At 52.5% G+C, this 67,698-nt stretch overlaps 14 protein-coding genes across 14 annotated transcripts; 7 read left to right on the top strand and 7 right to left on the bottom strand.

The window, feature by feature from the left end:
* Positions 1-549: 549 nt before the first annotated feature.
* On the bottom strand, positions 550-2,340 carry MIND_00531500 (Pleiotropic drug resistance ABC transporter protein; the record flags this gene model as incomplete). Its single annotated transcript, XM_037362101.1, has 10 exons — positions 550-608; positions 654-892; positions 937-1,042; positions 1,090-1,302; positions 1,347-1,387; positions 1,433-1,527; positions 1,577-1,782; positions 1,830-2,115; positions 2,161-2,191; positions 2,243-2,340. 10 exons carry the CDS (start codon positions 2,338-2,340, stop codon positions 550-552), a joined length of 1,374 nt encoding a protein of 457 aa, XP_037222393.1.
* Positions 2,341-9,185: 6,845 nt separating this feature from the next.
* Positions 9,186-10,981, bottom strand: MIND_00531400 (Pleiotropic drug resistance ABC transporter protein; the record flags this gene model as incomplete). The annotated part of the gene is made up of 11 exons (XM_037362100.1): positions 9,186-9,251; positions 9,297-9,461; positions 9,524-9,533; positions 9,578-9,683; positions 9,731-9,943; positions 9,988-10,028; positions 10,074-10,168; positions 10,218-10,423; positions 10,471-10,756; positions 10,802-10,832; positions 10,884-10,981. 11 exons carry the CDS (start codon positions 10,979-10,981, stop codon positions 9,186-9,188), a joined length of 1,317 nt encoding a protein of 438 aa, XP_037222392.1.
* A 7,188-nt stretch (positions 10,982-18,169) lies between these two features.
* Positions 18,170-22,377, bottom strand: MIND_00531300 (Pleiotropic drug resistance ABC transporter protein; the record flags this gene model as incomplete). The annotated part of the gene is made up of 21 exons (XM_037362099.1): positions 18,170-18,228; positions 18,274-18,512; positions 18,559-18,664; positions 18,710-18,922; positions 18,967-19,007; positions 19,053-19,147; positions 19,197-19,402; positions 19,450-19,735; positions 19,781-19,811; positions 19,860-20,164; positions 20,217-20,254; positions 20,715-20,791; positions 20,843-20,929; positions 20,974-21,079; positions 21,127-21,339; positions 21,384-21,424; positions 21,470-21,564; positions 21,614-21,819; positions 21,867-22,152; positions 22,198-22,228; positions 22,280-22,377. 21 exons carry the CDS (start codon positions 22,375-22,377, stop codon positions 18,170-18,172), a joined length of 2,859 nt encoding a protein of 952 aa, XP_037222391.1.
* A 7,205-nt stretch (positions 22,378-29,582) lies between these two features.
* Positions 29,583-31,371, bottom strand: MIND_00531200 (Pleiotropic drug resistance ABC transporter protein; the record flags this gene model as incomplete). The annotated part of the gene is made up of 10 exons (XM_037362098.1): positions 29,583-29,641; positions 29,687-29,925; positions 29,972-30,077; positions 30,123-30,335; positions 30,380-30,420; positions 30,466-30,560; positions 30,610-30,815; positions 30,863-31,148; positions 31,194-31,224; positions 31,274-31,371. 10 exons carry the CDS (start codon positions 31,369-31,371, stop codon positions 29,583-29,585), a joined length of 1,374 nt encoding a protein of 457 aa, XP_037222390.1.
* Positions 31,372-35,108: 3,737 nt separating this feature from the next.
* On the top strand, positions 35,109-36,028 carry MIND_00531100 (uncharacterized protein; the record flags this gene model as incomplete). The annotated part of the gene is made up of 6 exons (XM_037362097.1): positions 35,109-35,260; positions 35,308-35,443; positions 35,487-35,493; positions 35,546-35,651; positions 35,700-35,836; positions 35,884-36,028. The coding sequence occupies exons 1-6, from the start codon at positions 35,207-35,209 to the stop codon at positions 36,026-36,028; spliced, it is 585 nt and encodes a 194-aa protein (XP_037222389.1). The 5' UTR covers positions 35,109-35,206.
* A 1,793-nt stretch (positions 36,029-37,821) lies between these two features.
* Positions 37,822-43,642, bottom strand: MIND_00531000 (Pleiotropic drug resistance ABC transporter protein; the record flags this gene model as incomplete). Its single annotated transcript, XM_037362096.1, has 32 exons — positions 37,822-37,880; positions 37,926-38,164; positions 38,209-38,314; positions 38,363-38,575; positions 38,620-38,660; positions 38,706-38,800; positions 38,850-39,055; positions 39,103-39,388; positions 39,434-39,464; positions 39,513-39,603; positions 39,649-39,690; positions 39,736-39,846; positions 39,894-39,918; positions 39,977-39,987; positions 40,035-40,058; positions 40,108-40,225; positions 40,277-40,421; positions 40,470-40,624; positions 40,675-40,870; positions 40,916-41,015; positions 41,069-41,117; positions 41,169-41,224; positions 41,266-41,386; positions 41,427-42,228; positions 42,275-42,359; positions 42,409-42,635; positions 42,681-42,935; positions 42,981-43,083; positions 43,136-43,181; positions 43,243-43,278; positions 43,326-43,331; positions 43,385-43,642. 32 exons carry the CDS (start codon positions 43,640-43,642, stop codon positions 37,822-37,824), a joined length of 4,338 nt encoding a protein of 1,445 aa, XP_037222388.1.
* A 546-nt stretch (positions 43,643-44,188) lies between these two features.
* Positions 44,189-45,440, top strand: MIND_00530900 (Precursor to secretory protein; the record flags this gene model as incomplete). Its single annotated transcript, XM_037362095.1, has 7 exons — positions 44,189-44,302; positions 44,352-44,371; positions 44,421-44,468; positions 44,518-44,789; positions 44,834-45,296; positions 45,342-45,360; positions 45,408-45,440. The coding sequence occupies 7 exons, from the start codon at positions 44,189-44,191 to the stop codon at positions 45,438-45,440; spliced, it is 969 nt and encodes a 322-aa protein (XP_037222387.1).
* Positions 45,441-45,644: 204 nt separating this feature from the next.
* Positions 45,645-46,022, top strand: MIND_00530800 (ATP synthase subunit e, mitochondrial; the record flags this gene model as incomplete). Its single annotated transcript, XM_037362094.1, has 3 exons — positions 45,645-45,665; positions 45,714-45,888; positions 45,949-46,022. 3 exons carry the CDS (start codon positions 45,645-45,647, stop codon positions 46,020-46,022), a joined length of 270 nt encoding a protein of 89 aa, XP_037222386.1.
* A 157-nt stretch (positions 46,023-46,179) lies between these two features.
* MIND_00530700 (uncharacterized protein) lies at positions 46,180-46,728 on the top strand (the record flags this gene model as incomplete). The annotated part of the gene is made up of 3 exons (XM_037362093.1): positions 46,180-46,278; positions 46,338-46,347; positions 46,394-46,728. The coding sequence occupies 3 exons, from the start codon at positions 46,180-46,182 to the stop codon at positions 46,726-46,728; spliced, it is 444 nt and encodes a 147-aa protein (XP_037222385.1).
* Positions 46,729-46,878: 150 nt separating this feature from the next.
* On the top strand, positions 46,879-48,293 carry MIND_00530600 (uncharacterized protein; the record flags this gene model as incomplete). Its single annotated transcript, XM_037362092.1, has 4 exons — positions 46,879-47,528; positions 47,575-47,630; positions 47,677-47,956; positions 48,002-48,293. 4 exons carry the CDS (start codon positions 46,879-46,881, stop codon positions 48,291-48,293), a joined length of 1,278 nt encoding a protein of 425 aa, XP_037222384.1.
* A 159-nt stretch (positions 48,294-48,452) lies between these two features.
* On the top strand, positions 48,453-54,751 carry MIND_00530500 (Dopey-N domain-containing protein; the record flags this gene model as incomplete). Its single annotated transcript, XM_037362091.1, has 20 exons — positions 48,453-48,516; positions 48,568-48,701; positions 48,755-48,901; positions 48,950-49,030; positions 49,080-49,359; positions 49,403-49,893; positions 49,953-50,063; positions 50,116-50,220; positions 50,267-50,719; positions 50,773-51,082; positions 51,132-51,264; positions 51,314-51,564; positions 51,616-52,685; positions 52,735-52,886; positions 52,935-53,087; positions 53,141-53,216; positions 53,264-53,393; positions 53,440-54,146; positions 54,194-54,318; positions 54,367-54,751. The coding sequence occupies 20 exons, from the start codon at positions 48,453-48,455 to the stop codon at positions 54,749-54,751; spliced, it is 5,358 nt and encodes a 1,785-aa protein (XP_037222383.1).
* A 1,232-nt stretch (positions 54,752-55,983) lies between these two features.
* On the bottom strand, positions 55,984-56,656 carry MIND_00530400 (TPR-REGION domain-containing protein; the record flags this gene model as incomplete). Its single annotated transcript, XM_037362090.1, has 6 exons — positions 55,984-56,001; positions 56,049-56,219; positions 56,268-56,327; positions 56,377-56,407; positions 56,456-56,560; positions 56,613-56,656. 6 exons carry the CDS (start codon positions 56,654-56,656, stop codon positions 55,984-55,986), a joined length of 429 nt encoding a protein of 142 aa, XP_037222382.1.
* Positions 56,657-58,120: 1,464 nt separating this feature from the next.
* MIND_00530300 (uncharacterized protein) lies at positions 58,121-59,501 on the bottom strand (the record flags this gene model as incomplete). Its single annotated transcript, XM_037362089.1, has 8 exons — positions 58,121-58,615; positions 58,662-58,732; positions 58,783-58,834; positions 58,882-58,959; positions 59,005-59,060; positions 59,112-59,206; positions 59,254-59,405; positions 59,457-59,501. 8 exons carry the CDS (start codon positions 59,499-59,501, stop codon positions 58,121-58,123), a joined length of 1,044 nt encoding a protein of 347 aa, XP_037222381.1.
* A 5,298-nt stretch (positions 59,502-64,799) lies between these two features.
* Positions 64,800-66,712, top strand: MIND_00530100 (uncharacterized protein; the record flags this gene model as incomplete). The annotated part of the gene is made up of 5 exons (XM_037362088.1): positions 64,800-64,802; positions 64,856-65,177; positions 65,224-65,369; positions 65,424-65,679; positions 65,730-66,712. The coding sequence occupies 5 exons, from the start codon at positions 64,800-64,802 to the stop codon at positions 66,710-66,712; spliced, it is 1,710 nt and encodes a 569-aa protein (XP_037222380.1).
* Between the last annotated feature and the right edge of the window lie 986 nt (positions 66,713-67,698).

Genomic DNA, 67,698 nt, shown 5'->3' with positions numbered 1-67,698 from the left:
AGCGGCGGGAGAGCCCTCTTACACGAAAACTTCACTGCCAACCCGCCCAATTATGGCCCCCTATGACCCCATGCTTTATGCTCGCCAAAACGACTCACGGGACGTCAGCGAACCAGACGCTGCTCAACCAATCACACGGAAACCCATACATCAACCCCACAAAACAGTAAATGACACCCAACCCACCCCGGCCCTTGCTCTCCGAGCACCGCGCCTTAGTAGCACACGCATACTTGTACGCGGTATATAAATGTGATTCAAAAAAAAAAAAAAAAAAAACAAATGCCACGTGCGAAAGTGACGGAATAGAAAGGCCTCCGGCTGCATAGTTGACGCGTGAGTGAAATGGCGACTCTAAAGGCGGGATCGTGGGAACTTGGGAAGAAAGTAGTTGTTCTTCAGAAGTAACGCGTCTGATGTAACCTGGCCTCTGTACCTCGACTGCTGCAGGGTAAAAAGTACAATCTGAAATGCTTATTGCGTGTAATAGTACTGTATTGTATAATTGTATGATGATGATAGGTCTATAGTCTATGCGGCAATTATGGGTCAGCGTTTGGCGTAGCGGAGATATCTCGATGCAATGACTGTCGCAGCCATGTTGAAAGCTGTGCAACGTCAGAGCAGGAGCGAGAAGACAACCTGGGACAAACCAATATAAGCAAGGAAGATCCCAAAGTCGCGCCAGCGCTCAGAGAAGCTGATGCCCAGCGGGGTGTAGAACTCGTCCCCGACCGCGTACGAGCAGTACTTGCAGTTGGACGTCGCGTCCAGGTTGTCGATGTACCCGCCCGTGATGTTGACAAAGGCCTGGCCCCACTGGCCGCAGGTCATGTTGGTCGGGGGATTGAACGTCGCAAACTCGTCGCTCTTGCACCGCACTTTCAGGCCGCTGAAGGCAGAGTCAGTGACGCTCGAAATATATAAGCGACATACAAAAGCTCCGTGGACACCATCGCGGCGATGGTCCGCGTGTACGGCACAAGCTGGTACAGCCATGTCCACCAGAACCCGTTGTTCACATGCGGGAGCGTAACACCACCTAGAGATAGGGGGTCAGATAAGATAATCACCGATAACGCGGCATACAGAATGTTCCGAGGACCAGAGTCAGGAAAGGATTGTACAGCGCCGCGACTTGGACGCTAGGGCTGATGGCGCCGATTAGCTGGCCCAGGGTAACACCGAAAATCATCATCGTCAGCGTCATCAGCAGCTGGAAGCCGGTGCCGTTGAGCCCGGCAGCGCCTTGCCCAAAGTGCATTGGGTAGACCATGAGGACCCAGTATACGATAGCGCAAACTGTACAGTGTTAGAAGGGAAGTGATCTTAAAGAAAGATGTTACCAATGGAGCCAGGGATCTCACTCAATGTTTGAGCAATAGCACTGAGCAAAGTTAGACGGGTATATCACGGCCAAGAAACAACGCACAACACGTAAGGGGAGTAGATGCGACTTGACGCCTCTCGGATGAAAGTCCGGCGATTGGAGATGAACATAGGTTCAATTTGAGCCATGATGATAGCCTGACCCAACGGTGAGCATATGTTACAAAGCAACACCAGCGGTCCTTACGGGAAGAATAGTGACCCAGAACAGCGAGAACACGCGGAACTGGAGATCCCGGAGACTGATGCCCAGTTGCAAGAACGACAGCGACACGAAGAACGAAATGAAGCTGCAGACAAACAACCGCGAGAAGAGGTAGTCTGGCGATCGCCAGAGCGCAAGGTAATTGCGAGCAGTGACGGTACGCAGTTGGTACATGAAGGGGGTCGCATCTTTCCTCAAATTAGCAAAGGTTTATGGGAATAAAGAACGATCGCACAGGTGCTCAGCTTGGTCTTCTCTGCCACAGGCCTGGTCAACGCCTCATTGTTGATCTGTGCGATTTTGGATCGCAGGCTTTCGCATTCCGGTGAGTCGAGCCAGATGTCTTTCCAGTCGCGGTCGCCAACTCGCGGAGTTGTACCAGCACCAATGGCCTCAAGCATGTATTCGGCCGGGTTGACGTTCGCCGGGCAGAATGCGCCGTTGGCAGCAAAGTAGTTGCGGATGACGTGCGAGTCTTTGCCGATGTCGCCAAAATACACGGTCTCTCCGCCCCGCTCGAGCTGCACAAATCATTGAATTATCGACGTAAAACATCGAAGACTCACCAGAAGTAGTCGGTCGAATGATTCGAAGAGCCTGAAAAAAAAAAAGATGAGGGAAGGGTTGATGCTTGCGGGTAATTCTCACAGAGCACTGGGTTGATGGATGGTGCAAAGAATTGCCTGGCCTTGATCTGCCAGCTTGCGAAGCAGACGCACTACATTCCATGCACTTTGACCTGCCATAATTCGGTTGTAAGCAGTAGTCAATAAGCCAAGAGAAGAAAGAGCACATACCGCGATATATACGATCGAACGTCCAAGATGTGCGCACACCCGCTCCCTTTCATTCAACGCCGCGTTCAAGCCCGAGGCGTTACTTATCCCTCCGGCGGCATAATCTGCGCGCGTCAGTCGTGGGTGGAAGTTTTGAAATTTAGTCAACAAAGTGTTCTGCAATGAAGATGAGCCATGCAAATGGTGACAGCGGGAAAAAAAAAACTGACCTTGTCCCCAGTGATAGGAGGGTTCAAATGAGTACCAGCTGGACGGTCGGTTAGTTTACGGTGCTGTTCGCAAGGAAAAAAACGGACCTTGACCTTCAAGTCACGTTTGGCAGTGCTGTGACGCCCGGCGCCGCGGCCGGGACGCGGGACCGACACTCTTTCCGCGACGACCACCATGACGGCGACAACTTCAACTTCGATGGCGGAGTTCGCAAGGGGAGGCCACGGGCTCTGTTCCGGATCACATGGGCCTCCGCACTGACACTCTTTCGGCGACCCGCTGGGCGGCACCTGAAGAGAGAGCGTCTATGGGCTCTGGCCTTAACCGGCACGCCTCCCGAGAGAATCTCGCGCATGGAAACCCGCGCGATTGGCCCGCTCACACTCTCTGTCGGCAACGCGGCAACTCTCTTCTCCCGCAACCACCGCCTAATCCCAGGCCAGCGAAAACTCACGGCACAGCCGGCCCTTCAACACGCGCAACTCACGACTACATACTGGCTACTAGGACGATCCCGAATCTGCGGCGCAAGTAGTTCGGCAACGAACAAGGCCTTTTGTGGATGGAAACAAGCCTTTAAAAGTATGTTATGTGGTCATTTTTCGAGTTTTACAAGGAAACTCACCATTGATCAGCGGGGACGGCCAAACCCAGCCTTGCAAACGACCCCGCTAAAAGAGCAGCCACGGGTCACGGCTGGCCGGCCGGCTTTGCCTTCCTCCCCGCGCGCAACTCGCGACCGACTTACTCAGCTCGGATGGCACCTCCGCCGCAAGCCCCGGCCCGCGATATCCCGAAGCAACACATCGCAGACAAGATGGGACTGGTTTGGCGGCAAAGATGAGGCTAACGCGTGCTTTCCCACAAGTAAGCTGACCAATGGCGGCGCGAAGTTTGGCAGCCTGCCGGGGCTGCTTTGAGCATGGAGACGGGGCAACGAATTATTTAACTGCGAAAGTGAGCAAAATATATTGTGTATAGTATTGAAACTTACCATCAATCAACTTCAAGCGACGCGGTCGTGTCGTCCCTCGCTGCTCGGAAGGCGCGCTATCCGCATACGACGCTGCGAGCTGTAAACAAGCCCACATCTATCTCGCCGCAGAACCAAACTCACCGGGAAATCAGCAAGGCCAACTTGGCTCCAAGGCTGAATAGTTGGTCTCGTGTTTGGTCTAGCGAGAAGTTGAAAGACAAGGTCAAAGTCGTCTCGCATATGACTTACTTTTTCGCACAGACATGTCTGCGAGGTGTTCCTCGCCCGATTTGATGTTGGGCATCGCAAACGAAACTTGGCAACATTGAGTGCGAGTCTGCGCGAGTTAAGCCCAAATCGGGGTACGAGTTGAAACGACAAAGTGAGTTCATCTCAATTTGTTTTCTTAAGGCCGACCTTGACCCCACGTAGACGAGTTCTTGATTCGATGTCAAGCTGAGCACGATTTCAACTAAAGAATCTCGAGCTTACATGTCTCGAGTCTCTACGGCGCGAGGTTCGGTAGCCGCTGCCGGGACTTTGGAAATGACATACAGAAGGTCAGTCGTCGCTTTCAGTGCTTTGGGCGGCAAACTCACCCAGATATCCATCACATGGCGGCCGCCTGACCGTTTACACGCTTCAAACCAAGTCAACGACGCCGAGGAGTAGTGTCGCCAACGACTCCCGACATGAAACCCGTGCCAAAGCCCAAACTAAATCCATCAACGCTGTTGTTTCAGCTTGCCGCCGTCGCTGCATGCGGAAATTGACCTGCTGCAAATCAAGGTAAGCTGGCTTGTAGCTGCTGTATGTCAAACTCACCTGCAAACTGAGCAGTTGGCACATCAGCATCAAGTGCGCGACGCCGCCTGGACTACTGTCGCTGACACTCAAGACGATATCCGCAAACACTGCAAAAACTAGAAGGTTAGTGGTCAAATTGTCGACAGTAACAGAGCGGGCTCACATTATACAATTCAACTCAAACCAGCGCCAACAACGAAGTCGGCCTGCAACGGTGTCTGGACTCGCGCTAACGCAAACTCAGTTTCAGGACTCACCTGTTTTTTAGAGGTCGTTCATCACAGTCAGCGGCGAAGGAGGACTGGATAGCAAGCTAAATCATCGAGGTAAGTTTGTCTATGAGCACACTACTCACCTGAATCGATAGTGTTTGGCAGCAAAGTTCGCTTGTGGCCTGGTGCTAATCAGCCAGCTGTCGCTAAGAACAAGGTAAGCCGGATGAGTCCAAGTCAATGAGTTTGGGGCTGACATGCCTTCAGCTTTGTTTGCGGGCTACGAGCATGATCAAACGAGGAGGCGGGGAGGCATGTGGGAATGGAGGTGAACGAGTTGACGAGGAAAGTGGGAGATTGGAGAATGGACATTAAGTACTGTTTGGATGTACAAGAAGTGAATATATTGACGACGATGTGGAGGGAAACTTGAAGGTGAAGGGGGAAAGAAGCAGACTTTGCGCGCAAATTGATGTTGGCCAGCTTTTATACTCGGCGCACATGGCAGTTGAGCTCGGCTGAAACGCTTCCCAGGGTGATATCCATCCGCTGGGGGATGCTACGGCGGGAGCGGCGGCTGCTCAGGGTGAAATACGCGATTTCGCGTATTTCGCAGTTCGAAGCAAACGGTGCACGCGGAGATGCGCTTCCCGTCCGATCCTCGCGGGTAAATGCCAGGGGGTAATGGTGACATAAGGTTCACACACGCCCGGCACAATCGGGAACGGCGATGGGTTGGGACAGTCCTATCAGGGTGAAAAGGGATGGAGGAAAAGCAGAGGGTTTGAGATGCTGGATAGCGGGGATGAAGTGGTAGATAGCATTTAGATACATTCAACATTGTTTCCCACGCTTCGGGTTCACCGATCAAGGGGAGAACACCATAAAACAAGCAATTGTTGTGCCTATTACCTTTTGGGGATGCTACTATCTGCATGGCGTCGCGCAAGGCAGTTAAAAATTATGGAGGGCCAGGTTAGAGGCAGATTACCTGTGACAAGATGTCTGTGACAAGATGTAATGCTCGGGAAAAAACCAGGCGGGGGCGGCAAAAAATGACACACTCGAACAAAAGGTAGCCAACGGCATAGGGCCAAAAGCCAGCCGAACAAAGATTCCACGACGGTCAAGGTAGGCGGCATCATTTGTCCTATCACCCCTGTGCCGTATTTGGTTGCCGATATTCGAATCATGTCAACACAGGAACCTCGCTTACAACCTGACTCGGGGAACCGCTTGGGCTGACTCGGGAACCTTTTGCGCTCTCCGCCGACATGGCGCCATTATTTTCTCGTTATTTCTGCTGGGCCATCGGCGTTGTCACGCCGTGTCACCCTTTTATTCCCACCGTCATGGGCAACCCAGCAACGCGTCAACAACCGTGTTGCGACACGTGTGCTTTTCTTTCTGACATCAGTCACGCCTCATCTGAAGTTTGCTCAAAACTATCACCTCCATCCTCTTTTTTCCACTTTCTGCCCAGTCGTCGCCCCCCCGCTCGCGAACTACACGACCGCGTAGCCAGCGCTTGCAGGGGCAACACTTCCCTCGTCGTCTCAGTGCCCAACAGACACATGAGCCACGACTTCTCTGAGGCGCCCACCATGCCCTCTCCACCTAATCCTAATGGCTTCGTAGGTCTTCCTTTGACCAATTGTATCTGCTCACTCACAACTTTCAGACTTGTGTGTGTGCTTTGAGTGGGTGTATGTGCCCAGACAGCACGCTCAAGCTCTGCGCTTTCCGGAAAGCCAAGTTTTTTCGCTGGAGCCCGCCTGTGGCGCTATACTCGGCTTGTACAGAGCTCGTCATCTGTCGTCAGTCCTTTTGTGTCTACACCTTGTGTTTTGCCTCGGTATGTCCTGCCTCATTGGTCTTTGATATTGCACTAAAGTCTTCCCCTGCAGACCTTCCGCTTCCGGTAGTGCTGCGCGCATCATGTCGCTGGGTGGCGGCGCCACCAGCAACCGCTTCACGTTTACTCACGCTTTTTGCGCAAGTTCTCGCTCTCCCGCTGACTTGTGTTTTGCGGGATGTTTGGTGTTGGCGCTAAACTAGGTTTGTGTCCCCTTCGTTGATACATTGATTGTCTGACTCTTGTTTACAGATATAGCCAGTCAGCTCGGTACCATCTTGCCGATGGCGCTGCCTAAGTGTGGTCGCCTGGGTGTCATCCCTTTTGCGCGAGTGGTTACTCTGGCCGGCATCCCTCCCCTGAACTCACGCTCAACAAATGCAAGCCAGCGGACCAAGTGCCAACCTCTGTGGCGCGGTTAGGCCGTGTGAATCAACCACTTCGGGGCCCTAAACCCTACTCAACATGTTTTGTCCTCTTCTATGCGCTGGGATGCTTATTCGTCGCTCAGATTGAATGATTACCAGTCAAATTCCGTCAGCAACAGGTCCCCTCGCATGGCCCACACCACCTGTTCTTGCCGGAGCCTGCGGCGCCGTTGGGCCGGCCACCACCATGACCAAAACCAAATACCGAAGTTGCGCTGTCTATGTAAGCATATTTACACTCACTTTTAGTCAGACTCACTTTTGAGCCAGGTTTCCTAATGTCGGGCTCTGCTCTCTAGTTGGCATTGTCGTTCCCAGCCGCTGGATTGGGTATCAGCTCCTAGACACCGACATCCTGACTTCAGTCCCCGCCATCGCACGTCAACACCCGCATCCTGATGGTGAGTACTACCGCTCTTGTCTTTGTATGCAGTTGCTGACCTTGATACTAGTATTCTGAGGCTCATTCTGCTGCAAATTGCGCCCATCAAGCCTATCAATGATGCGATCAATCAATTATCCGATGTTTTTGAGGCGCTATCTGGACGCCAAAAAATGGGATTCAAGGCTCCATTTTTTCCAGGGTTTTGCCGCCGGAGGCGACCAAACGGGAGGACTTGCAACGTAAGCGTTGGCAGCAGTGCGCTGCCATTTCCGTAAGTTTTGAATTTGTCTTTTGTGGTTTGGCTTGAACTATTGTAGTGTTACTGTCGATCTCCTCCCCCTTTGCCGTCCTGGACCAAGGTGTTGCGTACCAACCCATACCCCGCGCAGCCGCCATGATCATGACGCGAACATCACTTCTCACAACACTCATTTTTCGCTGGAGCTCGCCTGCGGCGCCACGTGGTCAATCTCTGTCCCCAACACAGAGCCCACGCGCAGCTGGCCTACCGCGCGTGGCCCACAGCCAGCAGCGTTGACAATGTGAAAACTTGCACACGTAATGGTGATTTTTTGCTAGAGCTCACCTGCAGCACTGTTGGGGGAAAATGCTGTCAGCCCACATTCGCACCTACTCCCTTCCCCTTTGAAAATTCCCCTCTTCCGACAGGCATCTTTTGCTGGAGTTCGCCTGCGGCGCCACGGGGCCAGTGTTTGTCCCCAGCACAGACATGTGCATGACTTTCCGAAGCCCATGTACAATCTCGATTACTGCCCGCAACACCGATTTTTCCGGGGAGCTCGCCTGCGGCGCCATCACCATCACTTTTGCTGGTCTCTGAGCCAGTGCTATTACCTTCCAACAACTCGCGTCGCCATCCCCATGTGCCCTACATCCGGAGGCCATCTCCGCCCTCCATAACACCCATTTTTTGCTGGAGCTCGCCTGCGGCGCTGTTGGCGGGGCAAATCTTCGTCAACCCATGTTTGCGTAGAGCGTGTTGCTTTTTTCTTCCCTTTTAAAATCCCACCCTTCAACACGCATTTTTTGCGGGAGCTCGCCTGCGGCGCTGTGGGAGCCGTTCTCCATCACAACCACTTGCGCTGGTTTCTAAGCCAGCCCTACCGAGGCCGTCTCCGCGCTCCATAACAGCCATTTTTTTGGTGGAGTTCGCACAAAAGGAGCCTGCGAACACCATCAGAAACTACAGCTGGCGAGCCTTCAGCCGGCAGGACGCGCCCGAACTGGGTGAACTCACTCAGTTTCTCCTCCTGCACAAGTGAAATGACACGTCTGCGACCGTGTTTACCAACTCCTTGTCGGCTCAAACTTGCTCGCACACAATCAACAACCTCCACTGTTAAACCCAAGACTCGTCTTGAGCCCTTGCGGCTGCAGCTTGCTTGCGACTAGCCTTGCGAGGGCAAATCTCCAAGCCCATAACTTGTGATCGGTGAACTTGCCTTGCGCGCAATCGCGTCAAGGCACTCGACTTGTCTGTGGGAGTAACAAGCCCTGCAACGTCACCGGATGCATCCTTCGTTTTCCGGACAGCACATGTCCCTAAGACTTTGCTCTCGCACGCGGCTAAATGGGGGAGAGACGCGAGTTGAATTACCGTAATGCACACTTGGCAGGGTAGACTTAGTGCCTGTAGAGTTGTGTACGCGTCGGGTAGCTTGTAAAATTTTTTGTCTATGTGTGCATAAAATAAGAGCGCTCGCTGCGAGCCTTAGCGAGCTGCGAGCCTTTGCGATGGGTGAGTAAAGCGTTGAGGTGGCTGCGGGAGGGTATGGCGATGCGTGGACTGCGGGAGTGTATTGGCGGTATCAACGCGCCGTCGTCGTAGAAAAATACAATCTGAAATGCTTATTGCGTGTAATAGTATTGTATAGTTGTATGATGATGATAGGTCTATAGTCTATGGGTCAGCGTTTGGCGTAGCGGAGATATCTCGATGCAATGACTGTCGCAGCCATGTTGAAAGCTGTGCAACGTCAGAGCAGGAGCGAGAAGACAACCTGGGACAAACCAATATAAGCAAGGAAGATCCCAAAGTCGCGCCAGCGCCAGAGAAGCTGATGCCCAGCGGGGTGTAGAACTCGTCCCCGACCGCGTACGAGCAGTACTTGCAGTTGGACGTCGCGTCCAGGTTGTCGATGTACCCGCCCGTGATGTTGACAAAGGCCTGGCCCCACTGGCCGCAGGTCATGTTGGTCGGGGGTTGAACGTCGCAAACTCGTCGCTCTTGCACCGCACTTTCAGGCCGCTGAAGGCAGAGTCAGTGACGCTCGAAATATATAAGCGACATACAAAAGCTCCGTGGACACCATCGCGGCGATGGTCCGCGTGTACGGCACAAGCTGGTACAGCCATGTCCACCAGAACCCGTTGTTCACATGCGGGAGCGTAACACCACCTAGAGATAGGGGGTCAGATAAGATAATCACCGATAACGCGGCATACAGAATGTTCCGAGGACCAGAGTCAGGAAAGGATTGTACAGCGCCGCGACTTGGACGCTAGGGCTGATGGCGCCGATTAGCTGGCCCAGGGTAACACCGAAAATCATCATCGTCAGCGTCATCAGCAGCTGGAAGCCGGTGCCGTTGAGCCCGGCAGCGCCTTGCCCAAAGTGCATTGGGTAGACCATGAGGACCCAGTATACGATAGCGCAAACTGTACAGTGTTAGAAGGGAAGTGATCTTAAAGAAAGATGTTACCAATGGAGCCAGGGATCTCACTCAATGTTTGAGCAATAGCACTGAGCAAAGTTAGACGGGTATATCACGGCCAAGAAACAACGCACAACACGTAAGGGGAGTAGATGCGACTTGACGCCTCTCGGATGAAAGTCCGGCGATTGGAGATGAACATAGGTTCAATTTGAGCCATGATGATAGCCTGACCCAACGGTGAGCATATGTTACAAAGCAACACCAGCGGTCCTTACGGGAAGAATAGTGACCCAGAACAGCGAGAACACGCGGAACTGGAGATCCCGGAGACTGATGCCCAGTTGCAAGAACGACAGCGACACGAAGAACGAAATGAAGCTGCAGACAAACAACCGCGAGAAGAGGTAGTCTGGCGATCGCCAGAGCGCAAGGTAATTGCGAGCAGTGACGGTACGCAGTTGGTACATGAAGGGGGTCGCATCTTTCCTCAAATTAGCAAAGGTTTATGGGAATAAAGAACGATCGCACAGGTGCTCAGCTTGGTCTTCTCTGCCACAGGCCTGGTCAACGCCTCATTGTTGATCTGTGCGATTTTGGATCGCAGGCTTTCGCATTCCGGTGAGTCGAGCCAGATGTCTTTCCAGTCGCGGTCGCCAACTCGCGGAGTTGTACCAGCACCAATGGCCTCAAGCATGTATTCGGCCGGGTTGACGTTCGCCGGGCAGAATGCGCCGTTGGCAGCAAAGTAGTTGCGGATGACGTGCGAGTCTTTGCCGATGTCGCCAAAATACACGGTCTCTCCGCCCCGCTCGAGCTGCACAAATCATTGAATTATCGACGTAAAACATCGAAGACTCACCAGAAGTAGTCGGTCGAATGATTCGAAGAGCCTGAAAAAAAAAAAGATGAGGGAAGGGTTGATGCTTGCGGGTAATTCTCACAGAGCACTGGGTTGATGGATGGTGCAAAGAATTGCCTGGCCTTGATCTGCCAGCTTGCGAAGCAGACGCACTACATTCCATGCACTTTGACCTGCCATAATTCGGTTGTAAGCAGTAGTCAATAAGCCAAGAGAAGAAAGAGCACATACCGCGATATATACGATCGAACGTCCAAGATGTGCGCACACCCGCTCCCTTTCATTCAACGCCGCGTTCAAGCCCGAGGCGTTACTTATCCCTCCGGCGGCATAATCTGCGCGCGTCAGTCGTGGGTGGAAGTTTTGAAATTTAGTCAACAAAGTGTTCTGCAATGAAGATGAGCCATGCAAATGGTGACAGCGGGAAAAAAAAAACTGACCTTGTCCCCAGTGATAGGAGGGTTCAAATGAGTACCAGCTGGACGGTCGGTTAGTTTACGGTGCTGTTCGCAAGGAAAAAAACGGACCTTGACCTTCAAGTCACGTTTGGCAGTGCTGTGACGCCCGGCGCCGCGGCCGGGACGCGGGACCGACACTCTTTCCGCGACGACCACCATGACGGCGACAACTTCAACTTCGATGGCGGAGTTCGCAAGGGGAGGCCACGGGCTCTGTTCCGGATCACATGGGCCTCCGCACTGACACTCTTTCGGCGACCCGCTGGGCGGCACCTGAAGAGAGAGCGTCTATGGGCTCTGGCCTTAACCGGCACGCCTCCCGAGAGAATCTCGCGCATGGAAACCCGCGCGATTGGCCCGCTCACACTCTCTGTCGGCAACGCGGCAACTCTCTTCTCCCGCAACCACCGCCTAATCCCAGGCCAGCGAAAACTCACGGCACAGCCGGCCCTTCAACACGCGCAACTCACGACTACATACTGGCTACTAGGACGATCCCGAATCTGCGGCGCAAGTAGTTCGGCAACGAACAAGGCCTTTTGTGGATGGAAACAAGCCTTTAAAAGTATGTTATGTGGTCATTTTTCGAGTTTTACAAGGAAACTCACCATTGATCAGCGGGGACGGCCAAACCCAGCCTTGCAAACGACCCCGCTAAAAGAGCAGCCACGGGTCACGGCTGGCCGGCCGGCTTTGCCTTCCTCCCCGCGCGCAACTCGCGACCGACTTACTCAGCTCGGATGGCACCTCCGCCGCAAGCCCCGGCCCGCGATATCCCGAAGCAACACATCGCAGACAAGATGGGACTGGTTTGGCGGCAAAGATGAGGCTAACGCGTGCTTTCCCACAAGTAAGCTGACCAATGGCGGCGCGAAGTTTGGCAGCCTGCCGGGGCTGCTTTGAGCATGGAGACGGGGCAACGAATTATTTAACTGCGAAAGTGAGCAAAATATATTGTGTATAGTATTGAAACTTACCATCAATCAACTTCAAGCGACGCGGTCGTGTCGTCCCTCGCTGCTCGGAAGGCGCGCTATCCGCATACGACGCTGCGAGCTGTAAACAAGCCCACATCTATCTCGCCGCAGAACCAAACTCACCGGGAAATCAGCAAGGCCAACTTGGCTCCAAGGCTGAATAGTTGGTCTCGTGTTTGGTCTAGCGAGAAGTTGAAAGACAAGGTCAAAGTCGTCTCGCATATGACTTACTTTTTCGCACAGACATGTCTGCGAGGTGTTCCTCGCCCGATTTGATGTTGGGCATCGCAAACGAAACTTGGCAACATTGAGTGCGAGTCTGCGCGAGTTAAGCCCAAATCGGGGTACGAGTTGAAACGACAAAGTGAGTTCATCTCAATTTGTTTTCTTAAGGCCGACCTTGACCCCACGTAGACGAGTTCTTGATTCGATGTCAAGCTGAGCACGATTTCAACTAAAGAATCTCGAGCTTACATGTCTCGAGTCTCTACGGCGCGAGGTTCGGTAGCCGCTGCCGGGACTTTGGAAATGACATACAGAAGGTCAGTCGTCGCTTTCAGTGCTTTGGGCGGCAAACTCACCCAGATATCCATCACATGGCGGCCGCCTGACCGTTTACACGCTTCAAACCAAGTCAACGACGCCGAGGAGTAGTGTCGCCAACGACTCCCGACATGAAACCCGTGCCAAAGCCCAAACTAAATCCATCAACGCTGTTGTTTCAGCTTGCCGCCGTCGCTGCATGCGGAAATTGACCTGCTGCAAATCAAGGTAAGCTGGCTTGTAGCTGCTGTATGTCAAACTCACCTGCAAACTGAGCAGTTGGCACATCAGCATCAAGTGCGCGACGCCGCCTGGACTACTGTCGCTGACACTCAAGACGATATCCGCAAACACTGCAAAAACTAGAAGGTTAGTGGTCAAATTGTCGACAGTAACAGAGCGGGCTCACATTATACAATTCAACTCAAACCAGCGCCAACAACGAAGTCGGCCTGCAACGGTGTCTGGACTCGCGCTAACGCAAACTCAGTTTCAGGACTCACCTGTTTTTTAGAGGTCGTTCATCACAGTCAGCGGCGAAGGAGGACTGGATAGCAAGCTAAATCATCGAGGTAAGTTTGTCTATGAGCACACTACTCACCTGAATCGATAGTGTTTGGCAGCAAAGTTCGCTTGTGGCCTGGTGCTAATCAGCCAGCTGTCGCTAAGAACAAGGTAAGCCGGATGAGTCCAAGTCAATGAGTTTGGGGCTGACATGCCTTCAGCTTTGTTTGCGGGCTACGAGCATGATCAAACGAGGAGGCGGGGAGGCATGTGGGAATGGAGGTGAACGAGTTGACGAGGAAAGTGGGAGATTGGAGAATGGACATTAAGTACTGTTTGGATGTACAAGAAGTGAATATATTGACGACGATGTGGAGGGAAACTTGAAGGTGAAGGGGGGAAAGAAGCAGACTTTGCGCGCAAATTGATGTTGGCCAGCTTTTATACTCGGCGCACATGGCAGTTGAGCTCGGCTGAAACGCTTCCCAGGGTGATATCCATCCGCTGGGGGATGCTACGGCGGGAGCGGCGGCTGCTCAGGGTGAAATACGCGATTTCGCGTATTTCGCAGTTCGAAGCAAACGGTGCACGCGGAGATGCGCTTCCCGTCCGATCCTCGCGGGTAAATGCCAGGGGGTAATGGTGACATAAGGTTCACACACGCCCGGCACAATCGGGAACGGCGATGGGTTGGGACAGTCCTATCAGGGTGAAAAGGGATGGAGGAAAAGCAGAGGGTTTGAGATGCTGGATAGCGGGGATGAAGTGGTAGATAGCATTTAGATACATTCAACATTGTTTCCCACGCTTCGGGTTCACCGATCAAGGGGAGAACACCATAAAACAAGCAATTGTTGTGCCTATTACCTTTTGGGGATGCTACTATCTGCATGGCGTCGCGCAAGGCAGTTAAAAATTATGGAGGGCCAGGTTAGAGGCAGATTACCTGTGACAAGATGTCTGTGACAAGATGTAATGCTCGGGAAAAAACCAGGCGGGGGCGGCAAAAAATGACACACTCGAACAAAAGGTAGCCAACGGCATAGGGCCAAAAGCCAGCCGAACAAAGATTCCACGACGGTCAAGGTAGGCGGCATCATTTGTCCTATCACCCCTGTGCCGTATTTGGTTGCCGATATTCGAATCATGTCAACACAGGAACCTCGCTTACAACCTGACTCGGGGAACCGCTTGGGCTGACTCGGGAACCTTTTGCGCTCTCCGCCGACATGGCGCCATTATTTTCTCGTTATTTCTGCTGGGCCATCGGCGTTGTCACGCCGTGTCACCCTTTTATTCCCACCGTCATGGGCAACCCAGCAACGCGTCAACAACCGTGTTGCGACACGTGTGCTTTTCTTTCTGACATCAGTCACGCCTCATCTGAAGTTTGCTCAAAACTATCACCTCCATCCTCTTTTTTCCACTTTCTGCCCAGTCGTCGCCCCCCGCTCGCGAACTACACGACCGCGTAGCCAGCGCTTGCAGGGGCAACACTTCCCTCGTCGTCTCAGTGCCCAACAGACACATGAGCCACGACTTCTCTGAGGCGCCCACCATGCCCTCTCCACCTAATCCTAATGGCTTCGTAGGTCTTCCTTTGACCAATTGTATCTGCTCACTCACAACTTTCAGACTTGTGTGTGTGCTTTGAGTGGGTGTATGTGCCCAGACAGCACGCTCAAGCTCTGCGCTTTCCGGAAAGCCAAGTTTTTTCGCTGGAGCCCGCCTGTGGCGCTATACTCGGCTTGTACAGAGCTCGTCATCTGTCGTCAGTCCTTTTGTGTCTACACCTTGTGTTTTGCCTCGGTATGTCCTGCCTCATTGGTCTTTGATATTGCACTAAAGTCTTCCCCTGCAGACCTTCCGCTTCCGGTAGTGCTGCGCGCATCATGTCGCTGGGTGGCGGCGCCACCAGCAACCGCTTCACGTTTACTCACGCTTTTTGCGCAAGTTCTCGCTCTCCCGCTGACTTGTGTTTTGCGGGATGTTTGGTGTTGGCGCTAAACTAGGTTTGTGTCCCCTTCGTTGATACATTGATTGTCTGACTCTTGTTTACAGATATAGCCAGTCAGCTCGGTACCATCTTGCCGATGGCGCTGCCTAAGTGTGGTCGCCTGGGTGTCATCCCTTTTGCGCGAGTGGTTACTCTGGCCGGCATCCCTCCCCTGAACTCACGCTCAACAAATGCAAGCCAGCGGACCAAGTGCCAACCTCTGTGGCGCGGTTAGGCCGTGTGAATCAACCACTTCGGGGCCCTAAACCCTACTCAACATGTTTTGTCCTCTTCTATGCGCTGGGATGCTTATTCGTCGCTCAGATTGAATGATTACCAGTCAAATTCCGTCAGCAACAGGTCCCCTCGCATGGCCCACACCACCTGTTCTTGCCGGAGCCTGCGGCGCCGTTGGGCCGGCCACCACCATGACCAAAACCAAATACCGAAGTTGCGCTGTCTATGTAAGCATATTTACACTCACTTTTAGTCAGACTCACTTTTGAGCCAGGTTTCCTAATGTCGGGCTCTGCTCTCTAGTTGGCATTGTCGTTCCCAGCCGCTGGATTGGGTATCAGCTCCTAGACACCGACATCCTGACTTCAGTCCCCGCCATCGCACGTCAACACCCGCATCCTGATGGTGAGTACTACCGCTCTTGTCTTTGTATGCAGTTGCTGACCTTGATACTAGTATTCTGAGGCTCATTCTGCTGCAAATTGCGCCCATCAAGCCTATCAATGATGCGATCAATCAATTATCCGATGTTTTTGAGGCGCTATCTGGACGCCAAAAAATGGGATTCAAGGCTCCATTTTTTCCAGGGTTTTGCCGCCGGAGGCGACCAAACGGGAGGACTTGCAACGTAAGCGTTGGCAGCAGTGCGCTGCCATTTCCGTAAGTTTTGAATTTGTCTTTTGTGGTTTGGCTTGAACTATTGTAGTGTTACTGTCGATCTCCTCCCCCTTTGCCGTCCTGGACCAAGGTGTTGCGTACCAACCCATACCCCTGCGCAGCCGCCATGATCATGACGCGAACATCACTTCTCACAACACTCATTTTTCGCTGGAGCTCGCCTGCGGCGCCACGTGGTCAATCTCTGTCCCCAACACAGAGCCCACGCGCAGCTGGCCTACCGCGCGTGGCCCACAGCCAGCAGCGTTGACAATGTGAAAACTTGCACACGTAATGGTGATTTTTTGCTAGAGCTCACCTGCAGCACTGTTGGGGGAAAATGCTGTCAGCCCACATTCGCACCTACTCCCTTCCCCTTTGAAAATTCCCCTCTTCCGACAGGCATCTTTTGCTGGAGTTCGCCTGCGGCGCCACGGGGCCAGTGTTTGTCCCCAGCACAGACATGTGCATGACTTTCCGAAGCCCATGTACAATCTCGATTACTGCCCGCAACACCGATTTTTCGCGGGAGCTCGCCTGCGGCGCCATCACCATCACTTTTGCTGGTCTCTGAGCCAGTGCTATTACCTTCCAACAACTCGCGCGTCGCCATCCCCATGTGCCCTACATCCGGAGGCCATCTCCGCCCTCCATAACACCCATTTTTTGCTGGTGCTCGCCTGCGGCGCTGTTGGCGGGACAAATCTTCGTCAACCCACGTTTGCGTAGAGCCTGCTTCCCCTTGGAAAATCCCGCCCTGTAACAGGCATTTTTTCGCCAGAGTTTGCCTGCGGCGCCTCTCCAACACAGACATCGGCATGACTTTTCGAAACCCCGACTTGCTTTGATTGGCTTCAAATCCTGCTGCTGCAACACTAATTTCTCGCGGGAGCTTGCCTGCGGCGCCATCGCCATCATGTGCGCTATTACAACTTGCGCGTCGCCATCCCCATGTGCCCTACATCCGGAGGCCATCTCCGCCCTCCATAACACCCATTTTTTGCTGGAGCTCGCCTGCGGCGCTGTTGGCGGGGCAAATCTTCGTCAACCCATGTTTGCGTAGAGCGTGTTGCTTTTTTCTTCCCTTTTAAAATCCCACCCTTCAACACGCATTTTTTGCGGGAGCTCGCCTGCGGCGCTGTGGGAGCCGTTCTCCATCACAACCACTTGCGCTGGTTTCTAAGCCAGCCCTACCGAGGCCGTCTCCGCGCTCCATAACAGCCATTTTTTTGGTGGAGTTCGCACAAAAGGAGCCTGCGAACACCATCAGAAACTACAGCTGGCGAGCCTTCAGCCGGCAGGACGCGCCCGAACTGGGTGAACTCACTCAGTTTCTCCTCCTGCACAAGTGAAATGACACGTCTGCGACCGTGTTTACCAACTCCTTGTCGGCTCAAACTTGCTCGCACACAATCAACAACCTCCACTGTTAAACCCAAGACTCGTCTTCGAGCCCTTGCGGCTGCAGCTTGCTTGCGACTAGCCTTGCGAGGGCAAATCTCCAAGCCCATAACTTGTGATCGGTGAACTTGCCTTGCGCGCAATCGCGTCAAGGCACTCGACTTGTCTGTGGGAGTAACAAGCCCTGCAACGTCACCGGATGCATCCTTCGTTTTCCGGACAGCACATGTCCCTAAGACTTTGCTCTCGCACGCGCGGCTAAATGGGGGAGAGACGCGAGTTGAATTACCGTAATGCACACTTGGCAGGGTAGACTTAGTGCCTGTAGAGTTGTGTACGCGTCGGGTAGCTTGTAAAATTTTTTGTCTATGTGTGCATAAAATAAGAGCGCTCGCTGCGAGCCTTAGAGCTGCGAGCCTTTGCGATGGGTGAGTAAAGCGTTGAGGTGGCTGCGGGAGGGTATGGCGATGCGTGGACTGCGGAGTGTATTGGCGGTATCAACGCGCCGTCGTCGTAGAAAATACAATCTGAAATGCTTATTGCGTGTAATAGTATTGTATAGTTGTATGATGATGATAGGTCTATAGTCTATGGGTCAGCGTTTGGCGTAGCGGAGATATCTCGATGCAATGACTGTCGCAGCCATGTTGAAAGCTGTGCAACGTCAGAGCAGGAGCGAGAAGACAACCTGGGACAAACCAATATAAGCAAGGAAGATCCCAAAGTCGCGCCAGCGCTCAGAGAAGCTGATGCCCAGCGGGGTGTAGAACTCGTCCCCGACCGCGTACGAGCAGTACTTGCAGTTGGACGTCGCGTCCAGGTTGTCGATGTACCCGCCCGTTATGTTGACAAAGGCCTGGCCCCACTGGCCGCAGGTCATGTTGGTCGGGGGGTTGAACGTCGCAAACTCGTCGCTCTTGCACCGCACTTTCAGGCCGCTGGAGGCAGAGTCAGTTGGCGGCGGTGAGGTTGGAGGCGACATACAAAAGCTCCGTGGACACCATCGCCGCGATGGTCCGCGTGTACGGCACAAGCTGGTACAGCCATGTCCACCAGAACCCGTTGTTCACATGCGGGAGCGTAACACCACCTAGAGATAGGGTCAGATAAGATAATCACCGATAACGCGGCATACAGAATGTTCCGAGGACCAGAGTCAAGAAAGGATTGTACAGCGCCGCGACTTGGACGCTAGGGCTGATGGCGCCGATTAGCTGGCCCAGGGTAACACCGAAAATCATCATCGTCAGAGTCATCAGCAGCTGGAAGCCGGTGCCGTTGAGCCCGGCAGCGCCTTGCCCAAAGTGCATTGGGTAGACCATGAGGACCCAGTATACGATAGCGCAAACTGTACAGTGTTAGAAGGGAAGTGATCTTAAAGAAAGATGTTACCAATGGAGCCAGGGATCTCACTCAATGTTTGAGCGATAGCACTGAGCAAAGTTAGGCCCGCATAACACGACCAAGAAACAACACACAAGACGTAGGGGGAGTAGATGCGACTTGACGCCTCTCGGATGAAAGTCCGGCGATTGGAGATGAACATAGGTTCAATTTGAGCCATGATGATAGCCTGACCCAACGGTGAGCATATGTTACAAAGCAACACCAGCGGTCCTTACGGGAAGAATAGTGACCCAAAACAGCGAGAACACGCGGAACTGGAGATCCCGGAGACTGATGCCCAGTTGCAAAAACGACAGCGACACAAAGAACGAAATGAAGCTGCAGACAAACAACCGCGAGAAGAGGTAGTCTGGCGATCGCCAGAGTGCAAGGTAATTGCGAGCAGTGACGGTACGCAGTTGGTACATGAAGGGGGTCGCATCTTTCCTCAAATTAGCAAAGGTTTATGGGAATAAAGAACGATCGCACAGGTGCTCAGCTTGGTCTTCTCTGCCACAGGCCTGGTCAACGCCTCATTGTTGATCTGTGCGATTTTGGATCGCAGGCTTTCACATTCCGGTGAGTCGAGCCAGATGTCTTTCCAGTCGCGGTCGCCAACTCGCGGAGTTGTACCAGCACCAATGGCCTCAAGCATGTATTCGGCCGGGTTGACGTTGGCTGGGCAGAATGCGCCGTTGGCAGCAAAGTAGTTGCGGATGACGTGCGAGTCTTTGCCGATGTCGCCGAAATACACGGTCTCTCCGCCTCGCTCGAGCTGCACAAATCATTGAATTATCGACGTAAAACATCGAAGACTCACCAGAAGTAGTCGGTCGAATGATTCGAAGAGCCTGAAAAAAAAGATGAGGGAAGGGTTGATGCTTGCGGGTAATTCTCACAGAGCACTGGGTTGATGGATGGTGCAAAGAATTGCCTGGCCTTGATCTGCCAGCTTGCGAAGCAGACGCACTACATTCCATGCACTTTGACCTGCCATAATTCGGTTGTAAGCAGTAGTCAATAAGCCAAGAGAAGAAAGAGCACATACCGCGATATATACGATCGAACGTCCAAGATGTGCGCACACCCGCTCCCTTTCATTCAACGCCGCGTTCAAGCCCGAGGCGTTACTTATCCCTCCGGCGGCAAAATCTGCGCGCGTCAGTCGTGGGTGGAAGTTTTGAAATTTAGTCAACAAAGTGTTCTGCAATGAAGATGAGCCATGCAAATGGTGACAGCGGGAAAAAAAAACTGACCTTGTCCCCAGTGATAGGAGGGTTCAAATGAGTACCAGCTGGACGGTCGGTTAGTTTACGGTGCTGTTCGCAAGGAAAAAAACGGACCTTGACCTTCCAGTCACGTTTGGCAGTGCTGTGACGCCCGGCGCCGCGGCCGGGACGCGGGACCGACACTCTTTCCGCGACGACCACCATGACGGCGACAACTTCAACTTCGATGGCGGAGTTCGCAAGGGGAGGCCACGGGCTCTGTTCCGGATCACATGGGCCTCCGCACTGGCACTCTTTCGGCGACCCGCTGGGCGGCACCTGAAGAGAGAGCGTCTATGGGCTCTGGCCTTAACCGGCACGCCTCCCGAGAGAATCTCGCGCATGGAAACCCGCGCGATTGGCCCGCTCACACTCTCTGTCGGCAACGCGGCAACTCTCTTCTCCCGCAACCACCGCCTAATCCCAGGCCAGCGAAAACTCACGGCACGGCCGGCCCTTCAACACGCGCAACTCACGACTACATACTGGCTACTAGGACGATCCCGAATCTGCGGCGCAAGTAGTTCGGCAACGAAAAAGGCCTTTTGTGGATGGAAACAAGCCTTTAAAAGTATGTTATGTGGTCATTTTTCGAGTTTTACAAGGAAACTCACCATTGATCAGCGGGGGCGGCCAAACCCAGCCTTGCAAACGACCCCGCTAAAAGAGCAGCCACGCTCTTGCACCGCACTTTCAGGCCGCTGAAGGCAGAGTCAGTGACGCTCGAAATATATAAGCGACATACAAAAGCTCCGTGGACACCATCGCGGCGATGGTCCGCGTGTACGGCACAAGCTGGTACAGCCATGTCCACCAGAACCCGTTGTTCACATGCGGGAGCGTAACACCACCTAGAGATAGGGGGTCAGATAAGATAATCACCGATAACGCGGCATACAGAATGTTCCGAGGACCAGAGTCAGGAAAGGATTGTACAGCGCCGCGACTTGGACGCTAGGGCTGATGGCGCCGATTAGCTGGCCCAGGGTAACACCGAAAATCATCATCGTCAGCGTCATCAGCAGCTGGAAGCCGGTGCCGTTGAGCCCGGCAGCGCCTTGCCCAAAGTGCATTGGGTAGACCATGAGGACCCAGTATACGATAGCGCAAACTGTACAGTGTTAGAAGGGAAGTGATCTTAAAGAAAGATGTTACCAATGGAGCCAGGGATCTCACTCAATGTTTGAGCAATAGCACTGAGCAAAGTTAGACGGGTATATCACGGCCAAGAAACAACGCACAACACGTAAGGGGAGTAGATGCGACTTGACGCCTCTCGGATGAAAGTCCGGCGATTGGAGATGAACATAGGTTCAATTTGAGCCATGATGATAGCCTGACCCAACGGTGAGCATATGTTACAAAGCAACACCAGCGGTCCTTACGGGAAGAATAGTGACCCAGAACAGCGAGAACACGCGGAACTGGAGATCCCGGAGACTGATGCCCAGTTGCAAGAACGACAGCGACACGAAGAACGAAATGAAGCTGCAGACAAACAACCGCGAGAAGAGGTAGTCTGGCGATCGCCAGAGCGCAAGGTAATTGCGAGCAGTGACGGTACGCAGTTGGTACATGAAGGGGGTCGCATCTTTCCTCAAATTAGCAAAGGTTTATGGGAATAAAGAACGATCGCACAGGTGCTCAGCTTGGTCTTCTCTGCCACAGGCCTGGTCAACGCCTCATTGTTGATCTGTGCGATTTTGGATCGCAGGCTTTCGCATTCCGGTGAGTCGAGCCAGATGTCTTTCCAGTCGCGGTCGCCAACTCGCGGAGTTGTACCAGCACCAATGGCCTCAAGCATGTATTCGGCCGGGTTGACGTTCGCCGGGCAGAATGCGCCGTTGGCAGCAAAGTAGTTGCGGATGACGTGCGAGTCTTTGCCGATGTCGCCAAAATACACGGTCTCTCCGCCCCGCTCGAGCTGCACAAATCATTGAATTATCGACGTAAAACATCGAAGACTCACCAGAAGTAGTCGGTCGAATGATTCGAAGAGCCTGAAAAAAAAAAAGATGAGGGAAGGGTTGATGCTTGCGGGTAATTCTCACAGAGCACTGGGTTGATGGATGGTGCAAAGAATTGCCTGGCCTTGATCTGCCAGCTTGCGAAGCAGACGCACTACATTCCATGCACTTTGACCTGCCATAATTCGGTTGTAAGCAGTAGTCAATAAGCCAAGAGAAGAAAGAGCACATACCGCGATATATACGATCGAACGTCCAAGATGTGCGCACACCCGCTCCCTTTCATTCAACGCCGCGTTCAAGCCCGAGGCGTTACTTATCCCTCCGGCGGCATAATCTGCGCGCGTCAGTCGTGGGTGGAAGTTTTGAAATTTAGTCAACAAAGTGTTCTGCAATGAAGATGAGCCATGCAAATGGTGACAGCGGGAAAAAAAAAACTGACCTTGTCCCCAGTGATAGGAGGGTTCAAATGAGTACCAGCTGGACGGTCGGTTAGTTTACGGTGCTGTTCGCAAGGAAAAAAACGGACCTTGACCTTCAAGTCACGTTTGGCAGTGCTGTGACGCCCGGCGCCGCGGCCGGGACGCGGGACCGACACTCTTTCCGCGACGACCACCATGACGGCGACAACTTCAACTTCGATGGCGGAGTTCGCAAGGGGAGGCCACGGGCTCTGTTCCGGATCACATGGGCCTCCGCACTGACACTCTTTCGGCGACCCGCTGGGCGGCACCTGAAGAGAGCGCGTCTATGGGCTCTGGCCTTAACCGGCACGCCTCCCGAGAGAATCTCGCGCATGGAAACCCGCGCGATTGGCCCGCTCACACTCTCTGTCGGCAACGCGGCAACTCTCTTCTCCCGCAACCACCGCCTAATCCCAGGCCAGCGAAAACTCACGGCACAGCCGGCCCTTCAACACGCGCAACTCACGACTACATACTGGCTACTAGGACGATCCCGAATCTGCGGCGCAAGTAGTTCGGCAACGAACAAGGCCTTTTGTGGATGGAAACAAGCCTTTAAAAGTATGTTATGTGGTCATTTTTCGAGTTTTACAAGGAAACTCACCATTGATCAGCGGGGACGGCCAAACCCAGCCTTGCAAACGACCCCGCTAAAAGAGCAGCCACGGGTCACGGCTGGCCGGCCGGCTTTGCCTTCCTCCCCGCGCGCAACTCGCGACCGACTTACTCAGCTCGGATGGCACCTCCGCCGCAAGCCCCGGCCCGCGATATCCCGAAGCAACACATCGCAGACAAGATGGGACTGGTTTGGCGGCAAAGATGAGGCTAACGCGTGCTTTCCCACAAGTAAGCTGACCAATGGCGGCGCGAAGTTTGGCAGCCTGCCGGGGCTGCTTTGAGCATGGAGACGGGGCAACGAATTATTTAACTGCGAAAGTGAGCAAAATATATTGTGTATAGTATTGAAACTTACCATCAATCAACTTCAAGCGACGCGGTCGTGTCGTCCCTCGCTGCTCGGAAGGCGCGCTATCCGCATACGACGCTGCGAGCTGTAAACAAGCCCACATCTATCTCGCCGCAGAACCAAACTCACCGGGAAATCAGCAAGGCCAACTTGGCTCCAAGGCTGAATAGTTGGTCTCGTGTTTGGTCTAGCGAGAAGTTGAAAGACAAGGTCAAAGTCGTCTCGCATATGACTTACTTTTTCGCACAGACATGTCTGCGAGGTGTTCCTCGCCCGATTTGATGTTGGGCATCGCAAACGAAACTTGGCAACATTGAGTGCGAGTCTGCGCGAGTTAAGCCCAAATCGGGGTACGAGTTGAAACGACAAAGTGAGTTCATCTCAATTTGTTTTCTTAAGGCCGACCTTGACCCCACGTAGACGAGTTCTTGATTCGATGTCAAGCTGAGCACGATTTCAACTAAAGAATCTCGAGCTTACATGTCTCGAGTCTCTACGGCGCGAGGTTCGGTAGCCGCTGCCGGGACTTTGGAAATGACATACAGAAGGTCAGTCGTCGCTTTCAGTGCTTTGGGCGGCAAACTCACCCAGATATCCATCACATGGCGGCCGCCTGACCGTTTACACGCTTCAAACCAAGTCAACGACGCCGAGGAGTAGTGTCGCCAACGACTCCCGACATGAAACCCGTGCCAAAGCCCAAACTAAATCCATCAACGCTGTTGTTTCAGCTTGCCGCCGTCGCTGCATGCGGAAATTGACCTGCTGCAAATCAAGGTAAGCTGGCTTGTAGCTGCTGTATGTCAAACTCACCTGCAAACTGAGCAGTTGGCACATCAGCATCAAGTGCGCGACGCCGCCTGGACTACTGTCGCTGACACTCAAGACGATATCCGCAAACACTGCAAAAACTAGAAGGTTAGTGGTCAAATTGTCGACAGTAACAGAGCGGGCTCACATTATACAATTCAACTCAAACCAGCGCCAACAACGAAGTCGGCCTGCAACGGTGTCTGGACTCGCGCTAACGCAAACTCAGTTTCAGGACTCACCTGTTTTTTAGAGGTCGTTCATCACAGTCAGCGGCGAAGGAGGACTGGATAGCAAGCTAAATCATCGAGGTAAGTTTGTCTATGAGCACACTACTCACCTGAATCGATAGTGTTTGGCAGCAAAGTTCGCTTGTGGCCTGGTGCTAATCAGCCAGCTGTCGCTAAGAACAAGGTAAGCCGGATGAGTCCAAGTCAATGAGTTTGGGGCTGACATGCCTTCAGCTTTGTTTGCGGGCTACGAGCATGATCAAACGAGGAGGCGGGGAGGCATGTGGGAATGGAGGTGAACGAGTTGACGAGGAAAGTGGGAGATTGGAGAATGGACATTAAGTACTGTTTGGATGTACAAGAAGTGAATATATTGACGACGATGTGGAGGGAAACTTGAAGGTGAAGGGGGAAAGAAGCAGACTTTGCGCGCAAATTGATGTTGGCCAGCTTTTATACTCGGCGCACATGGCAGTTGAGCTCGGCTGAAACGCTTCCCAGGGTGATATCCATCCGCTGGGGGATGCTACGGCGGGAGCGGCGGCTGCTCAGGGTGAAATACGCGATTTCGCGTATTTCGCAGTTCGAAGCAAACGGTGCACGCGGAGATGCGCTTCCCGTCCGATCCTCGCGGGTAAATGCCAGGGGGTAATGGTGACATAAGGTTCACACACGCCCGGCACAATCGGGAACGGCGATGGGTTGGGACAGTCCTATCAGGGTGAAAAGGGATGGAGGAAAAGCAGAGGGTTTGAGATGCTGGATAGCGGGGATGAAGTGGTAGATAGCATTTAGATACATTCAACATTGTTTCCCACGCTTCGGGTTCACCGATCAAGGGGAGAACACCATAAAACAAGCAATTGTTGTGCCTATTACCTTTTGGGGATGCTACTATCTGCATGGCGTCGCGCAAGGCAGTTAAAAATTATGGAGGGCCAGGTTAGAGGCAGATTACCTGTGACAAGATGTCTGTGACAAGATGTAATGCTCGGGAAAAAACCAGGCGGGGGCGGCAAAAAATGACACACTCGAACAAAAGGTAGCCAACGGCATAGGGCCAAAAGCCAGCCGAACAAAGATTCCACGACGGTCAAGGTAGGCGGCATCATTTGTCCTATCACCCCTGTGCCGTATTTGGTTGCCGATATTCGAATCATGTCAACACAGGAACCTCGCTTACAACCTGACTCGGGGAACCGCTTGGGCTGACTCGGGAACCTTTTGCGCTCTCCGCCGACATGGCGCCATTATTTTCTCGTTATTTCTGCTGGGCCATCGGCGTTGTCACGCCGTGTCACCCTTTTATTCCCACCGTCATGGGCAACCCAGCAACGCGTCAACAACCGTGTTGCGACACGTGTGCTTTTCTTTCTGACATCAGTCACGCCTCATCTGAAGTTTGCTCAAAACTATCACCTCCATCCTCTTTTTTCCACTTTCTGCCCAGTCGTCGCCCCCCGCTCGCGAACTACACGACCGCGTAGCCAGCGCTTGCAGGGGCAACACTTCCCTCGTCGTCTCAGTGCCCAACAGACACATGAGCCACGACTTCTCTGAGGCGCCCACCATGCCCTCTCCACCTAATCCTAATGGCTTCGTAGGTCTTCCTTTGACCAATTGTATCTGCTCACTCACAACTTTCAGACTTGTGTGTGTGCTTTGAGTGGGTGTATGTGCCCAGACAGCACGCTCAAGCTCTGCGCTTTCCGGAAAGCCAAGTTTTTTCGCTGGAGCCCGCCTGTGGCGCTATACTCGGCTTGTACAGAGCTCGTCATCTGTCGTCAGTCCTTTTGTGTCTACACCTTGTGTTTTGCCTCGGTATGTCCTGCCTCATTGGTCTTTGATATTGCACTAAAGTCTTCCCCTGCAGACCTTCCGCTTCCGGTAGTGCTGCGCGCATCATGTCGCTGGGTGGCGGCGCCACCAGCAACCGCTTCACGTTTACTCACGCTTTTTGCGCAAGTTCTCGCTCTCCCGCTGACTTGTGTTTTGCGGGATGTTTGGTGTTGGCGCTAAACTAGGTTTGTGTCCCCTTCGTTGATACATTGATTGTCTGACTCTTGTTTACAGATATAGCCAGTCAGCTCGGTACCATCTTGCCGATGGCGCTGCCTAAGTGTGGTCGCCTGGGTGTCATCCCTTTTGCGCGAGTGGTTACTCTGGCCGGCATCCCTCCCCTGAACTCACGCTCAACAAATGCAAGCCAGCGGACCAAGTGCCAACCTCTGTGGCGCGGTTAGGCCGTGTGAATCAACCACTTCGGGGCCCTAAACCCTACTCAACATGTTTTGTCCTCTTCTATGCGCTGGGATGCTTATTCGTCGCTCAGATTGAATGATTACCAGTCAAATTCCGTCAGCAACAGGTCCCCTCGCATGGCCCACACCACCTGTTCTTGCCGGAGCCTGCGGCGCCGTTGGGCCGGCCACCACCATGACCAAAACCAAATACCGAAGTTGCGCTGTCTATGTAAGCATATTTACACTCACTTTTAGTCAGACTCACTTTTGAGCCAGGTTTCCTAATGTCGGGCTCTGCTCTCTAGTTGGCATTGTCGTTCCCAGCCGCTGGATTGGGTATCAGCTCCTAGACACCGACATCCTGACTTCAGTCCCCGCCATCGCACGTCAACACCCGCATCCTGATGGTGAGTACTACCGCTCTTGTCTTTGTATGCAGTTGCTGACCTTGATACTAGTATTCTGAGGCTCATTCTGCTGCAAATTGCGCCCATCAAGCCTATCAATGATGCGATCAATCAATTATCCGATGTTTTTGAGGCGCTATCTGGACGCCAAAAAATGGGATTCAAGGCTCCATTTTTTCCAGGGTTTTGCCGCCGGAGGCGACCAAACGGGAGGACTTGCAACGTAGCGTTGGCAGCAGTGCGCTGCCATTTCCGTAAGTTTTGAATTTGTCTTTTGTGGTTTGGCTTGAACTATTGTAGTGTTACTGTCGATCTCCTCCCCCCCTTGCCGTCCTGGACCAAGGTGTTGCGTACCAACCCATACCCCGCGCAGCCGCCATGATCATGACGCGAACATCACTTCTCACAACACTCATTTTTCGCTGGAGCTCGCCTGCGGCGCCACGTGGTCAATCTCTGTCCCCAACACAGAGCCCACGCGCAGCTGGCCTACCGCGCGTGGCCCACAGCCAGCAGCGTTGACAATGTGAAAACTTGCACACGTAATGGTGATTTTTTGCTAGAGCTCACCTGCAGCACTGTTGGGGGAAAATGCTGTCAGCCCACATTCGCACCTACTCCCTTCCCCTTTGAAAATTCCCCTCTTCCGACAGGCATCTTTTGCTGGAGTTCGCCTGCGGCGCCACGGGGCCAGTGTTTGTCCCCAGCACAGACATGTGCATGACTTTCCGAAGCCCATGTACAATCTCGATTACTGCCCGCAACACCGATTTTTCGCGGGAGCTCGCCTGCGGCGCCATCACCATCACTTTTGCTGGTCTCTGAGCCAGTGCTATTACCTTCCAACAACTCGCGTCGCCATCCCCATGTGCCCTACATCCGGAGGCCATCTCCGCCCTCCATAACACCCATTTTTTGCTGGTGCTCGCCTGCGGCGCTGTTGGCGGGACAAATCTTCGTCAACCCACGTTTGCGTAGAGCCTGCTTCCCCTTGGAAAATCCCGCCCTGTAACAGGCATTTTTTCGCCAGAGTTTGCCTGCGGCGCCTCTCCAACACAGACATCGGCATGACTTTTCGAAACCCCGACTTGCTTTGATTGGCTTCAAATCCTGCTGCTGCAACACTAATTTCTCGCGGGAGCTTGCCTGCGGCGCCATCCATCCATCATGTGCGCTATTACAACTTGCGCGTCGCCATCCCCATGTGCCCTACATCCGGAGGCCATCTCCGCCCTCCATAACACCCATTTTTTGCTGGAGCTCGCCTGCGGCGCTGTTGGCGGGGCAAATCTTCGTCAACCCATGTTTGCGTAGAGCGTGTTGCTTTTTTCTTCCCTTTTAAAATCCCACCCTTCAACACGCATTTTTTGCGGGAGCTCGCCTGCGGCGCTGTGGGAGTTGGTCTCTGAACCAGCGCTATTGCCCTCCAACGACTCTGCGCGCCAACCATCTCCGAAGGCCATCTCCGCGCTCCATTTTTTGGTGGAGCTCGCGCAAAAGGAGCATGTGAACACCGTCAGAAATTGGAGCCTCCAGCCAGCAGCAGCACGCGCCCGAACCGGGTGACCGCGTCTCCTGGCTCAACCCGCACGAGCGAAACAACCATCATTTGGCGTGTTTGCCAACTCCTTGTTGGCCCGCACCATCCTTTGCCTTGCCGAGGTTGTCGATTGTGCGCCATCGCTCAACACCGCCAGCATCAAACCCTAGACTCGTCTTGGAGCTCTCGCCCGCGTTCACGGCTGCAGTTTGCTTGTCTCCAAGGTCATGTCGCAACCATTTTTTGTTGCGGTGAACTTGCCTTGCGCGCAATCGCGTCAAGGCACTCGACTTGTCTGTGGGAGTAACAAGCCCTGCAACGTCACCGGATGCATCCTTCGTTTTCCGGACAGCACATGTCCCTAAGACTTTGCTCTCGCACGCGCGGCTAAATGGGGGAGAGACGCGAGTTGAATTACCGTAATGCACACTTGGCAGGGTAGACTTAGTGCCTGTAGAGTTGTGTACGCGTCGGGTAGCTTGTAAAATTTTTTGTCTATGTGTGCATAAAATAAGAGCGCTCGCTGCGAGCCTTAGCGAGCTGCGAGCCTTTGCGATGGGTGAGTAAAGCGTTGAGGTGGCTGCGGGAGGGTATGGCGATGCGTGGACTGCGGAGTGTATTGGCGGTATCAACGCGCCGTCGTCGTAGAAAATACAATCTGAAATGCTTATTGCGTGTAATAGTATTGTATAGTTGTATGATGATGATAGGTCTATAGTCTATGGGTCAGCGTTTGGCGTAGCGGAGATATCTCGATGCAATGACTGTCGCAGCCATGTTGAAAGCTGTGCAACGTCAGAGCAGGAGCGAGAAGACAACCTGGGACAAACCAATATAAGCAAGGAAGATCCCAAAGTCGCGCCAGCGCTCAGAGAAGCTGATGCCCAGCGGGGTGTAGAACTCGTCCCCGACCGCGTACGAGCAGTACTTGCAGTTGGACGTCGCGTCCAGGTTGTCGATGTACCCGCCCGTTATGTTGACAAAGGCCTGGCCCCACTGGCCGCAGGTCATGTTGGTCGGGGGGTTGAACGTCGCAAACTCGTCGCTCTTGCACCGCACTTTCAGGCCGCTGGAGGCAGAGTCAGTTGGCGGCGGTGAGGTTGGAGGCGACATACAAAAGCTCCGTGGACACCATCGCCGCGATGGTCCGCGTGTACGGCACAAGCTGGTACAGCCATGTCCACCAGAACCCGTTGTTCACATGCGGGAGCGTAACACCACCTAGAGATAGGGTCAGATAAGATAATCACCGATAACGCGGCATACAGAATGTTCCGAGGACCAGAGTCAAGAAAGGATTGTACAGCGCCGCGACTTGGACGCTAGGGCTGATGGCGCCGATTAGCTGGCCCAGGGTAACACCGAAAATCATCATCGTCAGAGTCATCAGCAGCTGGAAGCCGGTGCCGTTGAGCCCGGCAGCGCCTTGCCCAAAGTGCATTGGGTAGACCATGAGGACCCAGTATACGATAGCGCAAACTGTACAGTGTTAGAAGGGAAGTGATCTTAAAGAAAGATGTTACCAATGGAGCCAGGGATCTCACTCAATGTTTGAGCGATAGCACTGAGCAAAGTTAGGCCCGCATAACACGACCAAGAAACAACACACAAGACGTAGGGGGAGTAGATGCGACTTGACGCCTCTCGGATGAAAGTCCGGCGATTGGAGATGAACATAGGTTCAATTTGAGCCATGATGATAGCCTGACCCAACGGTGAGCATATGTTACAAAGCAACACCAGCGGTCCTTACGGGAAGAATAGTGACCCAAAACAGCGAGAACACGCGGAACTGGAGATCCCGGAGACTGATGCCCAGTTGCAAAAACGACAGCGACACAAAGAACGAAATGAAGCTGCAGACAAACAACCGCGAGAAGAGGTAGTCTGGCGATCGCCAGAGTGCAAGGTAATTGCGAGCAGTGACGGTACGCAGTTGGTACATGAAGGGGGTCGCATCTTTCCTCAAATTAGCAAAGGTTTATGGGAATAAAGAACGATCGCACAGGTGCTCAGCTTGGTCTTCTCTGCCACAGGCCTGGTCAACGCCTCATTGTTGATCTGTGCGATTTTGGATCGCAGGCTTTCACATTCCGGTGAGTCGAGCCAGATGTCTTTCCAGTCGCGGTCGCCAACTCGCGGAGTTGTACCAGCACCAATGGCCTCAAGCATGTATTCGGCCGGGTTGACGTTGGCTGGGCAGAATGCGCCGTTGGCAGCAAAGTAGTTGCGGATGACGTGCGAGTCTTTGCCGATGTCGCCGAAATACACGGTCTCTCCGCCTCGCTCGAGCTGCACAAATCATTGAATTATCGACGTAAAACATCGAAGACTCACCAGAAGTAGTCGGTCGAATGATTCGAAGAGCCTGAAAAAAAAAGATGAGGGAAGGGTTGATGCTTGCGGGTAATTCTCACAGAGCACTGGGTTGATGGATGGTGCAAAGAATTGCCTGGCCTTGATCTGCCAGCTTGCGAAGCAGACGCACTACATTCCATGCACTTTGACCTGCCATAATTCGGTTGTAAGCAGTAGTCAATAAGCCAAGAGAAGAAAGAGCACATACCGCGATATATACGATCGAACGTCCAAGATGTGCGCACACCCGCTCCCTTTCATTCAACGCCGCGTTCAAGCCCGAGGCGTTACTTATCCCTCCGGCGGCAAAATCTGCGCGCGTCAGTCGTGGGTGGAAGTTTTGAAATTTAGTCAACAAAGTGTTCTGCAATGAAGATGAGCCATGCAAATGGTGACAGCGGGAAAAAAAAAAGACCTTGTCCCCAGTGATAGGAGGGTTCAAATGAGTACCAGCTGGACGGTCGGTTAGTTTACGGTGCTGTTCGCAAGGAAAAAAAACGGACCTTGACCTTCCAGTCACGTTTGGCAGTGCTGTGACGCCCGGCGCCGCGGCCGGGACGCGGGACCGACACTCTTTCCGCGACGACCACCATGACGGCGACAACTTCAACTTCGATGGCGGAGTTCGCAAGGGGAGGCCACGGGCTCTGTTCCGGATCACATGGGCCTCCGCACTGGCACTCTTTCGGCGACCCGCTGGGCGGCACCTGAAGAGAGAGCGTCTATGGGCTCTGGCCTTAACCGGCACGCCTCCCGAGAGAATCTCGCGCATGGAAACCCGCGCGATTGGCCCGCTCACACTCTCTGTCGGCAACGCGGCAACTCTCTTCTCCCGCAACCACCGCCTAATCCCAGGCCAGCGAAAACTCACGGCACGGCCGGCCCTTCAACACGCGCAACTCACGACTACATACTGGCTACTAGGACGATCCCGAATCTGCGGCGCAAGTAGTTCGGCAACGAAAAAGGCCTTTTGTGGATGGAAACAAGCCTTTAAAAGTATGTTATGTGGTCATTTTTCGAGTTTTACAAGGAAACTCACCATTGATCAGCGGGGGCGGCCAAACCCAGCCTTGCAAACGACCCCGCTAAAAGAGCAGCCACGGGTCACGGCTGGCCGGCCGGCTTTGTCTTCTTCCCCGCGCGCAACTCGCGACCGACTTACTCAGCTCGGATGGCACCTCCGCCGCAAGCCCCGGCCCGCGATATCCCGAAGCAACACATCGCAGACAAGATGGGACTGGTTTGGCGGCAAAGATGAGGCTAACGCGTGCTTTCCCACAAGTAAGCTGACCAATGGCGGCGCGAAGTTTGGCAGCCTGCCGGGGCTGCTTTGAGCATGGAGACGGGTCCTGCAAACGGGGGCAACGAATTATTTAACTGCGAAAGTGAGCAAAATATATTGTGTATAGTATTGAAACTTACCATCAATCAACTTCAAGCGACGCGGTCGTCGTGTCGTCCCTCGCTGCTCGGAAGGCGCGCTATCCGCATACGACGCTGCGAGCTGTAAACAAGCCCACATCTATCTCGCCGCAGAACCAAACTCACCGGGAAATCAGCAAGGCCAACTTGGCTCCAAGGCTGAATAGTTGGTCTCGTGTTTGGTCTAGCGAGAAGTTGAAAGACAAGGTCAGAGTCGTCTCGCATATGACTTACTTTTTCGCACAGACATGTCTGCGAGGTGTTCCTCGCCCGATTTGATGTTGGGCATCGCAAACGAAACTTGGCAACATTGAGTGCGAGTCTGCGCGAGTTAAGCCCAAATCGGGGTACGAGTTGAAACGACAAAGTGAGTTCATCTCAATTTGTTTTCTTAAGGCCGACCTTGACCCCACGTAGACGAGTTCTTGATTCGATGTCAAGCTGAGCATGATTTCAACTAAAGAATCTCGAGCTTACATGTCTCGAGTCTCTACGGCGCGAGGTTCGGTAGCCGCTGCCGGGACTTTGGAAATGACATACAGAAGGTCAGTCGTCGCTTTCAGTGCTTTGGGCGGCAAACTCACCCAGATATCCATCACATGGCGGCCGCCTGACCGTTTACACGCTTCAAACCAAGTCAACGACGCCGAGGAGTAGTGTCGCCAACGACTCCCGACATGAAACCCGTGCCAAAGCCCAAACTAAATCCATCAACGCTGTTGTTTCAGCTTGCCGCCGTCGCTGCATGCGGAAATTGACCTGCTGCAAATCAAGGTAAGCTGGCTTGTAGCTGCTGTATGTCAAACTCACCTGCAAACTGAGCAGTTGGCACATCAGCATCAAGTGCGCGACGCCGCCTGGACTACTGTCGCTGACACTCAAGACGATATCCGCAAACACTGCAAAAACTAGAAGGTTAGTGGTCAAATTGTCGACAGTAACAGAGCGGGCTCACATTATACAATTCAACTCAAACCAGCGCCAACAACGAAGTCGGCCTGCAACGGTGTCTGGACTCGCGCTAACGCAAACTCAGTTTCAGGACTCACCTGTTTTTTAGAGGTCGTTCATCACAGTCAGCGGCGAAGGAGGACTGGATAGCAAGCTAAATCATCGAGGTAAGTTTGTCTATGAGCACACTACTCACCTGAATCGATAGTGTTTGGCAGCAAAGTTCGCTTGTGGCCTGGTGCTAATCAGCCAGCTGTCGCTAAGAACAAGGTAAGCCAGATGAGTCCAAGTCAATGAGTTTGGGGCTGACATGCCTTCAGCTTTGTTTGCGGGCTACGAGCATGATCAAACGAGGAGGCGGGGAGGTATGTGGGAATGGAGGTGAACGAGTCGATGAGGAAAGTGGGAGATTGGAGAATGGACATTAAGTACTGTTTGGATGTACAAGAAATGAATATATTGACGACGATGTGGAGGGAAACTTGAAGGTGAAGGGGGGAAAGAAGCAGACTTTGCGCGCAAATTGATGTTGGCCAGCTTTTATACTCGGCGCACATGGCAGTTGAGCTCGGCTGAAACGCTTCCCAGGGTGATATCCATCCGCTGGGGGATGCTACGGCGGGAGCGGCGGCTGCTCAGGGTGAAATACGCGATTTCGCGTATTTCGCAGTTCGAAGCAAACGGTGCACGCGGAGATGCGCTTCCCGTCCGATCCTCGCGGGTAAATGCCAGGGGGTAATGGTGACATAAGGTTCACACACGCCCGGCACAATCGGGAACGGCGATGGGTTGGGACAGTCCTATCAGGGTGAAAAGGGATGGAGGAAAAGCAGAGGGTTTGAGATGCTGGATAGCGGGGATGAAGTGGTAGATAGCATTTAGATACATTCAACATTGTTTCCCACGCTTCGGGTTCACCGATCAAGGGGAGAACACCATAAAACAAGCAATTGTTGTGCCTATTACCTTTTGGGGATGCTACTATCTGCATGGCGTCGCGCAAGGCAGTTAAAAATTATGGAGGGCCAGGTTAGAGGCAGATTACCTGTGACAAGATGTCTGTGACAAGATGTAATGCTCGGGAAAAAACCAGGCGGGGGCGGCAAAAAATGACACACTCGAACAAAAGGTAGCCAACGGCATAGGGCCAAAAGCCAGCCGAACAAAGATTCCACGACGGTCAAGGTAGGCGGCATCATTTGTCCTATCACCGCTGTGCCGTATTTGGTTGCCGATATTCGAATCATGTCAACACAGGAACCTCGCTTACAGCCTGACTCGGGGAACCGCTTGGGCTGACTCGGGAACCTTTTTGCGCTCTCCGCCGACATGGCGCCATTATTTTCTCGTTATTTCTGCTGGGCCATCGGCCTTGTCACGCCGTGTCACCCTTTTCTTCCCACCGTCATGGGCAACTCACCAACGCGTCAACAACCGCGTTGCGACACGTGTGGTTTTTTCTGACAGCAGTCACGCCTCATCTGAAGTTTGCTCAAAACCTTCACCTCCATCCTCTTTTTTCCACTTTCTGCCCAGTCGTCGCCCGCCGCTCGCACACTGCACGACCGCGCATCCAGCACTTGCAGGGGTAACACTTCCCTCGTCGTCTCAGTGCAATGTGCCACGACTCCTCTGAGGCGCACACCATGCCCTCTCCACCTAACGGCTTCGTAGGTCTTCCATTGACCAACTGTGTCTACTTACTCACGACTTTCAGTTTGTGCTCGGACAGCAAGCTCAAGCTCTGCGCTTTCTGCTGTCTGAAACACCAATTTTTTTCGCCAGAGCCCGCCTGCGGCGCCATGGTCGGCTTGCACTTGCCAAAACATACCGCCCACCCAGCAACCTCCCGAGTGAGTTCTGGCTCTTCTTCAACTGAACAAATGTGTCCCAAAGCTCTGAGGTATGCTTATTCTGTTCTTTCTATTGCCTCCACTTATCGTCTTTTTGCACAGCTCGCCACCTGTCCTCAGTCTACCCCTTGCACTTCGCCCCAAGATTGTGGCTGTTCTCGCTGACTTGTGTTTTTGCGAGATGTTTGGACTCGATGTTGTCCGGAAGGTATGTTTTGTCCTCTTCTATGCGTTGGAATACTTATTTGTCGCTCAGATCAATGTAGACACCACACAGCCAAATTCCGCCAGCAACAGCCACCCATTATTGCCGGAGCCTGCCTGTGGCGTCGTTAGGCTGGTCTATATCGCCACCATGAGTTGCGCGAGAGGCCAATGTGGCCACGTCGTTATGTAAGCATATTTACGCTCACTTTTAGTCAGACTTACTTTTGAGCCAGATTTCCTAATGTTGGGCTCTGCTCTCTAGCTGCCATTGTCATTCCCCGCCATCGCCGCTGGATTTGGAGCGTAGACACCTGCATCCCAGGGTGGACTGCGACTGACTTTAGTCCCCGCCATCGCACGTCAACACCCGCATCCTGATGGTGAGTACTACAACTCTTGTTTTTGTATGCAGGGTCGCTGACCCTGATACTAGTATTCTGAGCTGCAAATTGCGCCCATCAAGCCCATCAATGATGCGATCAACCCATTATCCGATGTTTTTGAGGTGCTATTTGGACGCCAAAAAACAGGATTCAAGGCTCCATTTTTTCCAGGGTTTTGCCGCCGGAGGCGACCAAACGGGAGGACTTGCAACGTAAGCGTTGGCAGCAGTGCGCTGCCAATTCCCCTGCTGTAAGTTTTGATTTTGTCTTTTGTTGTCTGATGCTTGAACTATTGTAGTGTTACTGTCGACCTTCGCCGTCTACCGATATCCTCACCCTTTGCCGTGCTAGACCACGGTGTTGCGCTACCACGCGCAGCCGCCATGGTCATATGCCTCGATCATGACGCGAACGCCACTTCCGACAACACCCATTTTTCGCTGAAGCTTGCCTGCGGCGCTGTTGGCGGGACAAATCTTCGTCAACCCACGTTTGCGTAGAGCCTGCTTCCCCTTCGAAAATCCCGCCCTGTAACAGGCATTTTTTCGCCAGAGTTTGCCTGCGGCGCCTCTCCAACACAGACATCGGCATGACTTTTCGAAACCCCGACTTGCTTTGATTGGCTTCAAATCCTGCTGCCGCAACACTAATTTCTCGCGGGAGCTTGCCTGCGGCGCCATCGCCATCATGTGCGCTATTACAACTTGCGCGTCGCCATCCCCATGTGCCCTACATCCGGAGGCCATCTCCGCCCTCCATAACACCCATTTTTTGCTGGAGCTCGCCTGCGGCGCTGTTGGCGGGGCAAATCTTCGTCAACCCATGTTTGCGTAGAGCGTGTTGCTTTTTTCTTCCCTTTTAAAATCCCACCCTTCAACACGCATTTTTTGCGGGAGCTCGCCTGCGGCGCTGTGGGAGTTGGTCTCTGAACCAGCGCTATTGCCCTCCAACGACTCGCGCGTCGCCAACCATCTCCGAAGGCCATCTCCGCGCTCCATTTTTTGGTGGAGCTCGCGCAAAAGGAGCATGTGAACACCGTCAGAAATTGGAGCCTCCAGCCAGCAGCAGCACGCGCCCGAACCGGGTGACCGCGTCTCCTGGCTCAACCCGCACGAGCGAAACAACCATCATTTGGCGTGTTTGCCAACTCCTTGTTGGCCCGCACCATCCTTTGCCTTGCCGAGGTTGTCGATTGTGCGCCATCGCTCAACACCGCCAGCATCAAACCCTAGACTCGTCTTGGAGCTCTCGCCCGCGTTCACGGCTGCAGTTTGCTTGTCTCCAAGGTCATGTCGCAACCATTTTTTGTTGCGGTGAACTTGCCTTGCGCGCAATCGCGTCAAGGCACTCGACTTGTCTGTGGGAGTAACAAGCCCTGCAACGTCACCGGATGCATCCTTCGTTTTCCAGACAGCACATGTCCCTAAGACTTTGCTCTCGCACGCGCGGCTAAATGGGGGAGAGACGCGAGTTGAATTACCGTAATGCACACTTGGCAGGGTAGACTTAGTGCCTGTAGAGTTGTGTACGCGTCGGGTAGCTTGTAAAATTTTTTGTCTATGTGTGCATAAAATAAGAGCGCTCGCTGCGAGCCTTAGCGAGCTGCGAGCCTTTGCGATGGGTGAGTAAAGCGTTGAGGTGGCTGCGGGAGGGTATGGCGATGCGTGGACTGCGGAGTGTATTGGCGGTATCAACGCGCCGTCGTCGTAGAAAATACAATCTGAAATGCTTATTGCGTGTAATAGTATTGTATAGTTGTATGATGATGATAGGTCTATAGTCTATGGGTCAGCGTTTGGCGTAGCGGAGATATCTCGATGCAATGACTGTCGCAGCCATGTTGAAAGCTGTGCAACGTCAGAGCAGGAGCGAGAAGACAACCTGGGACAAACCAATATAAGCAAGGAAGATCCCAAAGTCGCGCCAGCGCTCAGAGAAGCTGATGCCCAGCGGGGTGTAGAACTCGTCCCCGACCGCGTACGAGCAGTACTTGCAGTTGGACGTCGCGTCCAGGTTGTCGATGTACCCGCCCGTGATGTTGACAAACGCCTGGCCCCACTGGCCGCAGGTCATGTTGGTCGGGGGGTTGAACGTCGCAAACTCGTCGCTCTTGCACCGCACTTTCAGGCCGCTGAAGGCAGAGTCAGTGACGCTCGAAATATATAAGCGACATACAAAAGCTCCGTGGACACCATCGCCGCGATGGTCCGCGTGTACGGCACAAGCTGGTACAGCCATGTCCACCAGAACCCGTTGTTCACATGCGGGAGCGTAACACCGCCTAGAGATAGGGCGGTCAGATAAGATAATCACTGATAACGCGGCATACAGAATGTTCCGAGGACCAGAGTCAGGAAAGGATTGTACAGCGCCGCGACTTGGACGCTAGGGCTGATGGCGCCGATCAGCTGGCCGAGGGTGACGCCGAAAATCATCATCGTCAGCGTCATCAGCAGCTGGAAGCCGGTGCCGTTGAGCCCGGCAGCGCCTTGCCCAAAGTGCATTGGGTAGACCATGAGGACCCAGTATACGATGGCGCAGACTGTACAGTGTTAGAAGCGAAGTGATCTTAAAGAAAGATGTTACCAATGGAGCCAGGGATCTCACTCAATGTTTGAGCAATAGCACTGAGCAAAGTTAGGCCCACATAACACGACCAAGAAACAACACACAAGACGTAGGGGGAGTAGATGCGACTTGACGCCTCTCGGATGAAAGTCCGGCGATTGGAGATGAACATAGGTTCAATTTGAGCCATGATGATAGCCTGACCCAACGGTGAGCATCTGTTACAAAGCAACACCAGCGGTCCTTACGGGAAGAATAGTGACCCAAAACAGCGAGAACACGCGGAACTGGAGATCCCGGAGACTGATGCCCAGTTGCAGAAACGACAGCGACACGAAGAAGGAAATAAAGCTGCAGACAAACAACCGCGAGAAGAGGTAGTCCGGTGATCGCCAGAGCGCAAGGTAATTGCGAGCAGTGACGGTACGCAGTTGGTACATGAAGGGGGTCGCATCTTTCCTCAAATTAGCAACGGTTTATGGGAATAAAGAACGATCGCACAGGTGCTCAGCTTGGTCTTCTCTGCCACAGGCCTGGTCAACGCCTCATTGTTGATCTGTGCGATTTTGGATCGCAGGCTTTCGCATTCCGGTGAGTCGAGCCAGATGTCTTTCCAGTCGCGGTCGCCAACTCGCGGAGTTGTACCAGCACCAATGGCCTCAAGCATGTATTCGGCCGGGTTGACGTTCGCCGGGCAGAATGCGCCGTTGGCAGCAAAGTAGTTGCGGATGACGTGCGAGTCTTTGCCGATGTCGCCAAAATACACGGTCTCTCCGCCCCGCTCGAGCTGCACAAATCATTGAATTATCGACGTAAAACATCGAAGACTCACCAGAAGTAGTCGGTCGAATGATTCGAAGAGCCTGAAAAAAAAGATGAGGGAAGGGTTGATGCTTGCGGGTAATTCTCACAGAGCACTGGGTTGATGGATGGTGCAAAGAATTGCCTGGCCTTGATCTGCCAGCTTGCGAAGCAGACGCACTACATTCCATGCACTTTGACCTGCCATAATTCAGCTGTTATCGCAAGGCAGGAGGAGTAGCATACTGTCTAGACCACTAGTGGGCTCATCGAGGAAGAGCAACAGCTCTATACCAAGTTAAAAAATGTACATCAAGCAACGTTGACACGCACCAGGTTTGCTAGCAAGTTCGACGCCAATCGTTAGCCGCTTCCTTGACTCGACGCTAAGAGAGAATATTAAAGCCTCAGAGAGGTCCTGGAGCTCCAAAAGCTCGATGATTTCTGATGCACGTGAGAAACACGATCACGTGCTGATGTAAAGCGCCAACCTTCAACGTAGTTGTCCTTCTCCTCCTGGCTGACTTCAAAAGGCTGACGGAGGTACGCAGAAAAATCGAAGCGCTTCACGAACAGTGGCGGTTCCTGTCGAGTGTTCGTCAACTAGCGATATTCAATGAGGGACAACAAACCTTCATGGACATCCATTTGTTCAGCTAGGCAAAAGATGTTAAGACGGAAGATAGGGTTCGATGCTCCACCTACCATAAGCCGTGCCTCGCGCAAAGTCAGAAGCCAATGGGCGCCCATCGACCAGAACATCTCCCGACACCACACCGATGGTCTTTCGCTGAGCTAAAACATCGAGACAGGTTGTTTTGCCCTGAAATATGTTCAAAACGCCCCTTCGCACATCCGAGAAATCGTGACATACAGCACCACTGGCGCCCATGAGCGCAGTCAGACCGGGCCCAACGTAGCCTTGGACATCATGCAGGAGGCGGCGAGTGCCTCCAGGGACGGGAACATGATAGTTCAAATTTTGCCATGTTAACGTCTTGCGATGGGCCGGGACGGCACTAACCATTGTTGAGAACTCAAGCACAGGGTTCAAAAAGAGCACGGACCTCTCCTTGATTTGTTGTTCTATTTCTTTCTTCGGCGATTCTATTCCGTGATTGGCTTTGCGTTCAGCTTTCCGTTGACGGAGGATCTCGTTCCGCTTCTTGACCTCGCTGTTTTCCTTTGCGAAAATCTGGATGGAGAGCACTTGATTGTATCGCTGAAGACGGGTGAGTAGCAAATCACGATGATCGTGTGATGCAGACTCACGGGGAAGTACTCGAGCGATATAATCTGAGTAACTTGGAAAAGCAGCAAGAACCCAACGAGGACAAGGAAGTTACGTCGCCAGAGATCAGCGCTACTAATTCCATAGCCAGCCGATATATATGATTCGCCAGAAACACGACTGTCGCCCGCTGAGGATCCGAAAAGTGTGCAAGCTTGGTTTGGTCCCAGTCCATCCCTGGGTTTGAATCAGCGATGATTGATAGAAGACGCGAACACGTACGGATACTGGGTCAGTGGGCCGACGTTACGGGGGATGACGTAGGGGCCATCGCACGTTAGGTCAATACGCATGAACTCATTTTCCATGCAGGCTTGCCACGCTAGCTCCCAGTTAGATGTGCTGATGATCATGGCGAACCAGAATGCAGCGTACCGTACGCGATCGGGTTCAAGTAGTAAATCCAGAAGAGCCAACGCTTCATCTGTAGTTTTGTATTGAGAAAAGTCTCGTAGAACAGGGAGTAAAATCGAACCTTGATGACGGGAATGATATAACCAGCATACTCAACAAAGTTGGGTATGAAGAAGACTAGCAGGTGTCAAGCTAAACTGTCGTTGAGATGGTCGCACTCACCCGCCAACCTGAAGGCGACATGGAAGCTGGTGCAGATAAGTCCAAAGGTCCGGAAGAACCCTTGCATTGCGAGATAGACGATATAGGATATAAGATGGAACGTCCAGAATCTAAGCACTGGTATCAGCAGTAGTCAAATAAGCAAAGAGAAGAGGACATGCCCGCCGGCTGAGCGATTCAGATTAGTCATGAAATAGACAGGAAGATTGAACAACAAGATTCGGAGGGCAGAGAAAGGTAGATCGGCCAGAGTGTTTGCTACAGCAATCGCTGATGGCCTATACATCGAGTACGAGGTCTGCTTTCGAAGAATTGGGCGACCAAGCATCTGGGAGGGCATTTCACCAAATGCGTCGAGACAGGTCGTCAACAAGGCAGCGAAAATGAGACCTCCTCGCGTGAAAGCGCCTGCAGAGGACGTAGGAAGGTTGATGTAAGCAGCGCCGAGAACGAGGGAGAGAATGGTGGAAAGCGTGAAGCTCGTGACGAGATGGAATCGATCTTGGAGTTTCATAATGAACTGCCGACGAGTAAGAGCCATGACCTGACCCGTAAACCCGAGCGTGTAAGGGCTCTTCCTCGAGACACCTTTTTTCTTGTCCATAGCCACAGCATCTCGGAAAGCCTCTTGATCAGCACGCTCGTGTTGCATGGCGAGAGTGACTTTTTCACGGGTGTCATTGAGCTCCTTGTAGTAACGAGATGAACGGAAGGCAGCCTCTAATGCCTCAGGAGTCGACGGTGTGTTGGCGGCGGAATGGCCATCAGCAAATTGACGTTCGTTGGGATCCGTGCAACCAGTCAAGTAGTCTGCCGTACTTTGCCGGGGAAGGGGCCGGTATCCGAGTTGCTCGAAATATGCACGTGCCTCTGACGGAGGACCGAAGAACACTTGTCGGCCTTCGGAGAGGACGATGACTTTGTCGAAAAGGTCATAGATACCTTCACCGGCTTGATAGCTAGATGCTGAGTCAAAAAAAGGATCACCGCGCGGAAGGTTCTTACAGGGTCACGAAAGTGGTTTGACCAAGGACATCAGTCATGATTCGGAGACATTTGACGAAGTCGAGGGCGGTTGAAGCATCAAGGCCTACGAACGGTTAAACGGAGGCAAAAAAAACGGAACTAAAATGACACACCTCGAGTGCTGTTATCCCATGTTTGTACTCGGGCACGAGTGGCCATCATTTCGGCGATCGAAACACGTTTTCTTTCACCTCCGGAAACTCCGCGAACGAATTCATCACCCACGAGTGTTTGTTTGGTGTGCGAAATGTTGAGCATCTTCAGCAACGTGTCGAGCACTTCAGCATCAAACTCCGCTCTTGATATCCCGGGCAGTCGGCCATTGGGACCAGGAGTTTTACTAAGGGAGATTAGCTGGAAACGCGGTCATCCGAAAGAACTTTACGTAGACAGGGCAAATGACAAAGTTTGAGCGACAGTGAGCGTGGCGATATGGAGGTCGTCCTCGTCGTTGAACACAACTTCCCCCTTGTACATTTTTTGCATTGTTTCCGCATCGATTCCCTCATAGAGTACTTCGCCCAAAACTTGAGCGAAGGTATTGCGTTCATTAGCGATGGCCTTGAGAAAAGTTGTGCAACCGCTGCCAGGGCATCCAAGAACCAAGCACATTTCGCCAGATTTGACAACACCCGACGATCTAAGGAGGATGAGACAAAAGAATTAAAGGGACTTGAAAACGAACTTGTGGAGGATCGGGCGTGTAACGAATTCTTGTTTGAAGAACAGCGGCGTAATTAGTCCCCACAAGTATAGAGGCACAGCGAGGAAGAAGTCTAAACAAGCGCCTACGAATCGAAGTTAGTCCCGCCAACGTCGCCTTGTTTGTTTTGTTCATACCACCAAAGGTCCCGACGTAGAACTGACAGTGCGTATTGTTTAATGCCTATCTCAGACAGGTGGGTAACACGACTTGCCTTGCTGTCGGGACCACCGAACGCCCCCACTTTCACTTCGAGGTCCTCCCAGGTCACACTGACATGCTGCATCGACGATGAGTAAGGAACACTACGCGAATAAATACGCGTACTTTATGCTAAGAGAGTGTCAAAAAAAAAAAGTCGAAAACAACGAAGAACGCGAGCTCACCTTGATACCAGCCTGTTGTTGGGCGTTGTTGGAAGAAGTCAAGTATTCACGAAGGTCAAAGGCTTCTTCAGGTTCCTCGTTTCCTTTCTCAATGTCCGAAGCAGTCCGAGTTGTGGCACTCCCGCTTGCGTTGGCCTGAGATTTGCGACTGAGGGTTCTGGCCAAGGCATTAAATCGTTCTTCAGCCTCGGCGATGTTGACAGAGGACGGCTCGTGATGGTCTATGAGAGTCGCAGCGTCGCCAGGCGTATCAGCCATGGTGGGAGACAACGAGGACTAGTCAGAGTGTGGCATCGGAGCCGCCTCCTTATAAACTTTTCGATTGGTAAGATATTTTTCTCCCGGATCGAAGGGCAATGACATAACGTACATCAAACGATAAACGCAATCTTGATTTGGCAAATGATGTCCTGCACAAGTTCAACGGGCAACCAAGCCGAGAAGGTGGAGGCAAAAAACTGGACCTTCACCCGATTTTTGGTCCCATTACAGTAACATCGAGATCGCGGGAAGCTATTCTTGTTCAGGTTTCCCAGAGGCCATGTCCTGAACCAAGTCGAGTCCTACATTTGCCAAGCGTAGTTCCGACTGCTTGCCGACGACAAAGACGGACTGACACCAAGCTGAATCGCCCTTTGTCCGCTCTGACTCGAGCGCCCGCCGCCTGCATCTACAGTATTTTAAACTCCTGATCACAAACGAACTTGGCAGTTTCGGTGAGGATAAATACTTCACACAGACGGCTCACAGCTCACAAGACAATGATCGAGCACGTGACTTGCGCTAACTTTACCTACAACAACGATGAAGGCTCGCTGTCTCGCAGTGCTCATCTTAGCCCGCCTAGTTTCTGCACATGGCGACCATGGAACGGGAATGAGACCAGGCGAAGACATCAAGGCGTATGCTCAAAGACACGTAGGCGCTCTTTCTCGGAGAAGATACAACGAGCACTAACTTCGAGTAGATGGCCACGGAGCATCACATGTAAACTCTTTATATTATGTTTTCTGGGTCTTTCTTAAGCTCTTCTCAGCGAGTCATTCGATTTGCGGAGTTTCTTCCAGCTACACGACCTCAACCGGTGTGTTGCTTCCCAACTCCTCCATTTCTCAATTGCCAATCTCAGACAGAGACGGATGGTGGGACCGTGAGGAAATAGAGGCCATCTATGGAGTGCATCACGTCTACTCGCAGAAAAAGTCCAAAGACGACGAGGAACACCAGAAGAAGGCTGATCACATTTCTGGCACCGTACTCAACATGCTGGATAAAGACCATGATGGAAGGGTGTCGCCAGAGGAGTTTGAGGCTGTTGGTCTTGAAGGATTGCCCAATTTTGAGTCGCTGGGCGCGGAAGGTCACCATTATGATGTGGAGAGCGAGTTTTTCTTGCATCATGAAGGTTCGTATACGTGTTCCCCCTTTTGCGCATTTAATCTATCTCAGAGGAATTCCACTCAACACCCGAAACGCAAACAGACGAGTCATATAACCACCCCGAAGACCTCGAGCATTTCGCCCATCACGAATCCATTGAACGGAAGGAGGCTGAGAAGGAGGCCGAATTCCAAGGCATCTCTGTGGACGAAGCACTTGCTGCTCATGACCCTCCGAAAGAAGAGCCTGGCTCGGTCGAAGGTGAGCATGTTGCCACGCCAGAGGATGAGGGTCAACACCCAGTCGCTGTCCCCCATCCACATGACGAGCAAATTGAAGCACAACCGCCTGTAGTCGAGCCTCCGGCTAATGCAGCGCCAGATTCTGGCAAGCCAAAGCTGACGCGGACAACTCCTCCCGAGAAAATGGACCCCAAAGAGCGCTATAGGAATGCCAAGGCCGAGCCTAGAGCCGACTGGGGAACTGGTTCGGAAGGATATAAGCCACCCAAGAATGCAGGAGACAAACTACGGTATGTTTCAATTCCTTCGTAACAACAAGCACTGACTCGCTTCAGGAAAAACCTCCCGTACAAGGTACCTTGACTTTTCCTTGTCGCTTTTACAATCCTGACTCCCATTAGTACAAGTTCAAGCGGAACTGGGGCGATTTTTGAGACTTGCGCTGGCCGCCTCCTGGTACATATTAGCTCCAGTTGTACTTTATTTTGGAGTAAACATCGTTAGGTTACTATTAGTTGGATGGGACTTGGTTGCTGGCGTGAAATTTTTGATCGTCACGAAATACTTCTTGCCCTCGGACGCTTTGTCCCTCGCTTCCAGCGTGTTTAACACCCTTCCCAAGCACCTTCCGAATAGTTATGGGGTCGCCTACAGTTAATGTAAGCTCCAAAAATGTCGCCTAGTCATCACTCACCAGGTTTTTGTAGGTCGTGCGGTATACAGCACTCTTCACTGGCGTCGCTTATGGCTGGTACCATCGCCGAACACTCCAAGCAGCTCATGACGTCCATAAAATCGAAGCCGCTGCTCACCAGCGAGAGCACCTGATTGCGCAGGCGAAGGAGGCTTGGATAAAGAAGCAACAGGCTCCAAAAGCTGGCTGTACGTGTGCCTTGTTTCTCACCATTCTCAGCAATATTCAGTATTCCACTCTCTCTCCAGCGCTCGTAACGGACCCCGACGACCCACGTTTCGACCTCGAAAAGTTAATCAAACAATGGGAAGCCACTGCATAGCTTGTAATTTCATTCGTTTTTGCCAACATAGATGGTTTTGACCTGTCTCCTTGTCCGTTGGACTGCTTCGAGTGTTGTCTAAGGTGTGTGGTTATCCGCTTTTTCTGGGCTTGATCGCACCTGACCGGAAAGCAGTTTACCCTTCTCTTCTCCACCCATGGCTGCTCGACAAGGCTCTTGTTTCTGTGGTGCTATAACGTATGAAGTTACCGGTAAACCGACTCTCAGCGCGTTTTGTCATTGCACGCGATGTCAGGTATTTGCGGTCTCCCGTTCCGTTGCTTCACATGTGTAACGAATGCTTATCTTCGCCAGAAAATGAACGGTAGGGTCAGTGTTGGCATTGACTTGGTCTTCATAGAGCATTACAGGATCTCCATGCATATGGACCATCCATTTTCCAGCTTCAGCATTCTCATGGACCTCGACTAACCCAAAACTCGATAAATACGTCACCGACGGCAAACCGTACAAGACGCGATACCGCTGCAAGACGTGTGGATGTTGTGTGGGCTCGTATAACAGCATAACGGAGAACTGGAGTGTTTGGGGCACACAAATAGAAAGAGATGAGAACGGGTTAACAAAAGACTATGATGCCTTAAAGCCGACAGCGCACATTTTTTACTCTACGGCTGTTATCGAAGTTGGCGGAGATGGTCTGGGGAAATGGGAAGGTTACGAGAATAAGTCTCTGCGTATCTAGCATGAATTACTGGCTTTCTGGTCAGTGGCTGTCAGTGGGCGACTCAAATGAAACGTTGTGATTTGTCCGAATCACGCTTTTCCACAATTGCCTTCATGTCACCCGTTAAAGCATCAATTCATAATTCACAAGTCTCTTCTCTGTTCAGTCATGGAGGTTGGAGAGGTCGATGCGCCTCAGATTTCGACTCTTCGTGAAGAGACCTCGCCAGCACCAACTCGACGGGTCAAGCTACTGGTCAAAAACGCTGGTGGTCCAACTGCCACCCAGACCACAACAACCTCTCGAAAACGACCGATTTCTGCATTGACCGATGAAGAAGACGAAGAAGACCAACTCATCGACGACGATGAAGCCCCTGTTATAACCTCACCACCAATCCAGCCTCCCCCTCCAGCCAATACGACGACCATTTCCACATCTGGGGAGCCACCTACCAAGCGGAAGGCGCCGAATAAGCGCAAGCCTCGGAAAACAGAGAAGAAAGTCGCGGAGGAAGAGAGAATCGCTGCAGAGAAAATAATGGGACAAACTGCCGGAAATCTTGCGCCGAGCATGACCTGGTTTGAGGTATCGCCTCATCGGGCTCATGAACACGCCGGCCAGATGAGCACTATCGATTTGAGCAAGAACAATCCCAACGCTAGCAACAGCAGCACACCCGTCATCCCACCACCACCGCTTAGCATCGTCCCTCTAACCAATCCCAGTCCGTCTGTCAGTGTTTCAGCCACGCCTTCCAAGAAAGAGAAGGCGCCTCGAAAGACGGTTACCCGACCACGAGCAAAGCCTGGCCCGAAGTAGGATTTTATCCCCGTTCAAATTCGTAGGCTGATGGAATCTCAGACCAAAAGCTATATTGCTACCACAACCAGAAGACAATGCGGATGTGGCAAGTGAAGGTATGCTACGTCTTGTTTTGACTATCAAGTATTCAATCCCCCCCAGCTGGATATACTGGAACAGCCGCGTCTTCGCCTGTTACGGCTCACTTTGAAGGCAACTCGCCTGAACCAGAGGGGCTACCACCTCCAGTCAATGGTCTCGTGGTCGAAGATGTTCCTATAAACCTGCATGAAGTCCCCCTACCACAATATCCGCTCCCGTTGAAGCCATTTCCCGTCCAGCCACCTCAGAAGATCAACACGAGTGCTCCGCAAACAGTCACTCTCGATCGCTCAGGCGCCAAAGTTCGCAACTGGCGCGTAGTTAACCGTGAAATTAGAGGGTATGTTCCATCTTCCTATTCTAATCGCTGACTAACTGATTTCAGCATTGCTGGTGGTCGATGGTTTACCAAGACGTGGATTGGTGGGAAGGATTCGCCGTTCGCAGACCATGTAGAAAAGCAGGCGTCGGTGGTGTTGCCAAAGGTGCCGACGATATCGTCAGGCACCAGCAAACCTGGTCCAAAACCAAAAGCATTAAAAAACACTAGTGCTGTCGCTGCTGGGCCATCATTGAATCCTTCCAGGTCAAGTTCGGCAGTCCCATCGAGGATGCAAACGGTTGCTGTCGCGCCGCCTTCAGACGGAGGAGACTCGGATGTGGTTATGCTTGCGTAGTTGTAGTATTTTATCTGTGTAATTTATTCGATCCAACACATCTTACAACGGGTCAGAAGCGTGTTCAGCGCCTGTGACATCTTTGACTCTACTCCCGCCACGACCGCAGTTTCGACGTCAACTGCGTGAACTCGTGGCTTCGGTTCGAAGTCTGGCTCGATGTTGAAGCCGTCTTCAGATGGGTCGGTGAAGAAATGGGTATCGGATAGGAACAACGAACGGGGTGTGTTATATCGACAATTCCTTATTTCCTCGCGCTAATCTTTTGGCCAAGTTGCCGCTCAGCAGGCCTTCGCCACCGACCCAAAATACAAAAAATATACGCAACAGGTTGAGCGGTGTCTCAACTCCTTCGACAATGTCCATGAGTGGGCAGACTGCATTGCGTTTCTCAAACAACTGCTCAAGGTGCGTCTTGAGTCGAATCTTTTCGACTGGTTCTGACCACCCCACTGCCGTAGACATTCCAGTCTTACATGCAGTTCAAGGAGATCCCGCGCAAGTTGATTGTCGCGAAGCGGCTCTCGCAATGTCTCAACCCTGCTTTACCAACTGGAGTCCACCAACGCGCTTTGGATGTTTATTCGCATATTCTCGCAGTTCTTGGAGTGAGTACTGCTCGTCATATCGTGGAGTGCTCTTTACCTGTTTTCTAGTCCGAAGGTCTGAAACGGGATTTGGCAGTGTGGTCGTCTGGATTGTTTCCTTTCTTCGAGTATGCTGCAACCTCAGTCAAGGTGCGTGTGTACAACGAACCAGTTTTACTCACTGAAACTTGCACCATAGCCTGCATTGCTAAATCTGTACGAAATCCACTACCTACCTCTCCAAACATCGCTGCGGCCAATCATGAAGTCGTTCATCATTGCCCTGTTGCCTGGTCTGGAAGAGGAAACGGGAGAGTTCTTCGAAAAGGTCTTAGGGCTACTCGATAGGCTGTCAGGCACTGTGTCGCCTTCATTTTTCTTCCAAAACATGTGGCTGGTGATGCTGACGACGCCTTCGGCGCGCGGAAACGCCCTCAACCTTCTTTCTCGTCGGCTACCTCGCCTTAACGCGGAAGAAGGTGCGCTTCAAGTTATATTGCGAGTATTTTGCTCATGAAGCAGACATAACTCTGATCATTGGACGTGATATCGGACTTATGATTCGTTCTTTCGCCGCCGCCCTTGAAGACGACAACCTCCTCGTCCGACGAGGAGCCCTTGATTTACTCCTTCAATCCATGCGTGTCGACAGCGTCGCGATACGACAAGCTCAAGCGGAAGACCGCGCTATTCTGATGCGTGCAGCGACCAGTGTTGTCCTTCGGCGTGACTTGTCTCTGAATCGTCGGTTATATACGTGGCTTTTGGGTCCAGACGAAAACAGCGAGCACCAGATCGCCTACCTACGCGAACACGCTCTGGTTTTACTTCGATCCACTCTCAAGGAGGAAATGACTTCGCCGTCTGGAGAATATGCCGAGTCACGGCCTTTCAAAATCTTCATTTCACTGTTGGACAAGTGGGAAATTGGCGCGTCGTTGACTGAATCGTTGGTTTTCGACGCTTTCAGGGCGATCAAGTACTTGATAGAGACTGCGGATGGTGCTGAAGAGGTGAACTTTTACTCGTGTTTGTCCCTCGTTTTGCGTGGAAAGCTCACACAGTATCATAGGTGACCATGACTGCGAGCACGCTGTACGAGGCGGTAGAACCTCCTGTTCTATGGAAGCAGTTGCTTGGCGCCGTTTTCAACGAAATTTCGGGCACTGGGACAGAGACAGAGGTTTGCTAATCACTTTGTTCAAATATAAGTTTTTTGATTGAGGTATTTTTAGGCAATTGAAATGATTCTGTTCGTCCTCAAAACATTCGTCCAAGATGAAGAGGTCCGGACCATACACCTCCCAATCATCTTTGCTTCTCTTGTCGATTTGGTTGACGTATGCGTTCTTCTTTGTCACCTTTCTTTACTCATCTTCTACGAAGATCGAAATACAATTGAATCGCGAGAAGGCCTTGACACCCGCTGTTCGCTCTACTCTAATACTCCTTGAAGCTATTTTGCAGCAGATTCCGCACGCGGCGCTCCTGCAACGACCAGAACTTACTGGCGATATGGAAAAGGCTGCCCAATCGCAACGGCCATATACCTTTGCCACCAACTTCTATGGTTGCAAAACGTCGCGCGAGGACACTGAGCTTCCAGAGGGACCATTCACCACTCCATTCGCATCGTCATTCCAGAGTTTAGCCACAACAAGTACGACTTGTTCGCAATTCTTGGTCGATGGGTGTTCGACACCAGCTTCCCTTCGAGAAGTATTAGCACAGTCTTTGTTGTTGATGGATCGACTTTCAACTCGACTGGAAGCACCAATGACAATATCCTGGAAGCCTCAAGAATGGCTACCATCGGTACTGGCGATATTCGAGCACGAGGTAGTTCCAATACTTTCTCCAGTTTTTTTATGCTCAAGTCCTCGATTTCCCAGTCTTGCAACTTTACGGTCGTTGATCGTGCAATTTCCCTGATTGTTGCACTGCATGCTACCCCGACGCTGTTGCCAAAGCTTTTGGTAGACGACCGACCGACAATGTACAAGATGGTCACGCGATTACTGGAATATCTTCGTCCGAATCTCACTGTCTACCACGCCCGTTCCGTCAACCTCATCTGGTCCCTTGAGAGGGCTACAAGCAGATCTCATGTGGAGTCGATTCTTGCTCAAACAATGACATCGCCGGAGTCACGGAACGTCCAAGATGCATATGAGGCGTTTGGAGTCTTGTGGAGATTGACTGGTAAGCTGAGATTGAGACGGGAACTGAATGGATAGCTAAGCTGTTTCAGAGGACACTTTACTTCCTGGCTTCCGGTTCAGGGTTCCCATGATGATCGTTCTTGACACGCTTAAGAACGATGACCCTGCCCTTCGCCGCATAGGAGAAACTTGGATGAGATGTAGTCTCAAATCGTATCTGCGGTGCGGCAGGTTTGACTGGTTGTCCTCCTCAAAGCTAAACCATATGCAGAGTTTTAGACCCAATCTTGTTTGATCTACTAGACCCAGGTATCCGTCGACTACCAACGACAACCAAGGTCAAAGGCAAAGAGCTCCAAGGCTTCTTCTATGAGCGGCCATTTGATCAACGTTATGTAAACCATCTATTGGATATGCTCCTTGGTATCACCCGTTTTGGTGGTCAAGGTTTTGCCAAAACCACGCGGAGCACTCCAATTAAGCGGTCCCACCATTCGGGGTTGATTCAACGAGTTGAATCTGGTATGTTGCATCGTTTCATTGACGAAGTCTTTCAAACCACTTCATTTATAGGCGGCTTTCCTGATGCTGAACCGACTTATTTGGATGTTCTTGTTGAAATACTGATGCGATTCTTGCAATCCGAACCCAAACCAGCTTCTGAAAGTGTGATGCATCCCAACAACCTCGCTATCCAGTCAACTTCGATTGACTTGTTACAATCCATTGCTGCTCGGGGAGAAATGGACCCGGTCACTGTCGAAACCATCGAGGCAGCTATCATTGGCAAACTCTATTTCTCAATCCATCGAACGCGACTCGACCTGCAAAACAAACTCCTGCATCTACTTCATTCTCTCATTTCCGCATCCGTTGCTCACGAAACCAACAAACAACGACAAGCGGACGCACCAGTCGACGCCACATCAAATCCAGACACATCTCAAGACATTAGCAGTCGTTCATTGCCAATCAACCCACTGCTGATCCAAACCCTTGTTGACGGCATTTCCACACCGACAAACCGGCCAGTACTGCAACATTGGCTGGACTTCGTATTAATGGCAGTTCCGCAATTCCAACCCGCATTGCAAGCGGCGGTCACCCCACTCAACGAGTGTATGTGTAAGCAGTTGCTGGCCTCGCTGGGAGATGTGTTGCGTGTGACATTCGAGGATGGGTTATTCAAAGACGACCTCAAGTCAAGTGCGACCGACGCGGAGCTCGTCATGCTCCTTGGTGGGCTAGAGCGAATGGTCCTCTTGAGCTTGGCGTATCCCGCAGAGCCATCGAGTTCCGATGATGATCCGACTGTTCCAGAGAAGTCGGCAGAGGGCGGCGGGTTGCTGGGATACGTTTCGACGGTGTTTAGCTCGGAAAGCACACAGAATTCTCCGGATGACCAACTCACGGCCAAGTCCGCTGGCTATCGCTCGCTCCATGAAGGGGTAAGGGTGCTGTATCTCGTTTGGTCAACACTAGCATGGGAGGAACGCAGGGTGTGGGAGTCAAAAGATGAGAGTCTTGCCATGATCTATAATAGGACGAGGATGAGGTGTCGGAGGGTACTGGAACATCTTTTCAGGATGCAGTCGGCAGAGGTGTTTGAGTCCATTATCGATTGTTGGAATCGGGAGCTCCCTGTGGGTATATTATTATTGCTCCAGAACCGTGTTGACCGACTATAAACAGGAGTCACAGGTGCCCTATGAACAAGCTTTTGAGCTCGTCGATGTCCTCATCGCCAGCGCACAAAGTGCAGTTCATATGATCTGCGAAAGCATCACGTGCCGCGTGTCGGGCATATCGGAGAGGAGTAAAAAGCAGGCTATTAACCCTGACTTGTGCGTGCATCTTCACCATATTGAATGACTCATTAATTTGCCTTGAAGAACCGAATCCGTTCTATTCAAATTCCTGGAACAATACCTCCAACGACTTGAGGGCCCGCTTGCGCTACAAGTCTGGGGCAGGTATTTACAACTAGTCAAAGATGTTTCAGGAGGTACCAGAGAGTTCAAGCCGCAGACATATCCAGCCTTGAGGTTCTCTTTTCATCAGCTCTTGCTACCCTGCGTGTTTGACCCGTTTTTGTCAGATGCTTGACGATATTAGCGGAGAAGGTCACGCAAACGACCGCGATGGAGGATCGCAAGATTCGCAAAGAGCTTCAGGTTTGTTGAGTCAAGGGAGCTGGGGAAATAGTAACTGATGGACTCAGGAAACGTTTGGGAAACTTCTCGATTCATGTGTGGTCTTCGTTGGGCGTGCGTATGACCAGGGGTCGTGGATTCGGAGGAGTACGAAGGATGCTTTGGTCACCAACGGGCGAGAATCACCTGCTCCTCGAGGCATGATTTGCTTTTTCGTTGTTGAGAACAACAATAACTGTTTTAGATGAGAAACTCTCTTCAAGTGTGACCTCGCTCAGCGACCCTCGACCGGCATCCTTCGAACTGGCTTCCCAAATCAACCAATTTATCGCTACCACTGCAATGTCTGGTCTCCGCAAATTCCTTATGGACAACGACAAAGTGGTCGCGGCATGCACGAATATTGTCTATTACATTGTCAGTCCTGCAATGAAGGGCAAATCTTCGTCATCTGCATCCAAGCCGCTGGACGTGGACCCGGCGGTGATGGGCATGATAGAAGAGATGACCAAGATCCCGTCAACGCTGAAGACGTGGCGCGCCCCGGTTGTCGAGCTGCTCAACGACAACAAACTGTTCAACTGCACTTCAGAATCGGCAGACAAGTGGAAGTTGATATTCAAGGCACTGTTCGACCAAGACAAGGCGGCGTTTCCGGAGCTGTTGGCCAAAGTCGCGACCGCGCCGTCGGCGAATATATTCACCAACCGCGAGTACGAGATGCTCGTACGGTCGCTGAATGTCAGGCGGTTGTCGTATATCTTGTTCACGGGCGAGAAGAATTTCTTCCTCACGCTCTTGCCGTCAATCCAAGAGAAGCTGGTTGATATCCTGCGCAATGTGACTGCGCCAATTGTGCAGAGCGAGGTGTACCTGTGCATACGTGTGCTACTGTGTCGTCTTTCGGCCCACAATCTGACGAGCTTCTGGCCGGTGCTGTTAACTGAGTTGGCGAGTAATTACGATTATTCGGTGATTGGATCTAATGTCTTTTGCAGTATCGGATATTCGAACAGCTTATGACGGCTTTACCACCTGATGGTGCTGAAGATTTACAGCTCATCCTTTCCGCGAGCAAGTGTCTCGACTTGCTGCTGACTTTGCAATCGGAGGAATTCCAAATGTCAGTCTTCTTTATCTCATCTTATCTTATCCAATCTGACGTCACCAGACACCAATGGATCTTCATCACCGACACCGTCGACGCGATATACCGCCCTGACGAGTGCTTCCCCGAGGCCATGCTCGACCAAATAGCGGAACTCGTGGCCGACCTTCCCGTCGCTGAGTCACGTGACCCACCAGCGACGAACGGATTGCTCACAGTCAGCCCTGCTGCCAATACGCTGACGTTCCCCAATGGCAGTCAAGTTGCCCGCCCGCTACGGAGGCCGATGTTGAACACGATAAGGCAGATTGAGAGTATCAGGGACTTGGGCCCGTTCTTTGCGAGTGTGAGCATGGCTGCGTATGAGAGTGTGTATGCGAGTGCGGGGAATGTGGATTGGGCGGCGGTGGAGCGGGGGCTGGTGGAGGATATGTTTGACGGACGGTGACTAACTTATTTCTTTGTCCTGATTAGAGTACGACCGAGCATTATTCTGATACCTCTCCCTGCGGCATGGCTCTAACTTCTTTCATGGAGGAACAGCGACTTTGTTCTGGATTGAGCAGTCTTTCGATTTGATACCGCCGCAGAAAACTTCTTTTCATTCAGGATGGGAACGCCAGCACTCACGGTGACTCCTCCATTGCCCCATCTACGGCGCGCGTTGTACTTTAGCTGATGGGAAAGGGCTTTAGCGATGGATACCTCTTTCCAAATTTGGAAGCGCCCTTATTCTAGGATGCATCACATATCTCACGCGACCCGCCCTTGTCTTTTGTCGGGGATGGCAGGCGGTATATAGCCTGGCAGGGATGCACACCGGACGATCAAGCACCTCTCTACCGAGTCTGCTCCAGACAATTAAGAGCTCATTGTGGGTGGTGTGCTTCGGTGACAGGTGTTGGCTGATTCCCTGAACAGGCCTTTTGTCTCGCGTGCCGTACACAGACGCCTACTTATAACTAACGCGTCCAAACCAAGCTAGCTTCCATCCCCCCGCCCCACCCAACTACCCTCCGTATTAACGCGACACGCGCCCGCTCCACGTATCTTTAACGACCACCCACCTAATTCGCGTTCCTTTGCATCCACTTTGTCGACGACCACTTGCACTTGCATCTTTTATTTTGCATTTATTCACCCACCACATACCGATCCTACACCCTATCCACCATACCATGTCGACCTTCACCAAATACCAGCCCACCGCCCCATCACCCGCCTATGGCCTCCTCCCCGCCGGCGCCACATCGAGCGCATTCCCCTCCATGAGCCACCAGCAGTCGCCCCGCGACGCCCACGTGATGTACGCCCAGTTCGCCGCGTCGACGGCCTCCAGCGGCGGGCAGCACGGCCAGGGCCAGGGCGCGAAGCGGTTCTCGCTGCTGCGCAAGTAAAAACGGGCGCACTTGTGATGACGGACTTTATTTGTTGGCGCCAGGGGCGCATTGCATGCCATTTTATGTCTTGAAGAGTATCATACCAGCACCCGCACTGTAGCATAGACCGAACACGCTTGTTTTTTCTGGACAGGGTGGGTGAAAAGACGTTGGACCGTCGACTTGTAGGGTCCGCAAGCCTTTTGGCAGGGTCCGTTGGTTCAAGCGTCCCGCCAAATTTCTCTGGGATATCGTTTATGGATTTCCGCAACAGTGCCATCTCGATACAGCGACTTCCCAGCTATGCGATTGTCCACCTCTAGCCCTCCAAAGTGAGAAAAGCAGGATGCAGCGAGGGTCACGCACACTACTAGACGCCGCCGTTTTCCGCAGCCTGTCTTGGTGGGCGAGTGCGGCAGCAGTAAGCCACGGAAGGTCCTTTTTCTTCCACGCGACAGGCTTGCTTGGAGTTGGGTCATCGAGTGTGGAAAGGCCCGTGTTGCAGACTTCTTCTGCCGTTGCCCAATATCTGAGGTCCTGGCAGTATGAGCGCTTCGAGAGGTGGATGTCACTGGTAGAACACACCTCGGCCGCTAGAGCTGCTTTAAGGTATCCTTTGCTGCATGTCGAGTCAAGTTTGACGCTCTTAACGGTTCCAGGTCAACGAGCGAGGGAGCGAGTGGCCCGATTGTACCTCTTGCGCATCCATTAACGCGTCAAAATGCCTGTGTTTGATTAGTGGACGTAGCTTGCTGGGAACTACATGGGCGCACCTGGAAAGCTTGGAAGAACAGGCGGCACGGTTTGTGTATAACTTGAAGATCACTGGTGTTTGGGCATCGCAGTCCTCGACAAGGGCATTGGAATATTTGTTGTATCTGACTCGGCGTTAAGCCTCTTGGAATTGCTAATGAAGAGGTCCATGCACGCCTCTGAGTATTAGTTTCCTTGAATTTAGAGGGTGTTGCTTTCATCTTTCAGAAGCGTGCCTTGTGACAGAGGAAGATGAATGAAGATGGGTAAGGGAGAAGGAACAAAATGTAAAATAAAAGCCAAAAAATATTGTGCTCCGTAGAGCGCCACTCTGAACTAGCGTGTCATCCTTGTGCAGGGGCCATGCTAATCTGGACCAGGAATTAGAACGGATGAAAGCACAAGTGACACTGGATAACTAACCTTCTCTGTATCGTTCCTATTGAGGGAAGCGACATAAGGCTTGAGAAGACAAGAACGACAGAAAGACATACCAATTTTATGTATGTCACTCCGAAGAGGACGAAGGGCTGTGGGAACTTTTGAAAGTGATCAACGGCTTGATGTACTGCGTTGGCAGTAGCTGTTGCCGCTTCGCTCAATGACGCATCCACCACGACCTCTTCATTAATTTATGGGCCACATAGTCGCCTTATGAGTTACAGCACATATAAGCCACGGAACCAACGCTCCTCAGTATGACAATGCGGTCCCGAACGACAAAATCCTGCAAATATTGACATTTGATGGAGAAAACCCTCTTACTTCCAACTTCCATGGTCTCTGCAGCAAGAAGCGTCTTTGTTGGCATTCACGCGTCGCACATATGGACGCCGGCTGTGTTCTCCGCGATCTGATAATTGCGCGCCAATCGACAACTCAAAAGGACACCTGGTCATTGCGTGTTCCAAGCCCTGTCGCCTTGACCTCGATGGACGTGCAGGACATTCAAGCTGGCGCTTTGACGAGCGACATGGCTCAATATAAAGAGCACGGAGGCCTCTCAACGCCAAAGACACTGAAACCAACAAATCCAGGATGAATACCGCTACCGCTGCAGTCCGACTCGGAATCCACACCATCCAGCGACCACTTCTTCACCCGCACCCTTTTGTTGGTGGCACCCCAGCCCAGCCTACAAGCTCCATCAGCCCACAAATCCACATTGAAGTGTTCACAGACGGCTCGCGACGAGCACTCGGAGTGGGTGCCGCAGCTCGTACTGCCACCCCATTCGGGACATTCGTCATGAAAGGATACCTCGGACGCTATGAAGACTACCGCTCTCTCGACGCTGAACTCTTTGGCGCGGTCCTGGGCGTGCGATTGATCAAACGCATACATCTAGCAATGGCGAAGAAGGCTGGCCTGGAATTGACGGCGACATTGCTCATCGACTGCACCGGCGCGATCGCGAAACTGTTGGACCCCAGTATGCGGAAGCCTGCGGACGAGCCGCTGACGAGGCGCTTCGACAGAGAGTTGAGGGGGTTTCGGAAGCCATACTCGATTGGTTCCGGCTCACGTGGGCGTGTTGGGAAACGAGCTGGTGCATCGGGATGCGTGGGCTGCGGCAGATGGCGAAAATTCCCAACAACATGAAAGAGTGATATTCAATACATCGAGGCTTGCTAGCGTTGGTCCTAACATGGGAATATAAAACAAGTAGTATAAGTCCAATGCAATCAAAATACCCGCTTGTCCGTCTCGACACTGGCCTCCTCCATCCCCCGCGACTTCAAATCGGCGTCGTCTTTCCCAAACATGGCCCCGTCCTCGTCGGTATGCTGCGCAGTCTGCACCTGAGTCCTGACTTGGATGCGCTGCACTTTTCCAAACGTGCCAAGCTCGACACCGCCACGCCCGCCGCTCGTGCCGGTTCTCCTTCCCCCGCTCGGCCCCTCCGTGCTGCTGTCCTGCCCGGATGACCCGCCAACACGGATTGAGCGCCGTGAGTTGAGCGTCCACATCGCACTCAACGCGTATATTTTGGGGAGAATGTCGGTGGCGATAACGGAGATCAGCAGCGAGGTGTTGTACGGGTTGGGCGTGGACGCTAGGCGTGACGTAATCAGGTTGATCATCGCGCAGACGGCGCCTGGCGCGGCGGTCTGGAAGGTCAGCTTCAGGATCGCGTTGAGCATCCCCGCAGTCTGGGGCAAGACTTGTTTTGAGGTTTTCTAAACCGCCTGTTAGTCGCGGGAAGAAGTGACATTGTTCACGCACCAGCAAGAAATACGCCGTCGTCAGACAAAGAAGGAGGTCTCCGCCAAACACGACACCGACGTGGAGCGAAACTGGGATGTCGATTCAGCCTACGTGAAACTTGACTTTGATAACAACTCACGAAAGGTGTTGCGCAGGTCTTGCGAAGTGGATATATTGAACGTGAAGGCCATCTGAGCGAAATGAGCACATAAACTGTAGCAATCAAACGGACACATACCAATATCAAAGCCGCGACCAAGGCGAATATAAAGACGAACAACAGAAGAGCGACCACGTAGAGGTTTTTGCTGAGGACCTGCGCAAGTTGAGTATTACAAGCGAGCTCGGAAGGGACTGTTACCCAAAGACGGTGGCAGAGAAACATCTGCACGTAGAAGGATATGGAAGCGCCAAAAGCTATAAAGACATGAATGACCGCGACAGAGCTTCGCTTCGAGTGTTATTCACCTACGCTGATCTTCATAAGCCAGTGGGAAAAGAACATTCCCACCGCTCCGTCGATATCGGTGAAGTACTCGACATTCTGGACCCACATGATGGCGCTGCAATGGACATTACACGTCAGAATACATTCAGTCAAGCCACGCACATCATTTGCATCGACCTCAGCGTCGTGAGGAACAAGAGGCCGAAGACGAACGCGCGGAGGGCAGGCACATCGGAGCGATAGAGATTGAAGTAATGGGCTATTTGCGCAAAGATGACGCCCTGCAGGATGAGGTCCCCACAGATACCCAAATCCTATAAATGCGTCAGGTTCCACAAAAAGAACGGCTGCAACTGGTCACTCACCCAACCACCCAAAGCAGAGAAGACGAGTGGATTAACTGGGGGCATCGTCGAGTGGATCCTACTTTTCGCTTCTTTCGGACTCGCTTTTATACGCGTCGGCGTCTGTAGCCCACATGATAGGAACCACTAGTGTGCCGATGAAAAATAGGAGCTCCATCGAAAAAAAAAGAGCCCGTCGGGTGGGGGGGAAGTTGGGGGAAAGTAGTGATCGAGATGTTGACGAGAAGACGATCCAACCTTGCCGCTGATCTCTCGATTGTGCAAGTCCGAGTCCGCCGCTGCTTCGAGCTCAGCAACGAGCAAGAATAGCATGGTTGGCCCCGGAGACTAGAGGCGCGTTGCATGTTCAGCGTGAAAAATACGCACGCGATTGTATGCGCTCGGTTGGTGTTGGAGGAGCGAAATTGAATTAATCCAGGGAGATCAGGACGGTCAATTTGACACTAGTGAATTGCTCAAAAGTTGCGAGCGAGGGGAGGGCAAAAACACAATCAATGGGCGCAAAGGTCTGGATCCCATGCAGAGACGTCGAAGGCCCATTGGCTACGATGATAGGGTTGGCCATGAGCTGTCCCCTAGAAGCGTGCTCAGTCTCAGTCTGCGTTCCTGCCAATTGCAACAGTACCAAGCACCTGTTTTTCTGATCGTCGGCCGGCGAACAGGCACCTAAAAATGCCACCGCTAATGGGCCCCCTGTCGGGATGCGTGGCTTGCGCACGAGAGAATCGGCCCATGGCTTAAATTATTGACCCACATACTTGGTTTGGAAAGAAGCGGACGTTGATCGCGTAATTTGATGTGACAGTAACACTTAGCCTCGCTTGCTGTGCAATTTCATCAAAATTTCGTGGCGTATATTGCTCTCTGCATCTGCCTCGGACATCCACTCAGTGTTCACTGATGTTGCGGAACTGAACCGTCGACCTGAATCTCTGTGGCACGACTCTGGCGCGACCAATATCCGAATAAACGACCAAGTGAACTTCTTCTTCTCGACGAAAGCATACGATGCTGTCGTGCGATCTCCTCGACATCTGTTCAACGAAAGCCGCGTCTCTCGTCTTCCATTTAGCTCCGTGCTTCTACTTCGCCACACAGCAAGCAAACCGCTGAGGCAACAAAAAACCTTGCTTCTGGTTTGGTATGGCGGCACTGCCGCAGGCCGCAGTCCCGTTGAATGAGTGAAGTTGATGGGGTCATAGCCGGCGGATGGGGTACGGAGTCTTACGGAGTGCGATGTTTTCGTCAAGAAGTTGAAGAACTTGAAGAAGCAATGAAGAAGAGCAAAAGAAGAGTTTCACAGAGCAGCTGCGTATGTCAAAAGACACTTCCTAAACGCCCACTGACGAGTTTGCTCTCTAGTATGTTCTTGGTTGGTGTTGCGGCTTGCTTGAGCAACCGTCGCGTTGGGTAGTGTTTACTCAAGCCTTTGCTGCGCAGTCCTACTCCCTCCCACTCGATGTCCAATCTCTGACCGACTCGACGAATACTTGGGTGAGCCGTGTTTTGTGTTAAACTTAGACCAGGATATCCCGGCGACGACAGGAAAAACGCCAGTGAAAAGATCCAGTTGTTGCGCATCGCTGGACAAACGGACATTTTCGAGAGATGATCACGGTCGGGTAGCACTAGCAGAGAGAAGCATTAGGCGAGGTCACGAAACGCACGGTGCCGATGACTGGCGAGCGTATTGATGTGGCGATGGCTGGGGCATTCCATTCCACCAAGTTTTTGTGAGCGTTTCGACGCCCTCGGAAGACAATCCAGCCAAGAAGCACGAACTTGGGATCATCAACCTGGAGAAGGACGACGGCAGCACGGGTTAAATGGGGAACACCGACCCGGAAATGCTGCAAGACCGAGCCCAGCGCGAAAATATGTGCTACTGTATTACCGTATTACAAACAAACAAACTGTAGTAGTAGTAGGACCTAACGCGATCAACGTTCAAAATTACATCCGCGCCCGAAGAATCCTACATTCTTGAATCAGATGAAGTGAAGATGTATTCCCCGGTCCAACCTAGTACAAAAAATCACATTTGGCCATGGTTAAATAAGTTGCTAGTCAAGTAATTGGTGGAATGTTGGCGTACACAGTTTTTGTTTTAGACTCTGAATGCTATAGTAATTCTATTCCACGCTGTTGTCATCTGAGACTGTCCTCCTCCATCCCTCTCGCCTTCACATCTGCATCGGAGTTGTCCTTTCGGACATTTCCTAACGTGCCCAACTCCAGCCCCCGCCCGGTCCTCCGCCTCGTACCACTTCCACTCAGTACATCGCTGCTGCCGGTATCCCGGCCCGATGCGCCGCCGAGCCGTATCGCGCGCCGCGAGTTGAGCGTCCACAGCGCGCTGATGGCGTAGAGTTTCGGGATGATGTTGGTGGTGATGAGGGAGAGCAGGAGCGAGACGTTGTAAGGGTCGGGCTTGTCGGACGTGCGCGAGGTGATCAGGTTCATCATCGCACATAGGGCACGCGGCGGTCTGGAACGTCAGCTTGAGGATGGCGTGGAGCATCCCCGCGGTATGAGGAAGGACTCGTTTCGAGGTTTTCTGTGCCATGTTTCAGCCGGAGCGAAGGGGAAAAAAAAGTCTGCATACGAGTATGAAATGCGCCATAGACAAGCAAAGAAGAAGGTCTCCACCGAAAACCACGCCGATGTGGATCGAAAGGAATATGTTGCGCGTTGGCGAGTCGATATGGTGCAACGTGAAGGCCATCTGTGCGTTAAGTAAACATCACAATAAGAACGAGAACATACCATCACGAACGCTGCAACCAAGGCAAACACGAAGACGACAAGCAGGGTAGCGACAATGTAGCTGTTTTTACTGATGATCTACAAGAGGTGAATGCCGAGAAGATAGGCCAGTGTAATGTCGCGCATTACCCAGAGACGATGACAAAGAAACATCTGCACGTAAAACGATATGCACGCGCCACACACTGTCAACGATGAGGAAGACCGCGGAAAACATCAGAGAGTGTACCTAAGCTGGTCTGCTCAAGCCAATGTGTGAAGAACAACCCCGTCGCCGGGCCCACCTGGGCAAAGAATGCGACGTTTTGAACCCACATAATCCCGCTGCAACCAACTTCACTTTATATGCCAAGTTGGTACTTTGGCCACGCACAGCATTTGCATCGTCTTGAGCGTCGTGAGCAGCAGGAGACCGAAAACGAACAGCCGAAGGGCGAGGACATCGGAAGGATAAAAAGTGAAGTAGTGCGATATTTGCGCGAAGATTACGCCCTGCAGGAGAAGGTCCCCGCAGATGCCCAGATCCTACGATGAAAACCAAGAGGTATGCATACCTGAAACCCCCAACGTCAGGTCGGAAAAGTGAATTAGCTACTGCTGGACACCCCCCTCCCTGTGTGACGTCACGCCACGTGATTGCACGTGATGTCCCAAAAAGGCAATTCCTTGATGGTCGCCAGAAACTGGTGAAAATGTTATGCAGTACTACTAATTTCCTCTATATATAGTGTCCCTTCTTGTGCCCTCCACCCACATTCACCCTGCAGACATCATTATAAAACCAATTTTGGCTGCGGGCATAACTGGCGTGACTTGGGTGTGACGTGGCTGTGTCATCACCACCTAAACAGGAAATTCCTATCAAAATGCTTATACATGCCTCAGAAGAACCCCAAAATCTGCTTTCAATGACAATTATATGCATTCTGAGACCATTAATAGCATTCCCAGCCACTCTGTACCCTACAAAAGAAAAGTGAATTAAGGCCACCAGACCACCCCCCTCCCCTCCCCCCTGACGTCTCGGCTTGCGCTGGCGCATACCCCTTGATGAAAACTTGAGGGTTCAGAAACAGCGGCAACTTGTCCAACACACCCATCCGCCCAGGACGTAGACGATGGCTGGCGGAAGCGGAGCCATATCACATTGTCGTGCAGAAGCGCATTTACTTATGGCTGGCTGCATTGATGGGAGACCGAAGGGGGGCGCTGGAGAACAGGGGCCTCCACAAAGATAAACGTCGCTTGGAAAAGTGTCGACGGAGATGACGTTGCGAGAAGATGGCCATTGCCAGCGGCCTGAGTTACCAACTCTCTACCGACTGTAGCTGGCTCATATGAGGCTAGCGATGTGCACGAGCAGGGTCCTAAGGGCGAGGCTTGTTTGCATGGAATGCGAATGCGGGGTGAGGGAGCGGCATCACATTTATTTAGCCAGCCTGTCACTTCGCTGCCAGTGGGACATTGCCGAGGGAAGAGATATGTGCTTTTAAGGCAAGAAAGGTCTTCGAATTCAGAGCTTAAGGAGGGGCTAACCATAAAAATATACATTCCTGTGTTGCTCATACCGGGGAATAGAAACTCGGCAGGGACCTAAAAGTGTCACCCGAAGCGGTTGTGTGCATAATTGACGCACTTACAGTCAAGCTTAAGTTGTATGGTCGTGTTCAAGGAAGACTTCGATAAGCGATTTCACGATCTGATGTGATCGTCACGTGCATACACCTTGACCTCTTCAATGAAACAAGTATAACGTCCGTGCCTCTGGCATGGACAAAAAATAATTATTTTGCAGCGCCCACACGGCCGCTGTCGCCTGCGGCTCGCCACCGGCGGGCGGTATCCGAGGGGTGGTCACATGAATTTCACGTGCCATCAATCAAAACGCATGACCAAAACGTGATTTTCTGTCATTACGCGATTTCCAGCTGTTTTCATATTATAGATGATGATAGATGAAATAAGGCCGACACGCGGCGGAGTACAAACAGAACGTCATGTTCTACAATAAAAGTACACTGCCAGTGCTTTCCAACTCCTCTTGACAGGTGAATACCGGTCTGCCGCAGGCGTGCCGCAAAGTGATAGCCTGTGATAGCCTGTGATTGTGATGATTGATTATCAAAGACCGGTCCAGAGCTGCTGACGAGTGTGCTTTTAGATAAGCACTCAGTCCCACTTTTGGTCACCCATAAGCACAAACTCCGAACTTCGTTCTGTTTGTGAACGTCGTTGCAGCTGTCGTATCTCTGAGGCAGAACTATGGTAATCATTCCATAGCGCTTTCAACTTTCTACTCAACTCGGAGCAGCAGCCCTGACGCCGCAACTGATTCCATCCCGTCTGGTCAATTGAATCCAGGCGCCTATCTTGAAGTGCTTATAAACGCGCTGTGAAGACCATGCCTTCATCCCACTATGAGGCCGTATCTCAAGCGTCTCATCACCCTCTTTGCGGCGGGATCAGCAATCCACTGCTCCGCTCTCGAGCTCGACAAAACCAACACACAGTCGAGCAGCGGCTGTCGTGTCCAGGCCTGGGTGCGGGCAGAGGACCTTGCGCCCGAAACAACGTCTCATGATGAGTCTCTCCTTCCACTCTACATCCAACTCTGAACTTTGGCTCTCTCTTACGTAGGCGATTTGCGAATCAAGGTCGCCCCAGCACACTGTGGGACCAAAGTTGCCTCCGTCGCGCTCCGCCTCAGCCTCGATGAGTTCGCCGAGGTGAAATATATGCGTCCTGGCGCAAAATTGCCCCCAATCGTCAAAGCAGACAACCAGACACGGCCGGATTCGCAGTACAGGTGGATGGTCCGTTCTCAGGACAAGGATGAAATAATTTACAACTACACCGCCTACGACCGAGCACTCGGCGACCCTGCACTCTGGGTCGTTAAGGCAGAAGAGCGCAAGACGTGGACCACGGAGGCGACGTTGTTTGGAAGCGATTTGGGTGATTCTTTACGCTGATCATTATCTTGTGGGACTTATCCACGAAGACTTTTCTGCTCCGCAGGTCGCTCCGTTCACTGTAGTATCTCCAGCAGTCAACTATCCTCCGGCAATAATGGCCTATCGAGCGGTGTTAACAAGTTCCCCAATAAGGCGACATGGAAGCTATGATTTGGCCTACAACTATGTGGCGGTAAGCATCTATTTTTTTTATCTGCCCGAGCGGAGATACTTAATCCCGCCACAGCTAGTAGCATTCACCGATGGGAATGTTGTCGAGCAAAGCGCAGGACATACAAACTTTGCCCCGAATTTCGTCAAGCAAACCAGCCTGCCCTCCGTTATCACAGCGGTCTTTCGGGATGCGGCCAACGATCACGGTGACCCTGCGCCCCCTGATGTGCAACAATGGATAGAGAAGAGAGAACGATGCTTCCCCTCGCCCGAACAAACTGTCTACGTTGGGGAAGTAAGGCTGGAGGGTGGGAACACAGTGCAACGAGGTTTTGGTCTTCCATTTACGATTGGTGGTGCCTCGCTCATGCAGATCCAGGTGAGAAGATAACGGGTAGGGTGTCTATCAATGCGACCAAGGGCTCCACAACCATGTCGCGCGTATTCCTCACACTTGGCATCACGCAGAACATGGACTGGGCCAAGCGGGAGGCGGCGGCCGGCGGGGACACAGAATTCTCGAACAACGATATTCGCCGCTACTCCGCACACTCAGACCTGATATCTCTCGCCCGCACCGAACATCTCTTCCATGAGAACTTGCATGAGCTCTCCTTTTTTGTGCCCTCTGAGAGCGCCGGCGGGGCCGTCAGTCACGACAAGCCCTATTTCGACTTCTCCCTCGAGGTCCCTGAATATATTGCGCCTGCGTTTACGGCCTACTATGGCTCCACTGGCGCAAACCTCGTCATAAACCTCCAAGCGGTCTACTCACGCGAAATCGCTCGCTGCCTCGATGGCAACCACGACAACGGCATTCTCGATGATGTCGCTCGCAGCGATGCAGACGCCGCCGCGCAAACGGAGGAGGGCTTGTGGGACTCGCATACCATCGTGGGGAAGCCGCTCGAGGTCGCGCCGGGCAGGATACAATACCTCCAAGCACGCATTCCGGTAGTCGTCGTCGGCAACACTGTGTCCACAGCGCCAACAAAACATTACCTTTCTCCCGGCGCGGCGTCTCCCGTGCTGCTTTCGTTCCCTGCAGACGTCGTCTTCCCACCACTGCGTCCCGTCGTCACCGAAGAGCCTGTTCACAACACAACCAAAAGGCTGCTGCCGACGGACAGGTCGGCCGACCCGTTTTGGGCCAAGAGAGGGGGGATGTCGATGAGGCTGAGCCCCGATGAGTGGGCTCAGGAGGCGCCGCCGGATCCAGCGGCGGGGTACAACAAAGGCAACTACGCAGGCCTGTTGTGGAAGAAGAAGATGGTTGCGATTGAGCGGGGCATTTTGGCCCCCGAGTCCGAGTCTACTGTTCTCTCGGAAGAAGGACAGCAGCCGTTCTTGACCATTCCTTGAGTAATTATGATTAGTTCTGAGCTGTCCAGATACTAGTAGAAGAAAATACACTCTGTTGGCGCTTATGAATGTCACCGTGACATCGAGGTTGCGCTGCAACTCCCACTACGAAGAACTACAACCTGCTCAAAATATTGCCCTTTGCGTCATATACTTGCGCATGCCTCTCATGGCGCCATGAAATGGCCCAACACTATCAAAATTGGCTGTCCATTCCGCTCACACAACAACTTGAAAGCGCATAATATTCACAAAGCTGCAAGCCACTAATACTGTACACCTCTCACGCCTCGCGGTTCTGACCTCACTGTAGCATGCCGCGTCTGCCTAAATGTCAATCGCGGGACCGAAATCGCGCTGACGACAGCACGGCTGCTAGTTCCTCGACGTAGTGGGCACCGCCACAATAATCAGCACGTGGCCGTGACCGTCACGTATTCTGGGTTGGACAAAACTTCGAAACGACTCAAGCTCGATATCTTGCTCTGCGTCGACTTGTAAAGACCTCACATCATCCCATGGCTTATTAAGTGGTCGACGGACTGGCCATTGACTCGGCACGCCATAGCATTATCTAACACGACAAGTTACAACAGTAAGTACACGACTTCCGAACTAAACCCACAATACCTACTGCTTAAGTACTCAAGTCGCCACCCTCAGGGCCGCGACACACTGCAAAACACCCCCCAACTCATAGTCAACCCGCTTCAATAGCTGACCCGAAACTTCTCTGACGACAGCACGGCCGCAAGTTCCTCAATGCGTTCACCATGACGGCCGCGTCTCTCGTCTTCCATTTCTTTCTGGAGGCATGTTAACAAGAACCTCGGCGATGGACCCGCAAACGGCCCACCAAGATGAACAACTGGACCGTCTTGACCTCGCGCCGACACGCGCGGAGCTGACGCGCAAGATTGCTGAATATGGAGAGGTATTCGCGCGTGGAGCAGTTCAGCCCGTGCTCGTGGAGAACTTGAGAGCGA

The sequence above is a fragment of the Mycena indigotica genome (genome assembly GCF_014461135.1).
Source record: "Mycena indigotica strain 171206Taipei chromosome Unknown Mind.scaff0004, whole genome shotgun sequence".
Classification (NCBI taxonomy): domain Eukaryota; kingdom Fungi; phylum Basidiomycota; class Agaricomycetes; order Agaricales; family Mycenaceae; genus Mycena; species Mycena indigotica.
The sequence above is the reverse complement of the archived record's forward strand: the minus strand, read 5'-3'. Positions and strand labels throughout refer to the sequence as shown.